The 61468-nt window shown below is 35.3% G+C and overlaps 10 protein-coding genes, 1 non-coding gene and 1 pseudogene across 13 annotated transcripts; 7 read left to right on the top strand and 5 right to left on the bottom strand.

Moving 5' to 3' along the window:
• Positions 1-8850: 8850 nt before the first annotated feature.
• LOC133694654 (bZIP transcription factor 44-like) lies at positions 8851-10291 on the top strand. The gene has a single exon (XM_062116275.1). The coding sequence runs from the start codon at positions 9455-9457 to the stop codon at positions 9929-9931; it is 477 nt and encodes a 158-aa protein (XP_061972259.1). The 5' UTR covers positions 8851-9454; the 3' UTR covers positions 9932-10291.
• A 5480-nt stretch (positions 10292-15771) lies between these two features.
• On the bottom strand, positions 15772-17989 carry LOC133693653 (protein TIC 20-I, chloroplastic-like). Its single transcript, XM_062114910.1, has 3 exons — positions 17847-17989; positions 16869-17056; positions 15772-16636 (listed from the first exon to the last, which is right to left on the bottom strand). Exons 2-3 carry the CDS (start codon positions 17044-17046, stop codon positions 15999-16001), a joined length of 816 nt encoding a protein of 271 aa, XP_061970894.1. The 5' UTR covers positions 17047-17056; positions 17847-17989; the 3' UTR covers positions 15772-15998.
• A 3177-nt stretch (positions 17990-21166) lies between these two features.
• On the top strand, positions 21167-24751 carry LOC133694991 (uncharacterized). 2 transcript variants are annotated; one of them, XM_062116710.1, is made up of 6 exons: positions 21167-21301; positions 21817-21865; positions 21949-22369; positions 23101-23132; positions 23226-24191; positions 24328-24751. In XM_062116710.1, exons 3-5 carry the CDS (start codon positions 22039-22041, stop codon positions 24174-24176), a joined length of 1314 nt encoding a protein of 437 aa, XP_061972694.1. In that variant the 5' UTR covers positions 21167-21301; positions 21817-21865; positions 21949-22038; the 3' UTR covers positions 24177-24191; positions 24328-24751. The 2 variants fall into 2 exon arrangements, with proteins under 2 accessions (XP_061972694.1, XP_061972695.1); XM_062116711.1 differs by having other exon boundaries at positions 21183-21301; positions 21821-21865.
• Positions 24752-28751: 4000 nt separating this feature from the next.
• On the top strand, positions 28752-30458 carry LOC133695485 (uncharacterized). Its single transcript, XM_062117500.1, has 5 exons — positions 28752-29147; positions 29263-29403; positions 29631-29750; positions 29907-30002; positions 30115-30458. Exons 1-5 carry the CDS (start codon positions 28929-28931, stop codon positions 30250-30252), a joined length of 714 nt encoding a protein of 237 aa, XP_061973484.1. The 5' UTR covers positions 28752-28928; the 3' UTR covers positions 30253-30458.
• Positions 30294-33282, bottom strand: LOC133695484 (26S proteasome regulatory subunit S10B homolog B). The gene is made up of 10 exons (XM_062117498.1): positions 33081-33282; positions 32685-32804; positions 32437-32573; positions 32179-32340; positions 31933-32019; positions 31723-31809; positions 31501-31638; positions 30793-30984; positions 30623-30721; positions 30294-30533 (listed from the first exon to the last, which is right to left on the bottom strand). Exons 1-10 carry the CDS (start codon positions 33190-33192, stop codon positions 30459-30461), a joined length of 1209 nt encoding a protein of 402 aa, XP_061973482.1. The 5' UTR covers positions 33193-33282; the 3' UTR covers positions 30294-30458.
• Positions 33283-33983: 701 nt separating this feature from the next.
• Positions 33984-38856, bottom strand: LOC133694238 (peroxidase 9-like; annotated as a pseudogene).
• Positions 38857-39306: 450 nt separating this feature from the next.
• LOC133694236 (uncharacterized) lies at positions 39307-39985 on the bottom strand (the record flags this gene model as incomplete). Its single annotated transcript, XM_062115721.1, has 3 exons — positions 39307-39538; positions 39638-39727; positions 39848-39985. Coding segments are annotated over 3 exons (297 nt in total), but the record flags the coding sequence as incomplete, so codon positions are not given.
• Positions 39986-41489: 1504 nt separating this feature from the next.
• LOC133693855 (BEL1-like homeodomain protein 11) lies at positions 41490-44762 on the top strand. Its single transcript, XM_062115199.1, has 5 exons — positions 41490-43660; positions 43732-44111; positions 44205-44265; positions 44362-44528; positions 44622-44762. Exons 1-4 carry the CDS (start codon positions 42875-42877, stop codon positions 44518-44520), a joined length of 1386 nt encoding a protein of 461 aa, XP_061971183.1. The 5' UTR covers positions 41490-42874; the 3' UTR covers positions 44521-44528; positions 44622-44762.
• Positions 44763-46960: 2198 nt separating this feature from the next.
• On the top strand, positions 46961-49140 carry LOC133693890 (probable ubiquitin-conjugating enzyme E2 18). Its single transcript, XM_062115260.1, has 6 exons — positions 46961-47072; positions 47176-47279; positions 47379-47481; positions 47620-47683; positions 48611-48699; positions 48793-49140. Exons 1-6 carry the CDS (start codon positions 47043-47045, stop codon positions 48886-48888), a joined length of 486 nt encoding a protein of 161 aa, XP_061971244.1. The 5' UTR covers positions 46961-47042; the 3' UTR covers positions 48889-49140.
• Positions 49141-51397: 2257 nt separating this feature from the next.
• Positions 51398-51469, top strand: TRNAE-UUC (transfer RNA glutamic acid (anticodon UUC)). Its single transcript has one exon. It is a non-coding gene; the product is annotated as a tRNA-Glu (tRNA).
• Positions 51470-51619: 150 nt separating this feature from the next.
• Positions 51620-54998, top strand: LOC133695008 (uncharacterized). Of its 2 annotated transcripts, none has more exons than XM_062116737.1 (9): positions 51620-51907; positions 51980-52047; positions 52159-52255; positions 52331-52448; positions 52635-52697; positions 52799-52943; positions 53580-53622; positions 53859-54032; positions 54438-54998. In XM_062116737.1, the coding sequence occupies exons 1-9, from the start codon at positions 51692-51694 to the stop codon at positions 54543-54545; spliced, it is 1032 nt and encodes a 343-aa protein (XP_061972721.1). In that variant the 5' UTR covers positions 51620-51691; the 3' UTR covers positions 54546-54998. The 2 variants fall into 2 exon arrangements, with proteins under 2 accessions (XP_061972721.1, XP_061972720.1); XM_062116736.1 differs by having other exon boundaries at positions 52331-52459; positions 52589-52697.
• Positions 54999-55572: 574 nt separating this feature from the next.
• LOC133695007 (cytokinin dehydrogenase 5-like) lies at positions 55573-60913 on the bottom strand. Its single transcript, XM_062116735.1, has 5 exons — positions 59849-60913; positions 59530-59657; positions 58956-59231; positions 57237-57502; positions 55573-56095 (listed from the first exon to the last, which is right to left on the bottom strand). Exons 1-5 carry the CDS (start codon positions 60441-60443, stop codon positions 55756-55758), a joined length of 1605 nt encoding a protein of 534 aa, XP_061972719.1. The 5' UTR covers positions 60444-60913; the 3' UTR covers positions 55573-55755.
• Between the last annotated feature and the right edge of the window lie 555 nt (positions 60914-61468).

Genomic DNA, 61468 nt, shown 5'->3' with positions numbered 1-61468 from the left:
TTTGAACCATTACCACCACTTGAATGAATATATGATGTGTATCATTGAAGTCTAGAACCAACAAGCAGCAGAGCTAGGAAAAGATAGAGGCTTCTATATATTTTGTGAGAGTGCGATACAAAAAACGAAAAAAAATAATTAAAAAAAAGAGAGAGGCAGAGGATAAAAGACAGAGGATAAGATAAGAAGCAGCACTGATGATAATGATAGAGAAAGAACAAGAGTAGAATCACCGAAGGATTTTTGTGGTGTTGTGATGAAATACTCAGTTTTCTGCTGAAATATTTATTCCATAAAGTCGGGATCGATGTAAGGGGTGACATCTAAAATGAGCTGTGAGCAAGGTATTCATGGAAACGAGAATATTCGTTTGGCACCACAAGATTCTAGCCACGTATAACATGGTGGTCTAGCTCAGAGCCATTGTCATGGGTCATCAGGATTAGGCTCGTGGGGCTATTGTTAATTGGCAAACACTCTTTTTTCTTTTCTTTTGTGATGGGAACTTGGATTTGTTTCGTTGTTTCCTGTACACCGCGAGAGGCTTCATCTATCAAAAAGGAAAGCTGTGGAGTAATGTGGACTGCAGAAGACTGTTGATCTCAGCAATTTATCAAGCATTCAAGGCAGTCGTACCCATTACCGAAGAAAAAACCTCAAATTAACTAGTCTTCCAAATTATCTTTTGATGTCCCATATATATAGTAGCTTCCAAACAAAATTTCTATATATATATATATGCAGTTTAGATGGAAAATATTAAAAATTAATATATAGACGCATCCATGCATGTTGAGAATTGAGAAATATGCATTCACACGAGGATTCAATTGAGAAGTTCTAACTGGTAGCTAGGGAGTTAAATTGAAGACAGTTTTAGTTTGGAGACCAATTGAAAAACGATGGATAATTTCAGGGATCAACTTGAGGAGAAAAAATAACAAGTAGAAACGGGGAAAACATTAGTGGAGGCAAAAGCTCAAGTAGAAATGGGGAAAGCATTCGTGGAGGCAAAAGCTCAGTCAACCTCCATACCTGATGGAAAGACTAAAATGGCGTGCCAAGCTGTGCCAACCAAAGGTGATCTGTGTTAATTTTTCTTTGGTCTAGTCGCTGTTCTTTTCAGAAGTAAGTACAAGTAGGAATTCTTTAACCTTTCTGAGACATGCCGAGCACTTGAGTTTGAACCAAGGTTGGAATCTAATCACACACACCCTTTAAAGGACTCTCTGCTTTCGCCATAGCATTCACTAGTTAATTAATCAGTTTTTTCAATTTGCAGTGAACATGATCAAGCAACTTAATTTCCCCTTGTAATATCAAATATAGCTTCATCAATCGGGATCTTTCAATTATGAAATCGCTTAACCAACAGAAAGAACACTTTTAAAAAGTTTTTGACCCCAGCAGGGAGACTTGCCAAAGTAACCTTAGTGCCTTAGCTCAGAACTAACCCATCAAGATCCAGTACCCATGTGTGGCGCCCTTTGGCACAGAACTGGCCTTTCCGGACCAACTTGCTAACAATGTGGCTTTACTTTCAGGTATAAACCTTGCAGTTCTTCTGTGTTGTTTTATCTTAAAGGGTCCACATTCCATGTCACCACCAGCAATTCGTGGTAAAGCATATCCCGACTTTATGCCACTTCAACAATTATTAAGGTGATATTGATAATTTTAGTAACCCAATGTCTCTCTCAATTAAAACCAGTGGGACGTTCATAATGCTATACGGTAAGATTTAATGCTGTATACTTCGTAGTTGCATCCGATTTTTGTTTTATTTGACCCTTCTATAATATTGGGTCTATTCCTTTTTGAACTTTCTGATAGGGAAGATGCTATGTCACCTTGCATGATTCCATTGGCGAGCCTAGTTGCCCAGGCCATGATCAGATCCTGGTGCTTAGAAGGGGTGGTCACTATCAAGATAAAAAATGCTCCGGCAGGAGTTAAAATGAAACAATTAACGTGCAAGTTGTAAGAACAGACATACTATAATATAAGTTACAAAAAAGAATCATAGGAAGATCAGATGAGATTCCTATCATTGATGTCTTTTCTCCCTTTCCTTTTACTTTAGTGATGGGAGCTGGATGTCTATTGCCTAGCTCTTTTCTTATATTGGAAGTGAAGAAAGAACTACCGATACAAGTTAAAAAGTTAGGTCATCGCTCCATATCAAAAGCATGAAAGATGTCAATTTTGCCCAATAAAACACCTCCTCTCTTTAATTTGCTTATTTATGCTTTAACTTTATTGAGGTCACACAGTTCATCACAAACCCACTAAATTTTCATTTCCACTTTTATGTTTTGATGTCTCTCTCTAATACAAAAATTCATTTTGATTTTGCCCCCGAAGCTTCATGTCAAGGATGTTAAAACCTTATTCAAGATTTGTGCGAATTACGGTGAAGATTTCAGTATTGAAAAAGTCTCCAAAAACATCTAAAAAAATACTAATTTAATATATTTTCAAATAAAAAATACTTTTAAAAACATATTCATCCTAGAAATAAATCTCTTCTGATAGAGTACAAATCCCATTAAACATCCTGTCGGAAAGAAAAATATTCTCGAGACGGTATGAGGTTTTTTCATGCGTTAATGATTTTAGGTAGTTGGCAATCTTGAAAGAGGTTGTAATTAAGTTTCATATAATTGGAGCTAGGCCTACTATGCTTCGATCAGCGACAGGAGCGCATTTAAGCTCAGATTGACAAAAGGCCCCATGCAAAATACTGGGCACCCTTGAGGCAAGCCGAATACCCCAGTTCCTAATTGAATAATATTCTTTACGTACAGCATCAGAATTATAATCAAGCTACTTAGACAGATCGAAGAGCCTCATTGACAATTTAGCCATGATTGCTTTGTCTCCCAGGGAATTATAGAAAGCACCATAAGAGAGGCCAGTCAAGGGGAACAATCAAGATCAAAGGAATGTTGGTGCCCGGACATGCAGGAAAGATTGGAAAGTTGTGTTACCCTACTAGCTAATTTCACTTCTTTGATTAATTTAAATCTATTTAATTTTTTTAAAAAAATTAAACATGATTTTCTTGTTAAGAAATTATATAAACCATGTGTTAGGATCTCACTTGAAAATTTAAATTTTTAAACGAAATAATTTTTTAATATAATATTAGAATTTTATTTATTAAACTATTACGAGTTCGAATCTTATTGTTTTTATTCTATGTAATAAAAAATAAGTATAAAATAGTATTAGCATACGTGTTATGAATTTCAAGTTTAAAACATCCTTATTGTGAAAATCCTTGAGTGGACTGGGTTACAACTCCATTTACAACAGCTGTTTTTTTTTTTTTAAACATCCTTATTGTGAAAATAAAGATTCCACAAGCCAGCAATCAGATCTATTACAGGAAAAATTAGGATATACATTTTGAAAAACTGAGATCTTCGAGAGAGAGAAAATTCACTCGTGATTGACATGTTGTGTGTTTGTTTAAAAGAAGTACCCACAGATTACCTCGTCAACAGACGAACCACTGGCTAGTTTAATGCCATGACAATACTTGTGGGTGGTAATGATCAAGGCGGTAGTGTTCAATTTTCTTTTTTATTATTAAATGAAAATTTTTAACATAAAAATCAATTATTTTAGTTCACACAACCGTTATAACCGCTGTTATTTTTTATGTTGTTTTTTTACGAGTTTTTTTTTAAATCTATGAATTAAAAAAAAAACAAAACAAATTTTTAAACTAAAATAACAATTTCAAAAAATATAGAGAGGGAGTCTTGTATTTTCTTCACATTTTATTTTTCAGTCCTCTATTTTTAAATTTGATATTTTTTCTATAATTTCAAGCCTAATTTTATAGAGAAAAAATATATTTCACTGTTTATATAATTAATTAAGGAGTTGCTTTTTAACTATGATCGAAAAGAATCCTTATTGTGAAAATAAAGATGCTCGACAAGCCGACAATCAGATCCATTGCAGGAAAAAACGCGACGCACATTAAAAAAAAAAAAAAAAAAACTGAGAACCAAATAAAAAATCTTAATTTTCATTCGTGATTGAGCTCGATGCCATGACAACACTTGTGGCTGGCAGTAATGAAAACCATGGTTTCTTTGTTGAATGAAGGTGAGGAGAAGGGCTTCTTTGATCGGGAAATCCACGCGCTTCTTTCGTTGCCGTTTAAGGTCCCTTCCTCCTGGGTCCGAGAAGCTACGTGGAGTGGTGAACACCGGAAGGAAAGATGGAAACAGGGGAGGTGACTGATAAAGATGGGCAGTCACGATGGCGTCTTTTAGCTGGCATGATCCACGGAAAAATTGTTCCATCAATTTAAAGACAACAGAGGAATAAATAAATAAATAAATAATGAATCTACGGATTGGGTACTACGCTCCTTTTTTTTTTTTTTCCTTTCATATACTCACTTAGTTAGTTCCTTCCTTGTTTTAACAATCAATAAATAATATTGTACACATGAAAAAAATAATAATAAATAGACGTGCACAAAACAAACAATAATTTCGTCACTGATAAAAAACAAATTAATAAAAAACGCTTTCGACTTCACCATTCGACTGTGAGTTTAATAATTGAATATTCAATAGTTTTTTTTTCAGTACCTTCCATTATATAACTTTATTAAACTCGCTCAGATCTGAAATTTGATTAGGTGGGGCTAATATTGATTTACTCGAATAAATTATGATTTCATTTTAGTTTGCTAATAAAATATTCAGAAAAAATTATTTTTTTAAAATCAAATCAAGTCTTAATTAGGTCGATGAAATCACTAGATTTAACTGAATTAACCATCATATATTTCTTTTAAAATTCAATTCAGATTATGTCTTATATTAACTTGCTAAACCAGATATGTTTTAATAACACTCATATAACTTAATATTTTTCTTTCTTTTAAATAACTATGAAAGTATACAAATAGGATTCGTTCTTTTAAATAACTATGAAAGTATATAAATAGGATCATCGTGTTGCATTTTAGACGGATGAAATAGCTTAGATTTTGAATTTTTTTAAAAAACGTAGCACTTCTTAGTTAAAATTCATTAGTAAAATAACATAGTTTTAAAAAAATAAAAAAATAAAATAATTTATACATGTGATTGAAAAATATAACATTTAATTTTATCGTTATTCAAAAACATAATATTTAAAATAAAATAAAATGAGTGAATGCACATGAGAAAAAATAAAAAATGAGAGAGAAAAAAATAATAAAAAAAAGATTTAGGTTATTTTATCAAAAAATTTTATTGACACCAAACTTAACCATTACTCACACGCGCCAACGCCAAGATGAATCACACTCCACTTGGTAGTATTTGACCACCAAGCAGCCTGCACATGTCAAAATTTTTTTAATGATATTTATATTAAATTAAATAATTGTCACTCAATTTAACAATTACAAAAAAGCTCGAGCACAAATATCAAAATTCCCTGCAACATAAATTATAGAAAATTCAAATTCAAGGGGATGTAAATAATTTTATTGTTAATAAATAATTACAAAGATGAAAACACCCTGATCATAAGCTTTAAATTTTTTTTAATATAATAATATAAGGGTCATTTGCCTGTACAACATATAACAAAAGGATATTATTGCCCCTTTGAGTTTTGGAATGCCAAGTGGACAATTGTGAAGTTATTAAATTACTTCTAATATAATTTGTTTTTTATTTTTTAAGGGCAAAATAAATATTTCACTCCAAAATTTAAAAATACTCATTTCCTCTGTTTTTTCATTTTAATCTCTTATCTTTCAATCTTATTCTTTCTTAATAAATTAGCTTAAATTAGCCTACATTTGGTCCAATAAAAGTCAAATAAAAAAAACGCTATAAACAAACATCTCTAGTGTTTTATGAGGGGATTTACAGTGTATTTATACATGGTAAATTCCTTCACATCTTTTAGATTTACTTATCATTACTTAATGCTCCTAGATTAATTAATTAATTAATTAATAGCACAATTATTGGGATTACAAGTATTTTACAAGTGTAGAACTTGTATAAGTTATAAAAAAGCAATGAATGTTGTAATTGAAACTGACCGGCCCGGAGGACAACTCAGTGAGTGATCGACCTTAAAAAATATCTTGAAGCAACCGAGTGCTTTGGTAATGATTGCTCGATAAGTTAAGGAGGGCTCTAGTAAACGAGGAACCAAAGGGAAGAGGCAATCATAAGTAGAGGTCGAGCCACCTCGACCATGGACCCGGTAGTAAATTATTTGTCCCGTGGCCCCCACATCTCACACTCTTTCTTGCTGCTGGTTCGATCGTTGAAACTTGAAATCCTATTTGCCAACAAAAAGGTAAAGTAATAGTAGTCTCTGGTTAAAGTAGAAGAATGGGCCCGTCCCATCTCGATTAATTATTCTAGCACTCCACTCTTAAAATTATCTCAAGGTAAAAGGTAGGTGGTCCCTGTGTTCTTAATCAATCCATAAACAATAATGAAACGGATATATTCATAGTTTCTAGACAAAATTTAGAGTAATCTTTATCCAGTTTTACTCATCTAAAAATAGTTTGTGTTTTAACTAATAGTAAAATAAGTTCGATACATTTTATGTTTTATGTTGAATTACCATAGCGAAGAAAAGTGATAGTTTGATTTAAGAATTCTAATACAAGGAAAATGATTTTCTTTGAATGAATTTGAGAACTTTTAAATACTTAATTAATATCTTTTTTTAGAAAAAATATGTAAATAAGTATGAAAAATAGCATTAAATCCTAAAAGTACCGTTATTTATTATTGTTTTGGTATGAAATGAATAATTTGAAAGAAAATGGTGTTGTATACATGTGTGGTGAGAATAGAAAAGGTGTGAACATTTTACTTTGATAGTTTAAGGATACCTTATTCTTTTACTAGTTTGAAAAATCATTTTATCCTGAAGGGAAAAAAAAACCCTTTTTACATGTATTAATCAAGGATGAATTACATAAATATTAATGAGAAACAAATATTTATAATACAAATATTAATATGGTACAAATGTTCCATGCACTGGATTAATGAAATGAAAATATAATAAGTTATGAGATTCTTGTACATTAGGGTTGTAGATAAAATAAAACTAAGATTAAAAAACTTGAGTTAGTAAAAAAATTCAACACTAATGTCCTCACAAAAGAAATTGAAAATAAAAATTTGAATAGAATCAACAGGAAAAAAATAACCTAATGAGGTGGGATTGCATTCTTGATGAACACTACAAGAATGGATTTAATGAAAATAAAAGTTGAGGATAGCATGGAAAAAGAGAGACAGATCAAATATACAAATAACCCTTCATTTTTGCAGAGAAGCTGAAGGGTAAATGGTTTGTGAGCTAGCGGGCGTCGCACCATGCATTTTAGGAGTCCAGGCAAGAGATCTGTTACAGACTTTTAGTGGCTAAAAAGGAGTAAAGGCACATGAGGTATGGCTGGTGTTTAGTGTCACTGTGTCGTCCCCACTGGAAGATCCGGGAAATTGATTTCATAAGTTGCGTCACCATCCTGAACAGGGTTAAAAAGTATAGCCCTGTAAGATTTATTTAAAAAAAAAAACACAGCACAAATAAAAATATTTTTTTAAAAATAACACTGTTAGAAGTTGAAAATTGCAATTTTAAAATCTCATGTCATGCCTCTGACTTCTTGGCTGAATATATATATATATATATATATATATATATATATATATATTAAAAAATCAAATCGAATATTTTTGGTAGGCAAGTTAGTCGAATAAATGCTGTTTTAAAGTTTTTATTTAGAAAAAAGTAAAAAGAATATTTTTTATTTCTTTGAAAAGACAAGTTGGATTTTACAAAATCAAATCATTTGGATTCCAGATACTTAACTTCCATCTTTTTTTTTATTTATTTAACTCGGTACAAGCAGTTAGGATTTAATATTGTGTGAGAATGAGTTTCAATTTATTTATTTATTTATTTTTGTTAAAATTTAAATTTGTTGTACTTCAAATTATTTTTAGTATTTTTAATTATTTAGATGTGTTGATATTAAAAATAAATTTTAAAAAATAAAAAATATATTATTTAATATTTTTCTAAGTACAAAATATTTACACTGCACAGATATAAAATCAGGTAAACTTGCACCTCATTTTTTAAACTCCATTTTGGATCATCCGCTTACGGTTTCACAACAATGATAAGCGTGGGGAAGGGTATCTCCAGTGTTTTTTAGAATGAGTACAAATTATGTTCTTTTAAATTTTGAATTTTTTTTTATTTAAAATATCTTTTAATATTTTTAAATTATTTTAATGTATTGATATCAAAAATAATTTTTAAAAAATATAAAAAAATTATTTTTAAATATTTTTAAACAAAAAATACTTTAAATCATCACTGCTATCATAATTTTAAATTTACAACAAAACCAATAGAAAATTCATCAATGTCTATGTTACCCTTGGAAAAAACATGAATCCCACCTCCATCCCCAAGATTCTCTCGTGCATCTACTGTCCACTTGTCAAAAAGAAACTGTACTTGGGCGGTTAATTCAGGTAACAGCGGGAAAGGAAGTGAGGTAAGAATCAAGTAAAAAAAAAGAGAGACCCAAAAGAAAACAAATAAATATACAGGTAATAAATTAAATAATAAATGGTGTCAGTCTTGCTCTCCAGCTGTAATTGGATGGTTGTGGACATTTCGTCTCCACCCCACATTTCTAATCAACCTCACCCAACAACTCGATGGAGATTCCAATGCTCATATGCCCCCTTTTTTTTATTACTATTATTTTATTTTATTTTTCTTATTTTACTCCTCCTGATCTATAAATTGACCTCCCAACATCCTAAAAAACCTCTTCTCTTCTCTTCTCTCCCCTCCCTTTAGATTTCAGGTTTTCTTGCTCTCTAGCTCTCTTAGGACTGAGGTTCTGTTGGTTTTGCATCAGTAGTTTAGATATTTAGCTATTTTCGCTCTCTTTTCTTGCTCCCCTCTTGTGGGTTAGTCTCGTTTTTGAGTTTTGATTTCTAAAGTCAAGATCTCGTAGATCCCAAGATTTTCTTTTCTTGTTTATTAAGGCTGCTACTCTGCCAAAATCCTGTCAAAATCTTGATGCTGCTGTTTTGGATCTTAATGTTTGAGATTCATGTCTCCAGTTGTCAGTGAAATCATCCGGTCCGGGTTTATGATCAATTCCTCTTTCAGACGCAGGACCCATCTTGTTCAATCTTTCTCGGTTGTGTTCCTTTACTGGTTCTATGTTTTTTCAGAAATAATCTTTCAACTCTGCCTGGTTTATATTATATAATAAGTAGTAGAATATAATTGTTATCTTTAACAGTTTGAAATCTGTAAGGTTAGAACAATATTAAAGATCTCATTTTTATTGAGATTTGTTATTGGTGGTACTATTTTTGGTGTGTGTGTGTATATATAGTCTTTGTGTATCTATATGGCATCCTCCAGTGGGGATTCCTCAGGTTTCACTCAGCTCCAAAACTCAGGCTCTGAAGAGAATACGCAGATGATGTTGGTGGATCAAAGGAAAAGGAAGAGAATGCAATCAAACAGAGAATCTGCAAGGAGATCCAGGATGAAAAAACAGAAGCACTTGGATGATTTAATGGCTCAAGTGACACAACTAAGGAAGGACAATAACCAAATCCTTACAACCATCAATGTCACAACACAGCACTACTTGAATGCTGAAGCCGAGAACTCTATTCTAAGGGCACAAATGATGGAACTGAACCATAGACTTGATTCTCTCAACGAGATCCTCAATTATATCAACACGAGTAATGGGATTTTTGAAAATGATCATCACGAGGATCTCCAAACAAGTGCTGATCATAGCTTCATGAATCCATTAAATCTGTTCTATCTTAACCAGCCCATCATGGCATCCCCAGATTTGTTTCAGTATTGATCATCATCATCACCCCCACCATCCCCATGGGTTGGGAATTGGTCAATCCAAGGCTGTCTTGTTCAGGCGCAATAAGTGGAGTGGAAAAAGGAGGGCCTTTCTTTTTTTATGTTGAATATTAGTTTAATGAGGACCTAGAATGAAGTAATATTATGATTAATGAGAGTGGTGCATTGAGCAAAAAAAAAAAAAATGCACCTAGAACAGGGGAAATTGATTGGTATTTTGGCAATTTGGCTTGTAAGTTGTAATGTGTCGCTATAAATATGGTGTGCAAGGCCCTGGATGTGTGTGTCATAATGTCCTGTCTCTTCTGAACGGTAAATTAATGATATTATTTCTAATAATTGGTGTGGGCTACATCTGTTCAATTCCTTCTTCTCAACTCTCAAGAACAATGAGCTTTCAATATTTTCTCTTGGTTTGATTGTCCATGTGTGTTAATAAAAACACTTGCCAAGGTTGTATCTGGTTAGGTTTTTTGTTTTTGACACAATTTTGAGTAACTTTTTGTATTTTCAAAGTAAAAAATACAGATAAACATGGTTTTTTTTTTGTCTTTTCTATTCAGAATCGGTGATTAAAAAAAAAAACATGTATGATTAACAATACTATTTGAAGTTTCCATATTTGCACGTAACACTAGCAAGTCAAGCACATTCTGATGGACAAAGGAAAAACATCTAAAGACTGCTGATTTCTCCTCGTGTGCCTTGAAAAAACAGAAGCAAAAACCAAATTCATTTAGGCTAACTAGCTTAGCAAGTCGACCAATTACGCATTTGTTTAAAAAGCTTAAACTTTATACAGTAAAATCATGATTCAATATGTAGTCATAATTTATTTTTTTATATATTTCAAAAATATTGTAAAAAATTTAAAATTCTTTTTCTTCTGTTTTTTATATTTTATATACATTATTTTTTTGATGTACTAATATTAAAAATAAAATTTAAAAAATATTATTTTAATACATTTTTAAACAAAAAATATTTAAAAAAACAATTTGTATTATAATACTAATCAAACTTTCACAATACAAACAGGCTTTTGTTATTCGGTGGCAAAGATTTTCACTCTTTTCGTTCAAGTTTAATGTGTGTCAACTCTCCATCACAGGGTCCCTTCTCTGCCTTTTGTTTTCTTAAAAAGAAATTAATTGTATTTTCTTACCTTGTTGGAAAGAAAAGAGCACAATTATATTTTTTAGATGAAATTCATGCCAAACCCTCTCAAGAGGCAACACGTACATATACATAGAAATATTAATACGAATTATTTTATGCACGGTCGATTAGAATAAGGGAAGCTAGGGGGCATGGGATCAAATTCCAATACGAATAATTCCAGCATGGAATTGATTTCCAACCCTTTTAAATATATATCGGCAAAATTCTGTCTTCACAGCCAAACACCCCATAACAATTTCCATGCCACTAGACTGTTGTCCAGATGCCTGATAAGTTAAAATATTTTATAAAAGACAGAAAAAAATAGTAAGGAGAAAATAATAATAATAATAATAATAAGTGGCCTTGTGGAGCCCATTCTTGTCAAGAGATTTGTCTTCAAGACATTGGTTCAATGTATTTCGATTAAGGGTTTGACATATGATTGCATGTTTGAATTCCAAAGTTGCAACTACCATGTAATAGTGACCTAGTGAAATTTCGCCGTAATGCAATGCATAGAGGAGCACATTTGATGTAATTATTTTTCTAGATATTTTTTTTAAAATATATTTTTTATATTAGTATATCAAAACAATTTACAAATAAAAAAATAATAATTTAAAGCAAAACAAAATATTATTTTTCGAAAGCTCTTTTACATTGTAAAAATAAACAGTGCCATAATTTATTAAAATAAAATCGATTTAATTTATTAACTAACCAATAACTTGTACGAAATCAAAGAGAAATTCCAGAAAAAACTTGAGAAGACTTTTGTTGATAATAAGCTTTATTTTCTTATGAAAGCTACATTTGTTTTGTTTGTAATTAATGGGATGCATTACGGTTTGTATCATATCTCAAGTCTTAGCTATAAATTTAAAATTATTTCCTCAATTAATATACATCATAGTTTTTTATTTACCTCCTTGAAAAACTCTCTCTTGGAATACCGGTTAAAAAAAATTACAATTTATTATTTTTTTACATTTTTAAACAACAAAAACTACTATAATACACAAAATAGACACTTGAGCAAATATTCAAGTGGTAAATGAGTCCATCAGGATGTGAGGACATTCTCCATTCAAATCCTACTCCTTATATTTTCAACCCACATACACATTTGTGCTCACTCAGGGACCTCACGTTGACAATTTCTTCCTGTAATTAATTTGATTCTTAGAAATAACTAGCTACTAATCGGTGGATGGCGTCGATCTCGAGCTTGTCTGCAATGTAAAAAAAAGGAGTGTGAAATGGTGGACTACGCAAATCAATGTCAAATCATGAATAAAAAAAGAAAAAGAGGAAGATGTATACCAAATTTAGCCACCGAGAGAAAGTGAGGCTCATTGTGGGCTGTCAAAGCCACTGCTAGCACGTTCAGCCAATCCTCTTATTATACTGAGATTCTTCTTCTTCTTTGAGCACAGCTTGTCCAAGTCCTAGCCACAGAAGTTCTTAATATACAATGACAATACAGATTAAGAATACAGTCTTGCTTAATGCTTACCGTTCAAGTCCAGCATAGTGCGGTGACATCTCTCTTTCATCAGTTCATCGCACAAGTCTTGCTTGTGACCTGTGAGATGTTATGGCACTTATCTAAATTTTATGCTGTATAATAAATAAATTTGAGTCCTCAAGCTACTTTTAACAAGAGGCTTGACTTTAGAGCATGTTTGGGATTCTTTAAAAAACAAATTTAATTTGCTGAGAAAATGTTTTTCAAGTTGATTTCCACTTGAAAAAACATTAAATCGATGCCTTTAAGATTCTTTTATGATTTTTAATATATTTTTAATTAAAAATCACTTTTAAAAAACACAATAACAAACACAAGTCTCTCCATGATAAAGATGTTATTTGATTTAGTTTTTTTTTTCTCTGGTAAAAAGGAACAAACTATGCATCAATGGAGTGAGTAAAACCAATGCTGAAGAGATTCGAAGAAGATGGGCCGCCGATCGAGGAAGTGGGTGGGTTTAGGTGGACAAATGATTTTTTTGTATGAGAAAAAGTCATTATCAGGAAGCAGAGGATGATGAATTCATCTGTCAAGCCTTTCGACGTTTTGCCCTCTGATTGCATGATAGGTAAAGAAATGCTTAGAAAATGAGTTAAAATATATTTCGGAAGTGATTAAAGCATGTGGGCAGGGAGGGCAGCCACTAGCAAAGGCCTGGCCTGAGAATGAGCAATTGAGGTCGTTTTCCTTCTTGTAGATTAGTGGGGAGGCACTAGTTTTAAATGGCTTTATGCTGTGAGCAAAAGTTGCGGTGATGGTACTTGCAAGTTGCAAGAGACTGAGGTTGAGTTTTTTTTTTTTTTTTTTTTTATGGCCAAGGTGTACTTATTTTTAGCTTTTTTAATGGCTATGGTATTTTAAAATCATTTTTTTGTACCAAATTCAATCAGTTTATTTCTAATTGTTTTAGAAAAGCCGTCAGCGTTTAAAATATATTCATATAAAGTTTCCTTTTCACGTTGTTTAATTAGATTTAAACCAAAACTATAATGTAAAAAACAAATACGTACAAGAAGTGCTAAGGGTGTGTTTGACATTACCAGCCTAATATTTGTTTTTAAAGGGCCTTTTAAATTATTTTTTTACTTGAGATATCAAATCAATGCTTTTATAGGTGTTTTATGATGATTTTAATGGGCTAATATCATAAATAAAAAGAATATTATTTTTATTTATTTTTATTTAAAAAATACTTTTAAAAAACATTATCCAAAATATTATTAAATAATAATAAAATTTTCTTCCATGTCATACTTATAAGTAAATCATCATTTTTAGTTGATTATAAGTGACGTAACAAAGACATGCTTTTCTTTAAATCAATTTTACCTGCTTTTTAAAAAGAAACGCATGTTTTTTTTTTTAATAATCTCTTTAAAAGAGACACTTTTACCTCTAAAAATTAAAATAATCGATGTTTAATTTAAAACACAACGGATCCAAACATAACCTTAATGACAATAAAAAAAAAAGAGAGAGAGAGATGTAAACATGGCAGAGCATAAAATTTGAAGTGTATTTAAAACTAGCACATATTATTTGAATTATGCCAACAGAATTACTCGCTCTTCTCACTTATGGGCATGCCAAAGACGAACGACTGGCTGAGCCAAACACCTCCTCTATTTAATTAAGCTTTAGCTTTATAAAATGGCCTGCAGCGTGAAAGGCAATATCCAGAATGATGTGAGATCACAATGACATGCGCGCGCCCGCCCATAAATGCAATAGAATAATCAAAATGATTTCAGTGCAGAGAAGAACCACGCCAATCGATCCAAATTATAGTAGGTTGTGAATCGTCAGCTCAAATCATAGACACCGTAAGTCGGCTTCCCTTGTCGAAGAACGTTGCCTAAGTCGGCCACAATCTCTATATTATTGGACAATGAACGGTGCCCACTTGCATTTCCTGTGTGGGATATTGGTTTAATAAACTCTTGTTACAAAATGCGACGCCTGAGAATGAGAGTGATGTGAGGCTTATACATGGTCCAATCATGCAAAATGCCCAAGTCATTGGCAGGACTTGTATTTGATTGGAACAATAATTCCCTCCTATCCGCTTAGCCCGTGCCTTCTTCTGTCCATAGATATAATGTTCGGAGAATAAGAATAAAAAATGCTTAAAGAAAAGTAATGAAAAATGAAAGAAAAAAATAGATTTGTCACGGGAAACAAATGGTGTGTTCATGCAAAGCAAGAGGGCCCAACACCCGGATTTGGGTTTTCCGGGACAAGGGATGATTTGGCCACAATAATTGCCTTATATTCTTCCATCAATTTGATCCTGGTGGTCGCCAAATTGATACTATCCTCAAGATTGTCGGGTTCAAGCAATGGGGCATCGGTCATAAAGAAAAGCGAAAATGGAGATTTCCCAGCAAAAATTGAGCCATGCCAAAGCTGTGTTTATAGATCAGCTGATATCAAATCAATAAGGTGGGGTGGATTGGGTCAACCTCCACATAAAAAAAATCAAGTACGGTGTTCACTTTTCAGGTGGGAAAGGGATTGATTTTGGATGCATGATATGCGCTAAAATGAGCATTGCTGATGGCCTTCTTTATGCCAATTTGTTTTGGTTTTTCTGTAAAATATTTAACTGGAAAATCTGTTAATATAAAATATTTTACAAAAAAAAGTTGTGTAAAATATTTTATATACAGTAATTCATTATCAATATTATATATCATCCAACTATTTTAAATACCGCATCCATGACCATCACCACGATCACCTTCTCCTTTAATATCACCATCACCTCACCACTACTGCCATGACTACCTCCACCACCACAAAATCACTACCTTCTCACCACCTCATCCTCCTTCACTATCCCCACCACCACCATCCACCACCACCATCTCAGTACAAACATCATTACTATCATGTCACCACTACCTCCTCCATGACTGACTGTTTTCGCTATCTCACCACCATGACCATTAAAAAATATTTATATGTAAAATATTTTTCAAGTCAAATATTGAAAAGTATTTATTCACCAGTAAAATATTTTATGCAAAACAAATGTATACTCAGTATCAAGTTAGTAGCATTCCAGGGTTGCTATGACCACTGAGCTGATCCACAGGCAGTGATTTATGTATAAGGATCAGGAAGAATGAGGAAGATGTTATCAACTTTCAAAATCTATAAAATAAATTCATACAACTAACAAGACAGGGTAACGGCCCTTTGCTCTGGCACAAACCAAGTAATCCGATCACAGCATTTATACAAGGTTGTCTCAGATAAAATGATCTATTTCTGCTCGAAAAGCTTTTAATTCAAAAAGTTTGTAGAGAAAAAATGCAAAAGGGGAGGAGAGCACACATTTCTGTTCTCAAGCTTTTCCAGCTTAATCATATGGGATTTGAATGTATGCCGCATCACAGGCAAAAGGGACATCAGCATACATACCAGCAAGAGCACAACGTATGCACTCTAGGACTGTAAAAAGATAAGCAAATGCCACGGCTGTCCAGAAGTGCATGCCCAGTTTACCCCAATAAACAGCAAGTGGCATCCATCGGCTCACTGTACCTATAACCTGGAGAGCAATCTCCAATAGCATGCCCATTACCACATGAAATCTGAAAAAGTGAGGCCACTCCTTCCTCCTCACTACTCCAAGATATGCAACAAAGAAATATGCCATCAAGAACCAGCTTGGTAACCTCCCAATGGCTCCAAGGAATGGGTAGGTCAAAAATTCAAAGTCTTCAAGGAAGGGATGTAGATGATATGCCGTCTCAGCGTACATCCATGTTTCATGAAGAGGCATCAAATAGGGCAGGCATGCTAAAGTCCTCCACCACCATCCTGGCTTCTTGGTCATTGGAGGAGCGCGATAACTGTATGGGACATCTTTTGATGCTCGAGGGCATGAATAGGATCTGCGCTGCCGAGGATATGTGGGAATATTGTGTGAAAATCTACCATAATCTCCACTTAAGAGAGGCATTGATGCAGCTGAAAGAAGTAGAGAAGGCAAACCTACCATGTAAAAAGTACAAAATCAGTACAAATAAAACAGATTTTTGAGATGCAGTCAAAATGAGTGGAGTAATGTTGAAAACTAGTTTAATTAAGGTGAGATTTCTCATATGCCTACTTGATCAAAAGTTACCACATTGTCGCCTTGACTAAATCCAACTCTGGTCCCCCCTTTCCCTTTCCCCCAAAAAACACATGATGAAAAAAATTGAGAGAGAATACATAAACGTACCTCTAGATGACCAGGATTTGTCCAATTGTCGTCCCAATGAAACCCTGCTGTTCAACAATGCAGCCCTGGCAGTTGTGCAAGGAACACTTGCCGAAACCACAATACCAGGCATAGTTTTACATGCTCTGGTGTTAGTAAAACCAGACCCAGAGGGCATGGTGCAGTCATTCAGAAGCATCACTGGGTACCTGGTTGAATACAGCAGTGACAAGAGAACTTAGAAAAAGAAACAAAATGTCATCCATACACTCCGCCATCAAACATAGCAACAGAATCTAGGTGACAAAATAAAGATAAATCCTCCAATTTTCAGAACCTTTTCGCTACAAAATTTAATGTTATAACCTTTTAAGGTCCTGCAAGATTCAATTGTATTAGAGAAAGCATGACAAATTATTTTCAAACAATAATCAAGAAGATTTAGTGCTAAGCAGTATAAAGCAAAACTTATAAACACCCCCCCCCCCCCGGAAAAAAAAAAAAAAAGTAACCACTCTGCCCCTTTATAAAAAAGTTACCCTCATCATCAACTCATCAAAACACATAAAATAAGTTGCTAAACCTCGACAAGATCATTCTCCCCTTGTCCCAGTAATTAGAACAACACTTTGACATTCCATCAAACAGATAGAGAGCATTTAAAATTACAAAAACAAACTACATTCCAGTTAATTAATAAACATGTCCACTTCTTCAACAAAGCAACAATATTGAAGTGAAAAACAAAATCCAAGCTAAAATAATAGAGAAATTACAAAACTTTAATATAACAAAAATGAGAAATGATTAATAAAAAAAAACCATTTCTTTAATATCCCTTGCACCATTTCTCAATTACTCAAAATCCAAGCAATTATTATATTTTTTTCCCATTTCCAGTAGTCACTAAAACTACATATATAAAAAACAAAATTCAAAGCACGCTATTTGAGCTAATATAGGGAGGTAAGGAGTTAGATTTCAGAGAAAAAAATTTACCTTGGGTTGAAATTTGAACTACTTGAAATGGAGCTGCGATGTCAGTAGGATTTGGTGCTGTCCCTTGTTGGTTTCATCGTTGCCTGTCTTATCCTTCGTGAAGCAGCAGAAGAGTTATTTATTTGCTGGTTGTAAATTGCAATGATCCAATAATGGTAAGTGTTTACTTTATCCATTAACCGGATTACTCTAATTGTTTGGGCCACGGCCTTCATCTTGGATCGGCCCATTTATCTGATAAGCCCACCCGACTGTTACAAGTAACTGCATTTTTGCGCAAATTTCTGGTCCTTTATTTTTGTGGCTGTCCTTGTATGTTGATCAAGCCCAGCCCAGTGTGTTGAGAAAAAATATATATTTTTTAATAAATAAGAATATGCTGGGAACATGTCAAGAGTGAAAGATGGGATGGACTAGGGTAGTTATTTTTAATTTGATTTGATTTTTATTAAAAAAAAATAAATTGAATTTAAAATAAAAACTCGAAATGAAACCGATTCAAACCGGCCAGTTTTAGTTTGGTTTTTAGAAAAAAACCCGGTTCAAACCGGTTTGGCTTGGTTTTTTTATTTTGTCTTTTTTTAGCTTGATTTTTTCCAGTTTGACTCTGTTTTTTCCGGTTTGACTTAGTTTTTTTTCAGTCTGGGTTTGGTTCGATTCGGTTTTTTCAGTTTTAGGCTTATAAACTGAAATCGAATCGAATCGGTCGGTTTTTTCAAAATTTTAATCAGTTTAATTAGTTTTTTTTTTACAATTCGGTTTTTTTAATTATTTTTTTCTAATTTATTTAAATTTTTAGTTTTTTTCTCATCTCATGTACCATAAAAATCTTTCATAGTGTTTTATCATCATTATCATCAGTAGAATTAAAAAAAGTTGAGATGAAAAATATATTCAGTGAAACATCTCAGGATTTTTTACTGGTTTTTATTTTTTTATTTAAGTTATTTCTTTTTAATTGAATCCTTTTATTTTCGATTTAATAAGCTTCAACCTCTCTTTCTTTTCGCCTCAGCTTTATTTTTTTTCATTCAAGTTCTTTTTTGATTTGGGTCCTTTTATTTTCTATTTAGCAAGCCTCGTCTTTTTTTTTTCACCTCAACTTTGTTATTTTCATCCAAATCTTTTTTTTCATGCAAGTCTTTGTTTTTCAAATGAGTGATTTTATTTTCCATTTAAAAAACCTAAACTTCATTTTTTTTTTTATCATTAACCATGTTTCTTTTATTGGGTTATTTTATTTTTTTATTTAATAAATTTAGTGCAGTTTCACATAATTAATACTTAATATACCATAAAATAATATTTGAAATCGTGAATACATGAGGCAATACAAGATTAAAAAAATATAAAAATAATAATTAATAAGAATGCAACATAAAAAAAAAACACAATACATTACGAGTAGTGAAACCATAATAGTTACTTGTAATATTTATTCTTTTTTATGTTTATTTTTAAGTTTTAATCACTTCACTTTTTCTACTCTGAGTTTAATAGTTTTATATTAGGTTGTCTTGAAATTTGATTTGATTTTTTTTTGTTTGATAAAGTTTCACAATATTAAAATTAAGTTTTGAAATCTAGTTAATACTTGATTTGATAAGATAAAAATTGATTTTATTAATAAAATCAATTAAAATTTTCAGGATTTAATTTTAAATTAAGATTCGTTTTTTTAAATAATATTTTCATCTCAACTTTCGGATTCAATCTTCGAAATAAAATTCTCAATTTATTTTTACTGAGCGCCTGTGTAAAGTTTTTTATTAGAATTAAGAATTTTATCGATAGAAATGCCGTCACCTTTATTCGCGATGTGGGGGGGGTGTAGCGCGGGGAATGAACTGGTAAGAAAACGGTAACAACTGACATCTCCTTGATTTAACCAGTTCTTACGTTGTTCCTGTCAAAATTGAAATCCCAAACTATAAAAAAAATGGCTTCATATAAAAATAAAAATAAAAAGGGAAAATAAAGAAACAGTAGCTGCTGGGGTATGATCTCAAAAGCTAGATCAATGCCCTTCATTATTAGCTAAATTAATCAGTGATGCGATCTGGGATCTCCCCAACTGTTTCACCATTATTTCTCTAGCACAAGTACATGTGCTTGCTTCTCGACCACCTTAATCCAAACGAATGGATCAATAAAAGAACTTTCAGTTCAATTACAACTTTACAAGTTGTTAGAATCAACACTCTCTTCGTGTACTTTGCATCAACACCCCCTCTCCCTCCTTGCCCAAATCTTTCCTAAAATCCACCCCCTCCCTTTTAATGAGGATTTAATTCATCACACATACGAAGAAAATCATTAATCGATACTCTGTATCATCAACTTCCTTCACCATCAAAGGCGGGCAATCCTTTTTAGAACCAAAGGATCGCATTATGAATTCAAGATATAAAATTATAGTTGACTCGATAATTTTATATCTATTATAGGTTGAGTTTTTAATATATCAAATCAAACATTGACTCGATAAAACACAATCAACCTGATCAAGTTTTTAATGATTCAATTAACATGTGATCTAAACCCGAGGAATTAGCAGTTTAAAAAAACAAAAAAAAATGATATGGTGATTCAATGATATAGTAATTTATTTATTTTTATATAATTTAAAGGATTTTGAAAATCCATTAGAAGGTTGTCTTGAAGAAAAATAATTAAAACAAAAAATGCCAAGCCCTTTTCATCCCCGAGAGAAGAAATCCGATGCCTGCAATATATCTCATAAAATTGATAACGATTCTGTAAATTATTCTTAATATCGATGAAATTACATGTGAAGGAAAAAAAAGTTGAACGCTCTCTTTCCATAAAGGCAAGGGAAACTAAAAGGAAAAGAGGCGAGAACACGTAGTGCGCACTCCGCGTGGTAAAGAAGAAAGCAAAAGCACAGACAGCAGTCTCTCTTTTTATACATTTACTGTTTCGCCCTCCATAAGTAAACACCCAAAAAAGTGAAGAACACACACACACTCAAAAGCAAAAACATCATATGTGGCACAATTCCCCATACGGCCTTCGCTAATTATGCAGTCACACTCACACATCATTTCCATTTTAACACCGTTAGTCGCCTCTCTACACTTCCTCTCTGTCGTGTCTAGCGCGGTAGATATTATTTTTTATTTACAAATATATTAAAATAATATTTTACTGAATTTATTTTTTATATTAACCTTTCAAAACTAAAAAAAAAAATAAAATAAAAAATACAGTTGTCTGGAATGCCAAGAAGCACGAGTCCAAGCATTTCACGCAGCTATCTAACGCCGTTAAATTAATTAAATATATAGTTAATACATAGTGTCTTATAAATCCTCTACCATTTTCTTCTTTCACTCTATTTTTCCCTTCTCTTTTTCCCTCATCACTCTCTCTCTCACCTGACCGACACTGTGGAGGAGAAAACGACGAAGCTTTTTCTGCATCGATAACTTTCGGTTAGAATTCCTTCCTGTAACTATTTAGCCTTGTTTTTTGATTTAGGGATTTTTCTTCTGAAACAAAAGAGTTCATAAACCCTAGTTTCAATTTTTTTCGTGGATTATTAGGTTTGTTTATTTAAGTTTCTAATTCAACGAGTTGATATTTTATTGTTTATTTTATTCTCTTCTCTTTTTTACATTTAATCCATGTAATGATGTTTCCTGCACAATGTGTTTTTTTTCCTTATTTTCCCCAAATAATGATGGAATTTTTCTGGCTTGCGGATTAATCAGAGATTGATGTGTTTGGTGAATATTTGATTGTGTTGAATTGATTAACGTGCTTATTGGATCTCTAAGTGTTGGATTTAGAGATTTAATTTAATAAATGGAAGAAAAAGAACCCTTCATTTGTCTTTCTGGACAAAATATTTTTTTAGTCGATGATTGCTGTCGGTGAAGTGGGTTATAAGTTGCACATTTGAATGTTAGATTGTAAGAAATTTATGTCCTGACATGTTTTTATTCAGGAAGGTAGATGGTATGGTAGCATAACTCTGCGTCGAGACATGGTTTGAGGTTGGTATTTGATTATTTATTTCTGCTATTGAATTGCTTCGGGATTAGTAGATGCTGATGATGTGTACTTATACTTTTAACAGGAATTAGAGTGTTTCTTTTCCGCTTCAAGCTTCTACTCGCGGTTTGCTTTTTCTGTAGATTTAGATAGTCCCTGCAATACTTGAGTGAACATGGGAGCAGCTTGTTGTGTAGCTGCAAGAGATAATGATTTTCCCACCGGGACTGGATGTCGAGCATTGCATGGGAATGCCGGGTGTTCTCCAACATTGAGTTTTCATTGGGACAACAGAAGGCGCGTGGCTGGTGAAATTGAGGACTCCTCGTACCAAATGTCTCGTGGAGTCAGCAGAGATGTTAGTGTGGAGATGAAGGGGACTTTAGGTTCTGACAGAGGTAATCTTTCAGATGGGTTAAGCCCACTTGAGAGCCTTGGAACACCTATATCTTTGAAATCGCCGGTTCATGAAGGAATGGGTGTAAATTTGACGACTCAACCTTCAGGTAGAGGTTTGCAATTTTGTCTTTGTTTGGTTTACTCTTCTTTAATGTAAAAGTAAATTCTTTTGCAAAACTGAATATCCATTGTAATCCATTCTAAATTCTTTCAGAAATCCACATGTTCTTTCATTTGAACAGAAATAAGTGTCTTATTGCATTCACCAAGCAATAGTATCGAGAATTCTTAAGCACCTCCTCCTATCCATAGATAAGGAAAAGAGTCCGCCAGAGATTGTCAAAAAGTGGAAAATTTATACACTCCATGTCTTGCTCTCAAATCATGTCATCATTTTTGACATGCTAGCTAGCTATTTGCATCTTATTCAAGTTTTAGATATTGATCTTCACAATGTGCTTCTGACTTTTATGGTTTCTCATCTCATCAAACATTTTCTTTACTCCTAATTGCTCTGTAGCACTTTCACACCATGCTCGTTAGCTGATTTTCAAAATCAAGTTTCTAGTAAGCTTTCATTCTGTTTTTTTTTTCTGGGTACATTGATATCTTACAAGTAAGGCACCTAAACTTTCAATTCATCCCTGGATTGGCAGAGTCCACCTGCTGTTTGCAGTTTAGAGGACTTCAGTTACAGTGATGCTGTGATGGAGTGTCCTCTACTTGCTTACTTCTGTTATCTTGCACATTGCTGCAAGCCCCTCAGTTTTTTGGACAGTATTCCTTTCCTGCTTGCCTTTGGAATGTTTTGCTTTACACTTTCCTTTTCTTGATGCAGATCTATCCATGGAAAGCAATTACCCTATGGAAGTGAGTTTGAACCGGTTGAGATGCAAAATTAGTTTGAGGAGGCTTTTGTTTGTTTATTCTTGCTGATTGCACGATGTTTTAAAAATATTTCAGGTGAAGAGCTTGGCGGAATCACCTGATATTGCAGACTTGCCATTACCGAAGATTGCTTATTCTGTACAGTCATCATTTTCAACACCTACTGCTGATCCTTTACCAACCTGTGGCCATCCACTCCCTCCCAACTCAACCCCATCGAGACGGGCTCGTCGCTCACCTGGTCACCGGTTATTAAGACAGATTTCTGATAGTCGAATCCTGGGATTAAAATCACCAAATAACTATTCTTTGTCTGAAGGAAGGTCATCATTTGTGCTCTCCACTTGCAGCCATGACTTAGCAGTGGAATCCCATGGTGGATCTTCAGATGGGTGGTCCATGAGAACCTTCTCTGAGCTTGTGGCCTCTTCACAAAGAGGGAGGTGGTCTTTTGACAGTGAGCACTTTGGCGCTGGCTTTGGAAAAATAAGTGGATGTAGCAGTAGGTTCTCGTATTCTCCCTCCTTAGATCCGCAAGCTTGCGGAGCTTGCTCAAAGTTCTTGACTGAGAAATCTGTGTGGAGTAGCCAGAGAATTGCTGGCACCCATGAGTTCCCAGTGGTTGCTATGCTGGTATGTGGTCATGTATACCATGCAGAGTGCTTGGAGGCCACAACACCGGAGGTTGACAAGTATGATCCTGCATGCCCAATATGTGAGGGCGGAGAGAAGCAAGTCTTGAAGATGTCCAAAAAAGCTTTAAAAACAGAAGCAGAATTAAAAGCAAAAAGCCTTAAGATATCAAGAAACCGAGTCGTTGATAGTTACCTTGATAGTGATTCTGATGATTTTTATCAACAGAAGAATGCCATACAAGACAGAGATGCTGCAAAGATGGATCCCAGTTCTAGTGTAGCAAGCTCCTCCTTGAAGCCATTCTTGAGGCGACACTTTTCATTTAGGTCCAAATGGAGTAGAACCCTTTCAGAGAAAAAAGGGTTTTGGGCAAGACATCGCAAAGATTGACTTGACTAGTTTGAGGTGAAAATTTTTATCTCATTTTTTCAGTTGCCATGCTAGTATGTCATAGGTTTCTTCTATAACACAGTCTATGTTTGTTAACAAGCACAGTTTTCTATTTCCTGTTTATTCAACTTATATTTTTTCCTTTTCCCAGTTGACTGGAAATGCTGGAGATGTGACAATCCTGTATGATTGAAGGAGAAGGCTGTGATTGAACTCAGGCTTTGAGCACATTCGTTCTATTCAAATCCTTGTCTTGCCTATTCGACAGTCATTGTCCCTCACTCGCCCTCTCTTCGGCTCTAGTTTTCTGAAAAAGAAACAGGAAAATAGGATTCAGATAATCCATTTACAGATGTAGTCTAGGATCATCCATCTGATCTCTGAAGCCCTTGATTTTGCTATCCATGGGCTAGACTGAATTTTGATAATTTTCTGCACTTTCATATTCCATCAATCAATGCTAGGATAATTTCTTATGTACGATGGATATTTATCCCACTCTTGTAAGTTGTACCTATCGCCATGCCTTTGGTATGCGAGTTCTATTATGTGAAGTTGCTGCACAAAATTAGCCATGGGGTGTTTAGAATTGTAGCATCAAATGTTTTTTTGTAAGTATTTTTTTTATTTAGAAATATATTAAAATAATTAAAAAAACAGTAGAAAATATATATAAATTTTTTAAAAAAAAAATCAATTTTTTATATATAGAAAATGTGGTTTTAATTGTGTTCTCAAACGGTCAATAAGAGATCCATAAAAGCAATGCTCCTCCCAGCAATGAAATGTAAATGGGAGTATCAATTTGGAAACGAGTTGCCCAAGATTTTTGAAATGTTTATCACCCATGACCATGACATTTTGAATTTAGGACACTTTCTTGAAACAGTTAAGACAAGGATAATGCAACGAATAATTTTTAACTAATTCAACACAAATTCACACTCACAGGCGTTTAAACAATTTATGTTTACAAAATCATTGAAAGTGGCGAGAAATTGTCCGCTTGACCTTCCCTTCAAAAATTTCCATGAATAATAGTTTAGTATTTTAATTTTTTTTTTAATTTTGGAGTTTTTAATAAAAGAAAAAATAATAAAATGATTTTTTGGTTATTTTTTAATTCATGATTTTAAAATTTTTAGCTAACTGTTTATTTATTTATTTATCATAGAAAAAGTGCTTTTTATTTTTGTAAATCTTAAAAAGAAGTGTTTATTTTTTTACTTCATCAATGAAGGATAAAATTATTGATGGAACGTGATTCAATTTGTGTATTTTTTTCATAGATATGGTTTTTTAACTTAAAGTTTCATGAAAGTTTTGATTTATTTGTTTGAGATTTTATATTTTTTTTTACATGAAGCTTATCTTCTTCTAAAGGGTTTATTTGACTTTTAAAAACAAAATAAAAAATCATATAGAAAAATAATAAAAAAATCATAAATTAATAAAAAATTAACAAAAAAATAACATTTTTGTTTATTTATTTATCTTTTCAAGATAAATAAAAATATTACAATGTAAATAAATAAATAAATAAATAAATAATTCTTGGAAATAAATAAATAAGAATTCGGTAAGAAAAATCTAACAAATAGCACGCTCAATTGGTTTCTCAAGTTAAGAAACTCTAATGCAGGAGATTCTTATTATAAATTGGATATGAACCTATTTTACTTACTACCTGAATAAGACTAGCAAATATGTATTTGGACTATATGGATATGTTAAAAGTCCAAAAAGATATATTATTTGTTTTGATGAAAAAATTTATCACTTTTAGTTTTAATATTGAATTAAACTCAAATTTGATTAGAAAGTTTCTACGTACCTCCAAATTATATCTAAAAATTATTGATTTATCTTCCATAGTTAAGTTTCTAATTATTCTTATTTTATAAAGGTTAGTTTAAAATATATTCAAGATGTCGTAATCCCTGTTTTCAAGGCATATTAATAGAAGAAGATTATTCAATAATAAAACTTTGAATCCTGAATTTTTATATGATTTTTCAGTTGAAGAATAATTTCTTCCTTGTTATTGGATTCATATTCCTTATATTTTCACTTTAATAAATTGACAAAATCCTGTCCATTAATTTGAGTTTTAAAGACAATACTTAACTAATAATCCTCCACCATTAGATTAGGTAGATTCTGTTTTTTAAAAATAAACAATTTAAAGAAACCACTCGGCCATCCTGACCTACGGTATTTGGTTGGATCTTTTATTATCTAATTTAATATCTATAAATTACGAACCTGCAGCTCCTGGTTAATTTTGCTTCAAACAAAATTGATTCTGCAATAATTCTTCGCTCCACTGTTGAGACAGAAGAGGCGGAGCTGCGAATGGGTTTTCCATGAGTTAATGCAGCTGCGAGAGAAACAAAGGCACTTTCTCACACACATTAAACCTGTTCTTCTTTCAGTCTTGGATATGAGCATCCGTGCATGGTTCAGAAACTTCATGAACTGCAGTGAAATGGGTTTTCCATTGGACGAAGAATTCACTCCTAGTTCTCTCTTCATACGCATATTGGAAATTAACCCTTGATTAATTCTCTACAATTTAAATATTTTTTTTATCACGATAAAAAGAATTTAGATACATACGCTTATAAACTATAAACTAGTAAGATCATGTTTGTTTTTTGTTTTAAAAGTACTTTAAAATTTTTTTAATTTTTTTGCTTCAAATTAATATTTTTTTAGTATTTTTAGATTATTTTAACATACTAATATCAAAAATAATTTTTAAAACATATTATTTTAATATATTTTTAAATAAAAAATATTTTAAAAAACTATCACAGATATATTTTCAAACACGTAATGAACAGCTAAATAACATGATATATTAAGTGTCAGGTTGCCCACCTATCCACTTCCCAACCTTGATTAATTCGCTCACCAACTTTCCCTTCCAAGCCGAACATGACAAACGCTATACAGACGCGTTTCATTAGCATCCACAGATTCACAAATAGGAAACAGTTTTCTCTACTTCGTTTGTTTCAAAATGACAACCTTCCTCAAACTGAGGTTTTAATGGTGAAATAGGCTACGGTTTTTGGTTAATGTCTTGACCTCTTCCCCCAAACGCCAAGCCAGCATCAACATCATTTGGTAGATTAAGTTCAACGTGAATCCGCCCTGGATCCACACACGCAATGGCAACTCACTGATTATTCTGGCAAGCAATGGCATCATTATCCGGATTATTTGTTAGGAGCGGTTGAAATTAATATAATAAGATATAATATTTATTTTAATTTATTGTATATAAGTTGTAAAATAAAATTTGTATAATTTAGTTTTATTTAAATAATTTATTTTAAACATATAATGATCTTTGTATAAGGTAAAATGTTTGGAGTAATATCAAATTGAGTTAAAGTAATGAAGTTAATTGCATATTCATAATATGTCTATCACTTTAATGTTGTTGGTATTTATACCTATCAAATATAAACATACAAAGTATATAAGAAACACTAGCTAAAGTTAAGTTTTATTTATGTTTGATAAACTTTGAAATAAAACAAAAAATAATAAAGAATGATTCTTACATATTTATTTTAATTGTGCTCATCGTTTTTTTATAGAATAGAAATCATCGATTATCATATCAATTGTGAATCTTTCAGCAATTTCTTTTTTTATATAAACAATCAAATAATTTGCAAGAAAATCATCATTTATCCGACTGCAAAGTCTTGTTTTAACAATCTTCATCACTGAAAAAACTTGTTTAGTAGGTTGTGAGTTATTAATATTTTTTTTTTAAAAAAATTAATTCTTCTTATTTTATTCATGATTCAACTTAAAATCAAACATATATTGTAAGAAAAAATTAATAATTTTGGTGGCTCTACTAAAAACAAAACATATAAAATAAATCCAAGCATAATCAAAACAAACTAATAAAATATATCTAATTAATTAGAAACAAAAAAATTACTATAATAAGAATTCAAAAGACAATTGGTAGAACTAGCAGATCTAAGAAAAAAAAAAGCAAAAAAGATAAAATTATAAAAAAAATACATCATCAAATTATTAACAAACATCTCAAAACAAAACAAAATTAGATTTTCAATTTAAATTACCTTATTTTATTTAATAAAAAATTAATTAATTGATGGCTTTGCTTTAATTTTTTTATAAAAAATTTTTCCTGATAATTTGTGTTTTTATTTATATTTTTTATCAACTGTAGGATTTATATAAAGATAAATTGGTGGCCCTTTTTCTATCCCACGTAGTTGCAGAGTAAATTCAAAAGAAATCAAAAGTAAAATCACCCTTAATTCAAGGCTCACCTCTTTAAAATAAAAAATATAACATCTCCTCAGAACTTAATTATCCAGTAATTAAAAAAATTAAAATGTATTGAAGAGGAGGAGGCCCCATTAAAATGTCTTGCAGGAGGAGGAGGCCCCCACCCCCCTGCCTACGTAGATATCAATGTTGTCTGTCATCAACCCACCTACACATCGTCACAATTTAATTATTCAACTCCATAATGATAATAATTACTCTCCGAACGTCCTTGAACATTTATATAATGCAGTTAAGGTTGTGCTAAATTTGCTACCTGTCGTCTACTTCATTTAGCTTTGCCGAACTGTTCAGTCCGCCTTCTTTGTCTTATCTTTGACCAGCTTCTGTTTACAAAGGAGAGGTTTTGAACTATCCTGTGTTGTTTTTGAGCGATTCTTGATAGAAAAGAAAGAGGGACAGCAAATGGAAGAGCGTATTTTAAGAATAATCACATTGGGAATCATTTCATGGACAACAGCATTTTATCTCTTTAGAAAGTTCTTGCCAAAGCGATCTTTTGAATTCTGCAATCGCCTTGTTTCTACGGTCCATGCAACTTTAGCTTTTACACTTGCTTCTCTCTCTGTTGAAGACTGGACATGCCCAGTTTGTCCTCTGGCTTCGAGACCTTCACCCAGTCAGGTAATTAATGCAGTTATTTTACTTTCAAAATATGGGCTGTTGAGATTATTTCTTTTGCTTCAAATCCATTCAAGAATAGTTTTGATATTCCTGTCGATGCTCTGAAACTGGGCAGATGCAAGCCCTGGCAGTTTCCCTTTCTTATCTCATTTATGATCTGATATGCTGTCAATTCGACAAGCGAGTCACCATTGACAACACGATACACCATTTGGTTAGCATTGTTGGAATAGGAGTAGGCCTTGCCTATGGGAAGGTACTCATCTTCTCCCTCGGATGTTTTTGATTAGTTATAGTACTTAAGATGATGAACTAACCTTCTTGTTACTGCCTTGAAACTTAGAACTCTAACTGTGTTTTTCTGCTCTTGAGACGATACAGATTTCCATCTTGAGCACTTCTCTAAGCTGTAAGAATCTTATTTTTTGATTGAGCTTTTAATCTCTATCTTTTCCCTCTTGTGTTTTGGGTCCTTGTGTATAGTGTGGATCAGAATTGATTGCAGCCCTATGCATAACAGAGATCTCTAGCCCTTTCCTTCACCTGAGAGAACTTCTCAAGGAGCTTGGTTACCGGGACACTGACCTTAATTTGGCTGCTGATGTAAGCTACCCTTTAAGCCTCGATTTAAAATTCAGATGTGGCTACTGACTTCTGTATATCTTAATCTCATATCAGCTGTTAGAACGACTTGGTAATTCTTTAATATCCACAGACAATATAATTAAAAATCTTGATTGGTGTTGCAATGCTGCACAGATCTTATTTGCAGTTGTATTCTCGTTTGCAAGAATGGTTTTTGGGCCTTACCTTGCTTGGGTGACTCTTACAGCCGACAATCCTCTCGTTATCAAGGTACCAAAGGACAATACTTCTACGTTTTCACTTCTTTTTTTCGGACTAAATGAATACATAACATATTATACTCGTCATTATCGATGCTTAAAATCACATTAATGTTGTTTAGGCAATGGCAGTGGGATTACAGCTGGTTAGTGCTTACTGGTTCTTCAAGATTGCCGGGATGATGAAGTACAAGCTAACCAAAAGGGTTGCATCTAAGAACCTTGTCTACACTGAAAAGTTGTTAAATAAAGTTCAATGATTTTGTATAACAAAGAAAACCACAACTATCTAGAGGTGATAGAGTTTCTAAATCTGCAACGGCTTAGTCATTCAAATAACCAAGTAAACTTGTCGGGTGAAGTTCAAAACCAATACAAGAGACAAGATGTAATTGAAGAAGAAATTTGGCATTGTGAGAAGATATCATGTCAAATAAAAATCCATGGCCTGTAAGGAAAGAATGAATCAGTCTTTGCCAAAATCAGCATTATAATGTGCGCTAGACTCGAGTTTCTTTGCTTCATTGAGCTTCCGTACAGCCTGCAATAAATTTCGACCAATATGAAACGGAGCACATAAATTGGACAAATCCATGCACAAGAACACATTTTTTACATGCTAAAATTTACCTTCATAAAATCTTCATGGATGACATAATCGCGTTCTGCGCGGATTGCTGACATCCCAGCTTCCGTGCAAACATTACGAAGATCAGCTCCATTGAAACCCTGATATAATCGCAACAATCATTTAAATGAACAGTCAATGTACAAAACAACCAAAACCACCGCTAACTCACCTCTGCAAGTTTCACAACAGCCTCATAATCTATATCTCCATGCTTGGCAATTCCAGCAGCATGGATCTTTAGGATTTCCATTCTTGACTGTTCATTTGGTAGTGGAATCTCTATCTTTCTGTCTAATCTTCCCGGACGAAGAAGTGCAGGGTCAAGAACATCAGGGCGGTTCGTTGCCATTATCATTTTAACCTACAACATAAAATTGAATACTCATTTCACCCCTAATTGATTCAATACCTGTATGACTTAAACATCTAAACATGTATATAGATAACTAGTACATGAAAGTAACTGGTAAAGATGTGGATAGCAGGGATATGGTACAGATATAGATAGCTGCTAACACTTACATTTTTACAAGAGATTTATTTTGAAACTAAAAGGCCCGCAAATTTCAACAGGGAATTAGAGGGATTATGAAGGGTCATATGAATTGGATGCTGCAATGGCCTAGTCACATGCAAACCCAATGGTGATATCCACTCACTTCCTCAACAATAACAAGCTTAGAACAAGACTTTACCAAACTGGACAGGATACGAAAGAAGTGCAAGATGTAGAAGATCCCAAGCAAACCCATTATATGTATTTGTAAATAATAAAAAAAGAAAAACCCCACCTATCTTTCCAAAAAAAAACTCTCGAAGGATAGTTTCAGTTTAGTGTCAAAATGCAAAGTTGAATCAGATTATTAACCAAATTTACCTTCCCAAGCTGATCAAATCCATCAAGTTGGTTAAGCAACTCCATCAATGTTCTTTGGATTTCACGATCAGCACTTGTTCCCTCACTAAAACGGCGTCCACCAATTGCATCGATCTCATCCATGAAAATGATGCAGGGCTAGAGAGACAAAAGCAATTTGTATATTTAGTGGAGTTATAAATTAGTCAGAATAAAACAAATTCACGAAACTAAGACTCTTACTTGGTGATCACGTGCATATCCAAACATTTCTCGTATCAACCTAGCACTTTCTCCTATGTATTTGTCAATGATGGCACTTGAAACAACCTTAATCCAATTTAAAAGTACAGCATGTTAACCGCAGACAGCCAACTCCAAGCGATACAGCACACACACACACATATCTTTATGTGTGTGTGAGCATGTAAAAACTAGGTAACAGGATCTGACCTTCAAAAAGTTGGCATCTATGTTGCTCGCAATGGCCCTAGCCAACAATGTCTTCCCAGTACCAGGAGGTCCATAAAGAAGGACACCCTGAAACAAAAAGGGTAAGAAATATGAGATAGAAATTAATCTACCTTATTCACACAGGGCATGATACTGCCAATAGCTTTATTTTACCACATCCCAGTTTTTACTGACCCAAGCAGTAAAGGAAAGTAGAGCAGAAAAGGAAAAGAGTAGCATGATCACCTTGGGAGGTTTAATCCCCACCCTAAGGAAAAGCTCAGGGTTCATCAGAGGTAACTCAATGGATTCCCTTAATTCCCTAATCTGATCAGATAAACCACCAACAGCCGAGTAACTCACATTACCAGGATCTTCGTGCAGCATGTTATAAACAACTGGATCAACCTGTCAGCCCAAAACACACACAACATCGGACACCATTCACGACACACTACAAAATCTGGCATTAAACTGTGTTCTAAAGAAGCCACAATGACTTACTTCACGCGGAAGAGCACGCATAATCGTAAGCGTAGTCATATCAAGAACCACTCTGGTTCCTGAAGTCAGTTTTTCCTTATCCACTTTACTACGGCAGCCTACCACATACCGAGGTCCACTGCTAGCTTTAACAATCACTAACAAATTAAAAAAAAAAAAGGCAATCAAGACTAGCATTATCGGGCACACGATGCAACCAATTATAAATATACACAGCAAGCAAAAGAAGATTGAGGAGGCAAACGTACAGCGTTCGTTGTCAAGAGGTCGAAGAACTTCTCCTATAATCTGACCAACACTTTGAAGAGACTTCAAATCATCTTCGGTTTTGTTAAATTCTTTCTTTGCAGCTTTCAAATTCTCCCTCGCTGCATTAACATAATACCAAAACCAACATTTTCACACGTTACCCATACTATTAGTAACTCGCGACTTGAACATAAATCTACAAAAAATCAATTTTTAATCTGAATTTCTACAGGCAAATTTGATAGAAAACAATAATAAAATCCTAAATTTGGTAATTAATAATAAGATATATAAGAGGAAAAGGGGGACAATTAAGAAATCAGATTAGATCTTCGATTAAGTAATTAAAGAAATGATTTGAAGCTTAAATGATTAAAGAGGGAGTGTCGTCTGACCAGATCGAACTCTGGATTCGAGCTCTTTGTGGTGGAGTAACTTTTTGCGGTACTCCGCCTCTGCATTGCGACGTCGTGCTGCGTCTTCTCCGTCGTTGTTTATGGTTGCCATTTTTTCTTCTTCTTGGTAATGGACGTCAGATAGTAACGTTCTCTTTATCGAGGAAGGGAACCACCGCAGCTGACTTGAAGCCGGGGTCACTTCTTTCTTTTTAATTTAATTTTCCGTATCCTTGCTGGGCAGCAGCCAAACGACGTCGTTGCAGTCTCCTCAACCAGTAGATGGGGCTGGACTCACAGGCGACCCAGCCCAACTTAAAGATGGCTAGTCCTTTATGTTTCTTTCTTTATTTTTTTTTAAAGCAAATTAAGAATAGGTAAATGTATTTATGTAGAAAATAAATTTAATAAAAAAAAAGTAAAGAGAGGTAAAACTTTATTTGAAATCCCTTTTCAAGTCATGCTTATAATTAGGAGCATAATTATAAAAAAAATGACTCAAAATTTAAGTTATCAATTTTGTTTCAAGATTTTTAGAAAATAAAATGATATGATTTTGTTTTTTTAAATGAAAATATATTATTTTGATAAAAAAATTTCTGGTTTTAAATAAAACATGCTACAAGTTAAAATTTAAATTATTAAATTGAATTGTCAAGCTAAACCAAATTTTATAACTGCAATTAATAGCTAATAAGAAGGTTAAAACTAATTTTTATCTAGAAAAGAAAAACTAGGAATTGAATTTACTCAAAAAAAAAATTAAAACAACACTAATTAGCATCTATTGTAGGTTGCAACACTTTAATTCATGAAAGAAATCAGATTCCACCATAATTAAAGCTCAAATACAATACATATAAAACAATATGTTCTTCACATGTTTACAATTGCTATTTTTTTTTAATTAACAAGACGACAATTCCTCCTAACTTCACCATTAAAACCTGTAAGAGGGCCATCTTAACTATAGACTTGGCAAAATGCTCATAGAATAGGCTCTCATCTTCAGCATTTCTCTTAACCAACTGAATAGTCTTGCCATCCTTTCCTGTATAAATCACTTCATCATAAGTGAGAAGCCCTTTGCCCCAAAGTAAGAGCTTGAAGTGAGAGTTATCGAATTCTGCTGGAGAGGCCAAGTCCAAAGGAGAAAGGTTATAATCTCCACCTGATCTTGGACACACTGACTTCAGATCTAACAAAATAGTTTTTCTCTAGAGTCTGATCTGGTTAGTTATTTCCATTTTGGTTCTACAGTCTCTGCTTGAAGGTCACGCACCTTGCCACCCCAATTGTATGCCCTCCTGAAACATGGCATTTTTCAAATTAATCAAAAGATTCAGAATAATTATTAATGTGTATTTGTTCTGAAGGGATGGGAAACAGATACTAATTATAGCTGAAGGATGTGTATGTATTCTAACCTTAGAGAGTAGCAAAATTGGCCTCATTAAGGCCTTGACGCTTGAAAAATATTATGAGGTTTTGGATAGTAGAGTTGGGAGTGGGAATGTTGTTGTTTGAGCCACTCAGGCTCATAGTCTTTGTCCCTTCTTCCTAATGGGAGTTCCCAATTGGGTCCACTCCTCTGTACCATGACAACAACCAGTGTTTGTTAGTAGAAAAAGGGGTTAATAAGCCAAGGAAAGGTTAGAGAATTGGAGATTTTGCTTACTAGCACAGTTGAGGCACGAGCTGCCAAGACGAGAATGTCCGTATAAGAACAGTTTGAGAGCATGCTTCTGTTGGGAAATTCCAGAAATCAAACACACACACATTTACGTGGTTCGACAACTTGCCTACTCCATAGAGCTACTGGTTTGTATTAATCAATCAAAGAAACAATACAAACAAGGAGGAGGAGAAAACTCTTCTCAACTCAACTCTATTCACTCTAGCTCTCTCTATTTCTCTGTTCTCTGTTCTCTACGCTCTCTTTTAGCATACAAGCCTCAACTTTTCAATGTGTCTAATTATAGACTAAGCTGGGAGCAAGAGATCATGACCACCATGAACTTCTACTTTGTGCTAAGTGGGATGAGTTGTTCCCACCATGTGCTTCCATTTTGTGCTGAGTGAGAGATGAGTTGTTCCCACTAGTATATATAGTGGAGGTGGGGCATTGTTTGTCTCCATTATACTAACAGCTTCTTCCAACTTAGAATTGATTTCATCAACCACTTCAAATCCTCAAAGGGAATTCTTGTTTGGTGTTGAATTCTTCGCACTCACGATCTTCAAGGATAAACTGAAGTTGTGTTGGTCTTCAAGGATAAAAGATAATTTCATTGTTTGTCTCCAAGTGGGAGATTGTTAGTATAATGGAGACAAACAATGCCCCACCTCCACTATATACTAGTGGGAACAACTCATCTCCTACTTAGCACAAAGTGGAAGTTCATGGTGGCCATGATCTCTTGCTCCCAGCTTAGTCTATAATTAGACACATTGAAGAGCTGAGGCTTGTATGTTAGAAGAGAGCGTAGAGAACAGAGAAATAGAGAGAGCTAAAGTGAGTAGAGTTGAGTTGAGAAGAGTTTTCTCCTTCTTCTTATTTGTATTGTTTCTTTGATTGATTAATACAAACTAGTAGCTCCGTGGAGTAGGCAAGTTGCCAAACCACCTAAATATGTGTGTGTTTGATTTTCTGCTTTAGTAGAGGTAATAATATATGCAAATCTTGTGGCCATATATAAGGTGTTGGTTTTCTTTCCACGAGCCAAAACCATGGCTCCCTTCGATACCTTCTACATACCTCTAGAAAAAAGGATTGAATGACCATTATCGTCAAGTTGTCCAACAGAGATCAGCTTCTTCTTTAATCCAGGAACATGCTTTACATTTTATAAGTTCCATATAGATCCATTCATTGTCTTGATTTGCACATCTCATATACTCACAATATCCATTGGTTATCTATTGGCCAGATAGACTACACCGTGATTTCCAGCAACATAGTTTTGCATCATTTCATGGTGTGGTGTACAGTGGAATGAAACACTAGAATCAAGAATCCAATCATCAATTGGACTTTGTACAGCAAGAATCAAAGCATTTTGTACCTCATCTGTGGTAGCGTTCGCAGAATCAGCTTCAGGTTTTTTCGATTTTGTGTAACTCCTCATGTAATGCCTAGGTTTGCCACAATTCCAACATTCAACCTGCTTTCTGGGTCCAAACTTGCTTTTACTTCTGTATCTTGATTTTGATTTGTCTTTGGATAAGCCTCTATCTTGTCTCCTCTCTTGAGTGTTGATGTTGAGAGTTGAACCTGAACTTGAACTTTCATCTGAGTCTTTCCTTCGCACTTCTTCAGCCAAAATCAAGTCTCGGATGTCATCATATTTCAGTTTGGATTTTCCAGCTGAGTTACTCACGGCTCTTCTCATACCTTTCCAACTACTTGAAAGTGAAGCTAGCAAGATGGATTGCACGAATCTCATCATCAAACTCAATCTCAACATATGATAATTGATTTGTGATGGTATTAAAGTTGTTGAGGTGTTGTGTAACAGAGGTGCTTTCGATCATCTTCAAGTTGAATAAATTTTTCATCAGGTGCACTTATTATTTGCTGATGGCTTTTCATACATCCCAAACAAGGCTTCCATTAATCTTGCAGTAGATTTTTCTTTTGTAACGTTGTGAGCAACTCTTCTTGATAAGGATAGCCGGATAATGCCCAAAACTTATCTATCAAGAAGTAGCCATTCTTCTTCTTGCATATTCTCTGGTTTGCTCCCCAATAAAGAAAGATGAAGTTTCTTCCCATATAGATAGTCTTCGATTTACATTTTCTAATATCCAAAATTTGTCCCATCAAATTTTTTAATTCCAGCAACCTTTATTCATCAGTCATTTTTAATAATTTTTTAATTTAAATCTACTAAATTTGACCTTACAGATGTGTCTAGAATAGTAAAAAACATTGGAAACGACTCTGAAATCACCCAAATCGGACTTTGGATGGCTCAGATCTTATCAATCAAACTTTTGGATCAATGGACGATGCAGATGAAGCCGCGTGTCAGATGCAATAAAGTTTACAGCACACCAGGATAAACCTCAAGATGATGATGTGGCTAATATGATGTGTCAGACACGTAAGCAATTGGGCCAACCATAAATGACGTGTCACAGTCGTGTGGAATTATTGATGTCGTGGCATGAGCTGACTGGTCAGATAGCGTGGCTGATGACTGTGCGGAATTGCTGCTGACTGGCTGATGACGTGGCGGGTCAACCCAGTTCAGTTGCAGGTTGTCGGGCGAAGAAGGAGCGTGTGGTGCGTGTGGGCAGTCTTGATGTCTACGCATGTTAGCGTGTGCGGGCATGAAGGACGTCGGTTCTTCGTTGGAGTTTCACCATGGGATGTATATCTTCTTCACCTACAATGTGGTATGTATAAAAACACGTTTTGAGAACTTTTATTTCTAGGTTTGGATCAAACGCCTCTTTTTCAAGAATAAGCTCTAATACCAGTTGTTGGGAAATTCCAAAAATCAAACACACACACATTTACATGGTTCGGCAACTTGTCTACTCCACAAAGCTACTGGTTTGTATTAATCAATCAAAGAAACAATACAAATAAGGAGGAGGAGAAAACTCTTCTCAACTCAACTCTACTCACTCTAGCTCTCTCTATTTCTCTGTTCTCTGTTCTCTACGCTCTCTTCTAGCACACAAGCCTCAGCTCTTCAATGTGTCTAATTATAGACTAAGCTGGGAGCAAGAGATCATGGCCACCATGAACTTCCACTTTGTGCTAAGTGGGATGAGTTGTTCCCACCATGTGCTTCCATTTTGTGTTGAGTGGGAGATGAGTTGTTCCCACTAGTATATATAGTAAAGGTAGGGCATTGTTTGTCTCCATTATACTAACAACTTCTTCCAACTTAGCCTTGATGTCATCAACCACTTCAAATCCTCAAAGGAATTCTTGTTTGGTGTTGAATTCTTCTCACTCACGATCTTTGAACTATCGTCTAACAATAATGATGCATCACAGCCCTGCCTGATCAATAACATGACAATTTAATAAAGTAACAAAGTGCTTATAAATTTGTTCAAGGCCATATGATACGAAAATTTCAAAGAAAAGGTAACAGATTGTGTAAAACGAGGAGGAGCAGAAGGAGAAGAATGAATGAATGCAGCCTTAGCAAAGAGGCAGCCATCCGGGAGTCCTTTGCAATAGCTTTTCTTAACACTGACATAACAGTGTCATTTGCTTGGTGGCATGAAAACTGATAAAACTCAGTGAACAGACCAAACGAGCCACCGCCAAAAGGACCACCCCAGCCAAAACCAGGATGAGCTAGCAACGTTGTTGATGAGAGGAGAAAAATAGTGACAATGAAACTAAATTTCACTTTACAGAAAGCCAATGATATAAGAGGAATTTCCTTTCGGCTATTATGCTCAAGCGCTCATGGGCATGGCTATGTCCCTGGCGGCTGGCCCTTGGGTAGTTGGGTTACAGAAATACCATTAGTCCATTCCAGAAAAATGACAACCACAGGGATCTCAAATCCTCAAAGCTCATCAAATATTAGTAAGATGACTAATTAAAAAATTACTATTAGTGGATTAGCTTGTGCTTTATAGAACTACAATCTACAACGTTTTGACCCTTTCAGACGCAGCACCCCTTGATAATAACATTTTAATCTTTTCTCACGGCATGTCCAAGTCATCCAACACGTTCTACTTGTATGCTTAGCCCATGAGTTGAGAGCTTATACAGCGATATGGAGACGCAGATTTCCATTTTGGAGTTGCAATACTACTCATTAAGGCAGCAGCCCAACATGGCTTACGTGCAAAATTTACTGGGTCCTCTCCGTTATCTAAATAATGCACATGCTTGTCTTGCAATGTCGAATTCATAACACAAAGAAGCACACTGCCTTCTTCGATCATCATGATTTGTTACCCTTGATAGTTTGTATGGTACAACAGACATCAGCACTTGCCGACTACAAATCATAAAAACCTTGACAATTTCAGATGTCAACAAGTAGAACTCTTCCTATACGCCGCCGCTGCTTGACGAAAGGTCAGCTCAAATTACATGAGCTGTTACTTCAGCAATGACAGTGGTTAAACATTCATGCCGAAACAGAAAACCATAGTCCTTTTCCAAATTTGTTACACTTGGGAAGATACTGAAACTTTCGTGATAGTATCATATGCTAAAGCCTTCATTGAGAGGATGAAGTGTAAAAGAAAGGATATTTAAAAAAATTGGTGGTCTCTCCCCCATAGAAACAGGAAAGAAATGACTGTCAGATGATTCATATGTACATGACAATGAATGGCATGGATAGTACTTGGAGTTCTACAAGAGCATCAAATACGCTAAAGAGTTATGATTTACACAACTATCTCATAGGAGTTAGCAACCTTGCAAAACGAAGGGGGACGGGAGCCTTGATCAATGTCCCACTTTCCTAATCAAATGAGTAGAAAGAAAAATTTACGACAAAAATAAAAAATAAGAGGATCAGTTCTCCGTAGAAGAAAATGAAAACAATCTAGAAAATACTCACAGTTCTCTCTACCATTCGAACCTGATGTATGATCTTGAGAGGCTTCCCTTTGTCAAATGGAACCAAAGCTTCTACCCATACCATAGAATCCTACAACAAATGAAAATTGTTAAGGTTTTCAAGTGCAGTTGAAACTCCAGTCCAGGTAGCAAGAATGAACAGAACTATCCGTTTTCGAAAAACACCATAATGTTTTCACCAACTCAATACCTTCAGTTTTTCCCGAACTGAATTGCATAATTCTTGTAACCCATCGCCATTCATAGCAGACACGCAAACAACATCTTGTTTTCTCTCTGCTTCCATCTTTAGTTTTTTCACATCACTGACCCTGTCAAGATGCCATAAGCAGCAGTGGCCATGATGTTATCAATACAGAGTAAACATTGCAAGAACCAAAAGTTATCTACTTGTTTCAAGTGAAAAACCATTGGAAAAGATTCCACAGGGAAAAAACATTCCCGTTCTTCATATGGAAGAAACCAAACAACACGAGCATCTCATGTGAGTAAATGCTGCCAGCTTCTGTAAGCCAGGTTGCCACAAACGTTTTGGTTTCATAAACGCAAAAAGTCTACAGTACAAATTGGAAATCAATAATTGTTTGGTTCTGCAAGAACATAATTATGCAAGCCCTAAGCAAGTTGTAACGAAGACTTTTCTTTTCCTTACTTGTTGGACTGACCTAAACCCTTCTTATAGCTGGACCCAGTGTCTCAAATAGCCGATCTTCAGCAAACAATCTGCTCCTGTTAATTGATTAAGAAGTGGTGTACTCTTTCCAGCATTTGTGTAACCAACCTAAATGAAGTCAAATGCATGACATACCTATAATGTTAGCGGTCGGTCTAAAGAACCGCCCCTGCACTCTCTGGTTTTCTTTCTGTTTTGAAAAAGAAAAGGAAGGATAGATAACAGGATGTTTTTGCGTTTTCTTACCGAAGATACTATAGGGACAGGTAACAGGTACAGAGGCACGCCTATTCCTGTACTGCTTTCTACGTTTTCTAACAGAATCTAGCTTTTTTTCTAAGAACATCAATCTAGCAGGACAAAATGCGACAGATGATCATGTCAAATAAACTGCACGCGCATTGAAAGTGTTGATTACAAAGTCCATAAGACAAATTCAGCAAATAAATTGCCAGTTCTAAATTCAAATATCACAGAAAGTGAATCTCTTCATGTTGCACAATGAGATGTTTTGTTTCTCTCCCATGCCCTTCACCCTGCCTCCTGCTTGGCGCTCAAGGTGAGTTCACATTCTAGTTAGCCGAGGTACCTGGTATTCCATTTGAGCCAATGCAACCTTGAACGACCACACAATTATCAGTGTTAATGCCCACAGTTTTCTCTTTCCAAGCTATGGGGAATGATTGTCATGTTGAACCTAATTTCTAGATTTATCATGAAAATCACAAAGCCACTTCATCTGATCTAATTTTTTCAGGCCATTAGTTAAAGCTAGGCAAGTTCAAAACTGGGTTTTACAAGTTCTGCTTGTGGCAAGTTACATGGCCTAAACAATTGCTAATAAAGCTGACAGAATTTATCCTTTTGAATTTGCTGAAACAATTCAGAAAATGCAGACACTTTAATCTTATCAGTGTGGGCCTTTAAGTTCCAAGATAAACAACAAAGTTAGGGAACCAGAGAGTGACAACTGGAGGAGGCTAAAGGAACAAAGATGGAATCATTGCTAAAGCATCCAAAGGCCCGGCCCAAACAAAAACACCTAGAATCAGTCTTATCAGCACACAAAACCACATCCACAAGCCTGTAGCTTCACTCTTTCTTTGTTTGAGGGCACAAGATGGATTTTTTATTTTCTACTTGCGCTTGAAAGATCATGATATTCAGTGTCCTTTCAACATCTCTATGCATGATTACAGCACCTAGCAAGAAAAAGCTAGATATTCCCATATGGTCACAGTCTCAGAAACAGACAATCTTAAAACTGGGAGTGTGCAAAAGATAGCCAGCTTTTTCTCTACCTTTTGCAGATGACAGTAACACAATGAACACAACAAATTTTACATATTAAAGAACTCTCCTTGTGACAAGCCAGGAGAGATAGAGAGAATTACACTGTTTTTAGCTGGAAGTACTTTTGAGTCTCCCAAAGAAATGTAACTGCAAGCATTAAAGCTGGAAGATTGATGCTCTTGCTTGTTGGTTTTTACTCGGAGAAGTTGGGGGAGGGGGACCATCTCTTGCCCTCAGCTTCTGCATCTTTACTCAACCAACTAGCTTCTCACATTTAATGAACTAGCAGAGGGTTGTCTCTTAGCATTATAGCTTTTAGGTGCTTACATTTTAGACTTGCGCATTATTTCCGAGAGAAAGTTATCACTTTCTTCAGGGAATTGTTATGCTCTAAACAAAAGTATATAGAATTCACAGACTGGTGGATTTGTAGCCTTAGACTTCTGTCATCCACTGTTTTTTATGCTTATTAAAGTTAACTGAATCCATCTTAGCTTTTAAAGGGTGGTTTGAAACTTTTACAACTAGTTCGATCAGGGCAGGCGTTAGTTGGCAAAGACTAATTAAGATGTTGGCTTGACTTGTTTTCTTCTGTTCTCACGGTCCTGTACTGTACTTTCACCAGCTCTTTTTCTCTTCATCTATTTTAAGGGTTCCACATATTGGAACTCTTTGTTTCACCTCTCGCTCTCTCTCTCCCCATTCCGAATATATATGTTCTGATGTATTCTTTCAGAAATTTGTTTTACTTGCAGTTCTGGTTTCAATTCTGCTTCTACATATTTGCACTCAACCGGGTTTCATTTGGCTTGGTATTGTTGGATCTTTTTATTTGTCAATAGTTATTCGCTTTATAATTATGAACTTCATTTGGTTGTAATCTCTTGTCATGCCTAATAATGCAGTACCTCTTTCTGGCTCTTGATTCCAGTTGCTTTATATCCAAGTTAGGACAGAATGCCACTTTAGAGCTGTAAGCCAGATCTTGTGCGAGCCTGTGACCTTCTACTTGATGATTGTTGTCTTTCTTCTTGTTATCATGAATGCATGAGAAGTTGATAACCCAAGTTGTAGTTCCTTCCAGGCTAGATATTGCCTTTTTTTGGCTTGCGAAGCCAATATTCTGGAATCAAACCTGGTATTTTGAGCTCTGACGCTTTCTTTGCTATACCATATTGACCATTTAAGTTATAGAACTCTTCTCTTGAGTTGCAAATCAATACTTCTGTGCCTTCCTACTTTACTGGTATTATGGTTTCACAAGATTCATCCTCAAATTCAGCTTCTAGCATGCTACACCAATTCATTTTCTCGGACTCCATTACTAGCCAAAACCAATTTCAAAACCAGAATTTTGATGCTTTAGTTGGCAGTAACACATTTCCTCAGTCTGATGGTGTGTTGCCTAGCATACAGTCTCTTGAGGAAAGAATGTCTAGGTCGATAGACCTTGTACAAGCTCCCTCAGTAGCGCAAGAATCCGAGATTAGCCACACAAGACACTTAATGAATCTTCTTGGAGCGGCAAATGAGACCAATCGTCAAGCTCAAAGGCTATCACTGTCTCTTGGTTCTCACATGCTTGTTCCTCAAGTTCAGTACAGGCAGAGATCCTTTAACTCGGATCTCATGAGTCCTAGTTACTTAATTCCTAGAGAAGAAGCAAGGGAAGCTTATAATCCTGGAGGTGAACAAGCAAACAACGACTATTCTCTCATTGGTAGTGGATTTCCATCATCATCAGCCTCGTTAAGTAGACGTTCTACTACTGCTTACGGAACAGAATCTTTTGCTGTTGCTATAGAGAATTCAAGGTATTTAAAGCCTGCTCAGTCCCTACTAGAAGAAACCGTGCATGTAAGTTGCAAGGCAGTTGAAATTAGCAATGAAAAATATGTCCGAAGGTTAATTCGTTGTAGAGGTTCTCTTGGACTTTCTTCTGAATTAAAAGCAGAACTGTGGGGAAATGGGTTTGTGCAAGCTGAGAAACACGAAGTCCAGCTTAAAATTGCAAAGCTTATAGCATTGTTGGAGGAGGTGAGTCCAAACAGTATTGAGTGCATATTCTCTGTCAGCAGGTTAATAATGAGGTATCTTGTTGATTTCAGGTTGAGGGAAGATACGAGAAATACTACCATCAAATGGAAGAAGTGGTATCATCATTTGAGGAGATGGCAGGTTTAGGAGCTGCCAAATCTTACACAGCTCTAGCGCTCCAAGCCATGTCCAAGCACTTCTGCAACTTAAGAGATGCCATAGTGTCCCAGATCAATGAGACAAGAAGAAAATTCTCTCAAGATTTACCAAGAACCAGCTCAGGATTGTCACCACTTAGCTTTTTTGATAAAGAGACCAAACATAATCGGATGTCTCTTCAACAGCTTGGAATGACGCAAAGCCAAAGGCAAGCATGGAGACCCATCAGAGGATTGCCAGAGACTTCTGTAGCCATCCTTCGCTCTTGGCTTTTTGAACACTTCTTGCATCCGTAAGTCCTTTAAAATCAGTGATAAGTCCATGGTGATCATCCTCTCATTAAAATTTAAATCTGTGATTTACCGACTTCGTTATTCACACACAGGTATCCAAATGAATCTGAGAAGCTAATGTTAGCATCGCAGACAGGCTTGACAAAGAATCAAGTAAGTTTAATTTTGCTTTATCTTCCATTAAAATGTTGCTTTCTTTACGGTTTAGCTCGACACTGATAAAGTTGTGGGCGAACATTGTTGTTTTAGGTCTCAAACTGGTTCATAAATGCTCGAGTCCGGCTATGGAAGCCTATGATAGAAGAAATGTACAAAGTGGAGTTCGCAGATTCTTCTGAAGACTCGAACCCCTTGCCTGGCAGTTCTTTCATAACAACGGAAGGTGTAACAGATCATTCAGAAGACTGAAGGAATAGGTTGATAGCTAAATTAATTCCTTCTTCAAGTTGTGCTTCGTTGTTTCTTTCATGCAATAGACAATTAACATCTTTTGTAATCATTCATCCTAGGCAATTAAAACTGAAATATCTGAGAACAGCCTGGAGCTGTGATGTGATTTTCAGGGAAAGCACAAGCTGCCATGGGCCTGGAGCATATCTTGTACAACTAACACCAGTGTTTAAGCTACTTAACTTTTCATGATTATTTTCTATCACTGTTTAGAAAAATTTGTAACAGTAACATGTCCAAGCAAGCAAATCCTAAACAGTTTGATGCGCATTGATCACCGCATTACTTCTTCAATATTAGGGGTTGAAATGTTAAACAGAACACCTAGAAATCTTGAAACAGTAGCATACGAAATAGGGTTTCTAGTGGCTAAACCCAGCCCACAGACCAAATGCGAAAAAGGCCTAAAGGGTCCAAATGCCCCGTCCTATTCTCCTACCGGTGCTCTCCACCCATTCGAAGCTGATGCCTCCAAGTATTACTATAGCGTTGGCAACATGTTTCCTATGTTGAAACCAAAGCGTAGCCCCGTCAAAGAGCTTAGAAAGTTCCCATTCATGCATGCATTGTATGTGGAATTATTACCACATTTAAGTGGGTTTTTCGGGGGGAGAACGGCAAATTTAGGACTCCTGACATAGAATTCTAAAATTACTATTGTGGAGAAACCAAGAGCATGTGTTCTGCTCGCATTGGCATGCACTCAGAACCGAAATCCAAAACAAACTGTTATCTGACCATTTATCTGCCGAGAAACGAGCAGCACTTGCAGATAAATATGCTCCATTCGAGACTATAGATCACCAATCACTGTTATTAAATTGTACCAAAACTAGAGGAAAAAATTATGTTTTTTTTTTAAAAAAATCTTTGTATCATCTTCATGTTTTCTTTTCATGATAAATATGATTTTTTTAGTCTACTGGCCACCTGACTCTTGACATAAAATGCGAGGTCATTAAAGCTTAAAAACACAAAACCTTAATCAAACATGAAACTCATCTGAGCATGCATACATGACTCGAATATAAATTACAAACCACAAAACTCATCTTCAAAAGAGACGAAATTTACCTTTCTCTTCTTTACTCTTCACTATGCAAACACACTTAACATAATCTCGAAAATTACGATTAATTTTCTCAATCTTTCAGTTTATCCATTAGAGTGTGTTTGGTATTGCGGTAGCTGTTGTGGTTGTGGTTTGAAAAAAGTTGTTTTATAAAAAGTACTTTTAGTTGTGGTTGGTTTGAAAAAATAGGTGTTTGGTTAAAACTGTGGTTGAAATTGAAGTTGAAGAAAAAGTAGTTTAATGTGTTTGGTTAAGAATGTTTTTGAAATTGAGGTTATAAAATAATTTTAAAAAATATATATTAATATTGATGGTTTTTAATTTAAATACTGTGGATTTAACTATTGCGGTAACATCATGAAATAAATCATATTTTATATATAAAAAAATTTATTGTTCTATTAAACTATCTACAATTCCATTACGTATAAAATTCATCCGACAAGAACTACAATTTTCATAATTTTTTAGCGTGTAATAAAATTAGATAAAATATTATCATGTATAAAATTCACTCCAAACTAGTTTTTTTTAAAATGTTAAAAAAAAACTTAACACACTAAAAAGAAAAAAAAAAGTGTCCACGTAGTGCAAGAGAATTGCACTGTTCACTATTTTAAGTGAACAGTGCAATTCTCTTGCACTGTTCACATGAACAGTGCATCACTTGCACTGTTCACGTTAATTGCACTGTTCAATGAACAGTGCAATTAACGTGAACAGTGGAAAAAAGTAAGAAATGGCTGCTTCTCCTTTCGTGCGTTGCTAACGCAGAAATTCAGTGGGGCATAGTGAACAGTAAACCAATTTTTTTCTTAGCCAAACAGCTGCGAACTGCGTTTTAAATAAAACGCAGCCGCAACCATAGAGCCAAACGGGCTCTTAGTCTCGGAAAAAAAACTTTGAGCTTGTTTGGCAGTGTGGTTGCGAGTGTTTTTCAAATAACTTTTTGTGTCAAAATGCATGTCAATGATATTTTTTTATTTTTTAAAAATTATTTTTAACATCAGCACATCAAAACAATCCAAAACATACAAATCATATTAAATTTTAACAAAAAAAAATCAAATTTTTTAAAAACACAGGTTGAATCGCGTTCCCAAACATGCTCTTAATACTTGTATGATTCCACGCTCATCAGGTCATATTTGACAGGAAAAAAAAGAAAATAATTATATAAATTTTTTTAAAAAAATGTTCGACCGAGAAATGGCACCAGGACAAAAAACATTAATAAAAGGATTAAAATAATACAAAACCCATCATCTGGGGACCAAATACAACATTACTCCCACTCCATAACGAGACAAAGTAGATTTCATGAATTTGGCCTCACATTTATAAACGACAACACACACAGACAGACACTCCTCTCTCTCTCTCTCTCTCTCTCTCTCTGAGGAAAAACATGACAAGCAGCTCCGCTCTGTCACGCAAGGTCCTCGTCCTTTCTATAAATCTCTACCCACACGCAAATTATATATGCTTATTTTATGCCCTAATCTCGATTGTTTCCTTTTTCCTTGACTTTTCTTGCGTAGGCTTTAAGCAAGATCGCTTGCAACAGGCTGCAAAAAGAGCTCGCAGAATGGCAACTCAATCCTCCTTCAGGCTTCAAGCATAAAGTCACTGATAATCTCCAACGGTACCGTTTTAATCACGAATTTGATTGGTTTTGCTTTAATTGGGGGGTTTTTTTATATATATAATTCTGGTTAATTTGGGATTATTTGTGGTGTAAAAGATGGGTGATTGAAGTGAATGGAGCCGCAGGGACTCTGTATGCGAATGAAACTTATCAGCTTCAAGTTGATTTCCCTGAACATTACCCTATGGAAGCACCACAGGTTAGTGATTTGTTCCATTTCTTTTTAATTTTTAATTTTTATTTTTTCTATTTTATGTGAATTGGTTATTTGAGAATAATTGTGCTTAATTATTCATGATTTTATTTATGAATTTATTTTGTTAAATTGATGGAACAGGTGATTTTTGCCCCGCCGGCTCCTCTGCATCCTCACATCTACAGCAATGGACATATCTGTTTAGGTAATTGACTGCTTCATGGTAGAGTGATATTTATTTAGTTAAATTGCATGACATCATTCTCCTTTTTGCTTGTTGTGTAAGTTTATTGTTATTTTTTGAGTGGATGATAGCCCTAAGGCTAGAGATTCTGACTACGTTGCGTTGTGTATGAATCGAAGATAGATTGAGTTGGATTCTCAAGGTTTTATAACTGAGCTTTCGCTCCAAGCTTTTAGAGTATACCTCCTTAGGTTTTGGCTCTGGTTGTAAGGTCTATTAGGTGCTTCTGTACAAAGAAGTTTGTCATGTTCTTCGAAGATTCTTTTGTATTCCATGCTGTTGTTTTGATATTCTTTGAATAAGGGCTTTGTTTCAAGGGGATTTTGAAGTGGTGGTGGTTGTCTTAGGCTAGCAGGATTGAAGCATTGCATCTTGCTTTATTTGGCAAATGAGTTTTGTTTGAAACAATGGTGTGCAATGGTAGCTCGTAAATCATTGATATGTGGAAGGTTGGTTGTGGAACTGGGAAACAAAATTTACTCTGTCTGCATCTTAATTTACTCAGTTTACTTGCATGTTATGCCGGACAATAGAAGCTAAAAACAAATGTGAAATATAAAGCAAATCTTCTATTTGTTTGGTTCTCTGTTGTATTGTTTTCAACTTGCAAAGAAGTTATAAAGTGAACGATATATTTAACGTTATCCTATTAACCAAGTGGACTATATTTGGGCTTTGCTGGTTGTAAATATTATGCACATGGAAGGGTGGGGTTTGTGCATTGTTGCCCGGAGACTCGCTATAATTTTCATCTTCAGAAGACACTCCATGAAAATAATATTACTAGTCTTTTCATTTGCTTCCCTTCTTTGACCAAGGGTACAGTGGTCAGTTGTGCCTTGAACAGGTGCGATGAATATTTTTGTTATTTGTTCTTGGTTCTTGCAGACATACTGTATGATTCATGGTCCCCGGCTATGACTGTTAGTTCTATCTGTATCAGCATTCTCTCTATGTTATCGAGCTCAACGGTGAAGGTTAGTTTCAAAATTATTGAGATTTTAAAGTTGTTTTGTTTGCTCTACCTGTTCTATCAAGCACTCATATATATACACTGTTATGGTTTGCAGCAACGTCCTGCTGACAACGATCGTTATGTGAAGAACTGTAGGAGTGGCCGATCTCCCAAGGAGACAAGATGGTGGTTCCATGATGACAAGGTTTAATTCCATTATGTATCTGTCATCTGTGTATAACAAGGCTATAAGTTCCATTTATCATGGATGATGTGGAACGGGGCCTGGCAAGGCTTGGAGCCGCCATAGCTCTGGTAACCACTTTACTTTTTTCCTTGGCCGTGAATCACGTACCTGGTATTTTTTTTCTTTGTACCTTGATGCCACCCTTAGGGGCTTGCAAGCAATATATATAATATTAATCAAGGAGAACAACTTATATGGCTTCTCCCTTTATTACTATCTTATTAGGCATTTAAGACCAAGTACAGCCGAGTCATAAGATGCCCAAAAGATACTGCATATATTCTAATGGCGTCTGATGTTTATCTTTTCCAGCAAAAACTATTAGAGATTCAATGGTAAGTATTTTTTTTAAGCCAAAAATTCCATATTGCAACTCTTTCAGAGTTTTTCAATCAAGTGCCAGATTGACACTATATTCACCTACCAGGGAATAAATGGGTGATTTTAAGCCTTTTATAAATGTATAAAGAAAGCGATGTTTGAGTCTTCTGTCCATGAACAGCCTTAGCGAAAGGGGTGATGTACAAAGGCTGATTTCAAGGAAGGTAGGCTCACCACTGCGTGGGCAATAGACTACCTCGCATTTGCTCTTTGCGTGAAAAAGGAAGCTCTTCGGTATTTGACGGTGCTTAACAGCATCATCATGCTCATCACTAGAAACAGATGGGTTATTCGTTGCCATGTTTTTTCTTTCTCGACAATCTGGCATGCCCGTCCATAAATCAGTAGGCGTAGCATACTGTAAGACGGTCAGATTTATTTAGATCAAAAGCAGTCTTAATTTACTTTAATTCGAAATGAAATTACACGAATGAGATATCGCTGTCAAGGATCGATAGCTGATACGCGCTTGCCTAGGCAGAGTGTAAATTGCATCGATATTTTGAGGATTTTGGTTAGCTTGCATTGCTGCTTCCTTCCAAATTGCAAGCGGGGACAAAGTTTGGGAAGCCATCTTTTTCTCTCCTTCAGAGGGTGTTTGATTCGTTGAGGTTTAGTTATTGGATCGGGTAGGGACCAAAACCACGTTGTGAAATGGACTGAATAAGCTTATTAACTTCTACGAAGTGGCATGAAATTGCTACATTCTAGCTTCTGAAGCTTACTTGCTGAACTGATGGATGCACAAATGAGAAGCTTTTGGATTCTTTTCTTTCTAGCAGTGGTAGCTGTTGAATTAAGAAGTGAAAAGGGGAGAAACAGCACCGCTCATACCCAAGTCAATGCCACTAGTTCTTCAAATCCTGCCAAGCTACTAGAAAGACAAAACAAGACTTCGCATCCTGAAGTTGGGCTCAGCCACAACAAAGATGGTACTAGTTTGATTCTGGGTGCTATGCCGTGGGATAGAGCTTCTTTTTTCTTCTCAACACTACAACAAAATTTGTGCGTTTTTAACATATTTTATTATAAAAAAATTAACTACAAACTAAAAAATTTATATGGATATAAATAAAATAAATCAAGAATTATATATATGTTAATAAATAATAATAAATTTGTTGATTCCAACTAAAAATCAAGTCTGAAAGCTAAGATAAAGATGTTATTTTTTAGAAGAAAAAAAGATGAAATATTTATTTTTGTTTGAAATTAGATCCCTAAAGATCTTATTTTATTTTATTAAATTGAGCATTAACCCATTGTTAAAATCTACTCTTAACATCACGAGAGTCTCATATAAAGCTAATCAAAATAAAAACATCAAATATAATCCTGACTCAATTTAATGTGAAAGGATTAAATTGTGAATAAAAAAAGTCAAGTAATAAAATAAAAAAAAAAAACATTGTGGATAGTTATTGCAACTCATAATGAATTGTGTTTTTCTCTTATATTTCATTTTCATCATTTTTTTTATATTTCTTTTATTTTGCATGATTTCAAACATTATTTCATGATTTTTTTAGAGTTAATTTGATGAACCCTAACCACAATTGATGGAAAGCAAAAGGACCAAATAAAAAAGAATATTATGAATGAAAAAAAAAAAAAGAGTTTGAAGAACCCAATAAAAAAAAGAAGGATGCAAATTTAAAAAAAAAGATTGGAGACGGTAAAAAAAGATTTGAAGTACCATATATATATAAAAGTGAAGGATACAAATAAAAAAAGGAAAAAAAAATTAAGGTGGTGTATGGTTCATATAAACAATGTTTCCACACTAGGTTCTTTAAAGTATAGTTTAGTAAAAAAAATTTGTTTTTTTTTAATTTAATATGGATATCGGTGGCCGGTATAAATAGGCTGGTTGAGGTAGGAAAGGAAAAGCAAGAGAAGGAGAAGCATGAGCAACTACCCGGTGCACAGGATGGATTTGTTTGTTTTGGATGTTTAGATGCGTCATCCTTGATTGACTTTGAATTGAAAATATGACTAATATTTTTTACACGGTGTAAGTAAGCTGTGCTTGGAATGGGAATTTTTTAAAAATTTAATATGAATATAATTTTCTTCAATCTTCAACAAGATCTCCGTTGTCGTCCAGCGGTTAGGATATCTGGCTTTCACCCAGGAGACCCGGGTTCGATTCCCGGCAACGGAATTTTTTACATTTATCCGCTGCTTAATGTGAAGTATGATTTTAGGCCCTTACTTTAGTCAGATTCGTAATGCAGCCCACAGAATTTGGGCCATAAGACTAAATATCACAACGAAAAAACAATCACTCAGGCCCATATTATCGATGCTGCTATAGGCTAGCAAGCATACTGTCATCAGAACACCGCTCTCCCTCTCTTTTTACTCTTATCTCCTGCGAGTGACAATGAAGATGATGATGATGATGCGACGGTTACCTCCAACTACGATTACTCTAACATCAGCATTTTCATGTCGTTTTACTTCTCCCAAATTCTTCCCTGACCAAATAATAATCTCCTCAAAATCAACTCCCTGTTACCCTAGAATTTCCCTCCTCGCCACTTTGTGCTCCGCCTCTCAAGTTCCTGACCCAATCATTGAACAAGACTCTTCAAAACGTGTAAGATATCACCATCACTTGATTTTCAACTCCTTTTACGACATCGTGTTTAATCAATTTTTCTGATTGCAGGGTCCTTTGAAACCTGGCTTGTATTTAGTTGGAACCCCCATTGGAAATCTCGAAGATATTACCTTGAGGTAGTTGCTGAACTTGACTAGCAGTTTTTTTATTTTTTTTTAAATTTTGTTTTATTAAAGAATACAATTATATTTTTTTTAATAAATTATTTTAAAAAATCACCAATGCAGGGCTCTTCGTGTATTAAAATCTGCTGATGTGATACTGTCAGAAGACACAAGGCATTCCGGGAAGTTACTTCGTCATTACAACATCAGAACTCCACTGGTGAGTTTTCGGTTTTCTGCGTAGCTGTTTTTTATTTTTTATTTTAGTTGTTAATTGTGTGGTTTATATTTGCAGCTGAGTTATCATAAATTTAACGAGTCTCAAAGAGAGCAACGGGTGTTAAGGAGGTTAAAAGAGGGTGAGATTGTGGTGCTGATTAGTGATGCAGGGACGCCAGGAATCAGTGATCCCGGTGCGGAATTGGTTAGCATTTTGTTAAAAAAAAATTTTAAAAATTTCATCTCTTAGCCATGTTGTAAGATAATAGTAACTGTGAATTGCTTAGTCGATTGTGTAGGATATAATGAATGCGTGTTGGGAATGTGGTTGTAGGCGAAGTTGTGCGTCGATGAAAATATTCCTGTTATTCCAATTCCAGGGCCTTGTGCGGTTGTTGCTGCGCTCTCTGCTTCAGGCTTGGATACTGATGAGTTTACATTTGGTAATTTTGTTCTAAATTTGATGCTCATATACGTTTCTGATGTTTTGCTCGCAGCATTAGGATTGTCAAAAAAAAATTAATGATATAAAATATTTTTGTAGTTGGATTTCTTTCCAAGCATGCTCCTTCCAGGAGAGAGAGGCTGACAGCTTCTGCAAATGAAGCAAGAACACAAATATTCTATGTTCCTCCGCACAAGTTTTCTCAGTTTCTCGAAGAATCTTCATTGCTTTTTGGTGACTCGAGGTAAATAAGGCTTATCATCTTTTGTTAATACAGCACTCGAGGTATACAAGGCTCATCATCGTAGTACAGCACTACTCACATTTTCTCAATTCTGTATGGATATGCAAGTTCTTACAAGTTCCCAGGGAAACACTAAAAAAAATGTAGTGGTTGTATGTTGCTGGCATTCCAGTTAGACGTGCATTATTCAGATTAAGCAGATTTCTGTGTGCTACCCTTTCATTGTGTGGCTTCATGCCTTTTGGATGCAGTGGTCCAAGTAATTGAAACAACATCCTGTTATGAGTGCACTTCATGAGGATGATGGAACTCATCTATATTCTGGACTCTGACCTTCATGGATCAAATTAATTCCATTTTTTTGTTAGATAGATAAAGATAAAGGCATCGAAAACAATAGATGGAAAATGTGAGCTGAAATGGCAGACTACAATCTACAGGTTTAAAAGTATATGAAACCTGACAAGAACTGGAAAACGACCAAGTAAATTCCTTTATTCTGTTTAGATTCCATTTTTGACACCTGCAAGACAATTTTGAGAAGCCCAGCTACAGTGAGTATCAAAATAGTCGTGGTTCAGTAAGTTGAATGATTAATTAGTGCTGGTTGTGACAGTTAATCTAATTGCATTGCAGGCGGTGTGTCATGGCTCGAGAAATGACAAAAATACATGAAGAGGTGGCTTTTTATTCTTTACTTTTTACCCGGTTTATTCTGTTCATATAGTGTTAAGAATTTGGATAGTGATGCTGATTGTGGAAACTCGAACTGAAGTTGCATCATTTTAACCAATTGTGATTAAAAATTATAATTGAGCCTCAAGTGATGATAATGCCCAATAAATTAGTTATCAGTTGACCACCAGTTTTTTGTGTCATCCTTGTTCACTGATCAAGATGAGTGTGCCTAATCAGTTTTGGCGGGGAACTCTGGGGGAGGCCAAAGTACGTTTTTTGAATCAAAAACCTAAGGGGGAGATGACACTGCTAATTGAAGGCAGGACAAATTGTTTGGTTGAAACTCCGTCAGAAGATCAGCTTGAGCATGAATTGGGAGAATTGATCTCCCGTGGGCATACTCTTTCTACGGTAATGACCCATTTGATGACCATTAAGTTTCTTCATGCAATCCATCATTGTTACATGAATTCATCTCGCACGTGAATGATTCTGAAGTTAACATAGTGGAATTCAGTTAGCTTTGATGTTTTAAAACCTGATGCACTTTTGAATTATGAGTGGTTTTCATTTGGACATAGCTGATAGAAAAAAGATGATAAGCATCGTCTTTCTTGGTTCCCAAAAGCACCTTGCTATGACCACCCCTCTTCTTCCTTAATTACCCTGTGAGAAATTGTTATGCTGGGTCCCATTTTATGTGCGGGAACAAGCGCAATGCATCGGTTATATGTAATAATCTCTTTTCATTTGCTCTTGCTTTGTTACACTGCAAGTCTGCAACCGTGGTTATGATTTGCTTTGATGTGCGTGCAGGCAGTGAAATTGGTGGCTGAAGGAGCATCAGTGAAGAGAAAAACATTATACTCGCTGGCATTGAAGAAGTTTGGGAAACAACTTGAAGCGGATGATAATTCAAATTAGCTCATGTCACTTGCATTGAAGAGATTTTGTCATCGCCTTATTGACTTCTTGAGTAGGGATGCGAGTTATAATCAACCTCCGCATTTCCCCCTTGCTTCCTGAAGTCAGCAAGCGTACCATTGTTGGAACAAATTGGAGAAAATATTTTTTTCCTCAGAAGTTGAGAGAGGGCAAAGTGAACTGCTCAGAGGTTATTGCAGGCATGATATTGAGGTCCAGGAGCAAGACTTTTTTAGCCAAGAGGGTCAAGGGAGCCGTGAACAACTTATACATGAAGGTACTTCATATTGGCCGACTTTTTGAGTGAGATTTCTTACATGTATCGGCACCTTTGTCCACCTTGCTGGCTTTTGTTTAGGTGGGAGACACTCTGCATTTTGTGGGTTCACCACCAGCTTGATTTTTTATAAACTGTTTGCTGAATAAAACTTGACCAAGACATTGATTACCAAATTGAATGAATCTGCTCTCGTGGGATAGCCCACCAGTCTATGGATTGCTAGATTGAGAAAGACGTGATTTTTCTTCCAATTTTACTCTATCCAAAAAATGATCCTACAATAATTTTCTTCTTCCATCATCCACCCTTGATTTGAGCTGTTCGGTATACGGTCCTACCATAATTTTGTTTCTGTCCTTTGCTCAGTTCTTGTAAAAGAGTTGAGTCATAAATGTCAACAGAACCAAGATTCCGATAGGTCAGAACAGTGACGAGATGTCTTTCACTGATTTCTATAGATGCAAAATATGATAGAACCATTGTGGTGATGTTAAGAACGAAGTGGCCATTACTGGGTCAATAGGGTGAACCAATGAACTGGGCTGGATGTGACTGGAACCAGCTGTGAGCTTGTATTTCGAAGCTCCAGACAAGGGGATCGGGATCACTGGCGCTGCTAAATAGCATCACATGCGCGGTCCATGATCCCTCGACCCAATCTTTATCAAGCTCAAATCTCGACCCTCAGATTTTCATTTCCTTGAAAATCAAATCATTCAACATCAACACTGTAAAAAACCCTCTTCAAGAACCCACAATATTTTTCTTTTCTTGCTATTTACTTGATAAAAGGTCGGACCGCTAATACTGCTAAAATGCTATTAATCTAGCATCATTGATGATTAAGCAAAAACTGTATGTACAAGATTATAATTTCTAGAGGTTAGTATAGTATCCCGTGTAGTGTAAGTAGACTATCCTGTGCCATCATCACCATGGAGACACCGTACTGGTAGAGGCAGAGGAGGGATTGAATATACGTTGGCCAGTTGCTAAAATACGCCGGGGATCAAATTCCATTTTCCTCTGATAAAATCGGTCCCATTTATCCCCAAAGTGGTCCATCCATTCCTCTCGTGTAGTGTAGTGAGGTAAATACTGTTTCACCTTGATCCCTGCATCATCACAGAATCTGAGGATCTTGCGGTTTTGATGAGTCAAGTACTCCAAGGACTGAGTCTCTTCACCATTATCCAATGCTGATCTTAACAACGCCACCAGATAAAACACATCCTCATCTGGTGTCACAACTGAGTTCCTTTGGTCCCACCTGCACAAGATTAAAAAAAACCCAACAGCAGTAACGTTAAGAAAGATCATCGGCATTTAGCAAACAAGAAATAATCAAGAAAGGACATCAGACTTGGATCTTTCTCGAGTGAGGGTTCAGTTTTCTTGTAATGATGTTAGTTGGGATTTGATGGTTTTGGACTAATCAATGGTTGATCCCATCAAGGCTAGGTTTTCGGAACTCAATAGACAAGAAAAATACTAAACACACTTCACAGTTTCATGCCCTATCAATCATGTCAGGTCTTGTTTAGCTCTATCCTTGCTCATTGAAGGCCTGGTAAGAGTTTGGAGGTGGACATGATACCATCCTCTCACGGGGGACCCATAACGAAGATCGCCTGACAAGAGAATCTGCCACTGGGACGATCACTACCGTCAATTTATTGGGTTCCAGTCAACAAAAGAGAAAAGGGTTTGTCAATCCTAGCTGGCCTTTAATACAAAATATTCATCTGTTTAGCTGGTTCTTTTGCATGTGGGCCACGTGTTTCGTTAAATACATATGCCACGTGTATCAGTGTGACTCAGAGGACCACCATAGTCATGGGTCTACCCGATTTTTTACCCTGTCTCTTTCCTTCCTCTTCGTCTTTTCCTTATCATCATCGTTTTCAAGTCCTCAAGAACTCGTCCGATTTGTAATTAACTAACAACATATTATTGACACAAGGAAGTATTATTGCTAAGAGTGAGGGTAATGGTAATGACAATGCCTTGTATTATTGAAGGAAGGCTGATAGCTACCCCTAACGTGAAGAGGTAATCTCTAGCTTGGCTCTAGCTAGCTAGCTAGCTAGCCAGCATTATTTGTTTTTGTCTCGTATGTATTATTGGCAGGCAAGAGGGTGGTTCAAAGCATGCTTTCTTGTACACAAAACTTAAATGTACGTTTACATGTATTCAAAAAGTATATAGTTACATGTGTTTAATTACGTGTGCGGTTGGACGACGACAACAATATGAAGACACTTGATGAGAGACTTGTCGTGATGAGAGCAACACAATGATAGTCCCATGTTGCATGCATGCAGTGCTTGTGAAAAAGATAAGAGATAAAAGATGAAATGCATGTTATGGTCCATAACTTATGGAGCACTAAAGAGCCAAGAATCACTCACTTGTTTTTGTTCATGGGGTAAATGAGGATGGGCCCACTTGTCTTGTTGTTTCCCAAAATGCCCTTGAAGACACCCCTGTCAAGGTCAGCAATCCTTGATCTGGGAACAAATAGGTTGAGCCAAGGGTGCGGCACCTCCCACAAACCCTTGGCTCTCAGCTTTAACTCGGCCCTGTGGACGCGATCCAGAAAATCAGTGTAGGGCAGATCGGTTGTGAAGACTGTTGATGGTATGAAGTTCAGGTTCTTCATCAAAGCCTCTACTTCCTGGAGCAAGTAACCACCAGACAATACTTAATTATGATTTGTTGGTGTCATTAATTATAAGAACATTAGAAAAATATAATCCAAGTACAAAAAAGAAAAGCTGCTGCTACTAGACATTGTTGCTTTTGTCAAGATAAGTTTGATTCCAATCAATTCTTAATAAGCTCAAGAAAGGAGATATTAATTGGAAGAGAATCATTTGGTGGGTGGCCGGCTTAATAATAGATTTATTAATATTTAATGCAGTAAAAAAAATAGAAAAGTAGCGTTCAATCTTAGGTTCAGACAGGACGATAGATTGCACTAGATCTCCCATGTTTTCTTGTACATGTTTTCTAGCATTTTTTATAGTAGCTAGTACGTATAAAAATACATACTCAGCAATCACAATCATATAATCTAGGAGTAGTGGGGGCAACCCTTGAGGGCAGCATATTGCTAAAAGTAGAGCAAATGTGTACAATAATACAATTGAATGACAGCGATGATAGTAGAAGGTTCTATATAATTGGAAGAAGAGATGATTAAACAAATTATTGAGAAGAAATTTAATTGGATTAGCATGCATTTCGAACCCACATTCAATGAGGACAGACCTGGTAGTTTTCTAAACCTGTTTTTTTAACTATCGTAACTAGTCTTAACAGCATGGTTAGCACCATGATATAAAAGGCATGTATCATGAGGGATAGGGGTGTAAAAAAGAAAAAAACAAAAACAAATGATCATGGGTAATATTTATATTAACTAACCCAAGTCAAGTTGTCGTCGACACAATCATAATATCAGACATGTTTGTGTTTCTAAGGAAAATAATGAGTAAGAATTTTTAAAATTCGACAATTCATTCTATTTGTTTTTTAGAATTTATTCTCTGCTTCAATTGATCTAATTGATTTATTAAGTTTAAATTATTTGTTACATTTTATAATAGGTTTTAAGCTAATTTATTAAGCCTAAATCTTAGTTACATTTAAGTCTACCTCATGAAGATTGATAATATAAATTCAATCTATAGATACTTATAGTATCAATGAAAAATTCATCTGAAAATCTAATATATTCAAAATTGGTAATATAAGTCCAATTTATAGATACATATAGTATCTATAAAAAATTTAGCTGAAGGTATAATATATTCAATTAATCCGGTCAGGTTTAAAAAATAATTAAACGGATAAGTTTATAATTTATAAAATAAACTGAGTTAAATACAATTATGAGTTAAATATATACTGATTGGAGATTGTCCAGCCACCAACTTAGGAGAAAAACATTATCAATATCTATTATTGTACTCCGCATTTAAATTAATAAGCAATGGTGCCAGTTAAGACGAGCAGCAAGGCGATCGTATTATTATTAACAAGTTCTTGCTAATAATTTTACGAGAAGTCCTGTAGCCACAAAAATATGTACGCATAGTTCTGTGGACGAATTAAAGGGATTTTACCTGATCAATGGTATCGCCAGTGGATTCATCGTAATTTTTGGTGATCTCTAAGCAGTAGAGCACACCCCCATTAGCCCCAACTGAGCTAATCTTGACAGGATTACGAGGAGAAAAGAAAGAGGACCTCCAATTGTTAATAAGCCCTTCATCAACAATAACAAATCCCTCGACATAATCGAATTTTAAGGTAGAAGGTTTTCCATGCATGGAAATGAGGTATTCTTGGTCCCCGGTAAAAGTCGAGAAGTTGGAGTACAGTACTCTTATCCACCTCACCTGCGATAAATAAAACAAAGAGAACGTGGAAAGGAAAGAAAAAGACCATGTTAGCGCCAAAAGCAAGACGTCAACAACATTGCCAGCTTTAGAACAGCCGTTTGAATGAGTTAAAAAGCTTACATGGACCCAATCTTAACTCATCAGTCATGAATAATTATACTTGCTTCTTTCGTTTTATCTTCTACTAATACTAGGAAATTTATGCAAAGTTATGTGCCCCACCGTGGAACAAAACCAAAATCTGTCACCAACGAGTGAAAAATATTGATGTTCAAAGAGAGAGAGAGAGTTATACCCTTTGAGGAGCTGGTTCAAGTGCAATTCTAGCCCTAGTGATGATTCCAAATTGCCCTAGACCACCAAGAACAGCATGGAACAGCTTTGAATTTTTTTCTTCGGAGCATGTCATGAGCTCACCTTTGCCTGATATCCAGTAGTGGAATATTAATTACATCAACATAAAACCAATTAGAACCTATCTCCCAAGATATACAATTAAGGCAGCCAAGGAAAAACCCTGAATTAATTTGTGCAAAAAATAATTATCCAAAAACAGGAAGACAACAAGAAGAAACCAGCCATGCAAGAAAGCCATGGATATTTTAAGGACCAACCTGTGACGACGTCAAGCTCATAGACATTGCTGATTTGAGGTCCATGGTTAAAAGCTTGCCCACTAATTCCACCATTAGATAAGGTACCACCTACTGAAAGATACAAATAATCTGTCCATGATTTTGGTGCTAGCCCATGCTCTAATGTACTCCTTAACACATCTATCCACAGCTCCCCTCCCCACACGTCTACATGCATCTCCTTCACAGCTACTTGTGGCTTTGCCAGGTTCCCCATCCCAAGGCGACTCCCTCTCGAGCCGCCACTCATTTCAATCACCACCCCGTTACTTGTCTGTGCCTGACCGTTTATGGAATGCCCATGACCCCTAGCCGAGACCGTGAAACCCTGAGACGAGAGGTACGCCGCTTGGACAAGCCGAGCTATGTCATCAGCGGAACCCGGGTGCAAGACTGCCATCGGTTCGGATCGGCTTATCAAGCCGAAATCAAGAGAAGCCGTTTCGACATCAAACGGATCAACGCTGAGCTGACCGTCAACCCCAAGACGAAGTAGCTCCGATGGGTCAACAGTCAACCCTACAGTCACAATCAAACGACAGATAGCGAACATTAAGAGAAGCTTAGTAGCCATTTCAAGGATTTCTTGTTTCTTTTCTTTGGTTTTCTTGTATATTACGAGTAAGAGTAATGATCCTTTATAAAGAAAAGTCAAGAAGGTGGTGGCAGTTAGAAGTAGGTGGCGGTGGTGGCGGCGGCCGAGGTGGTGGTTTCTCGATAAGGGTGAGAGGTAAAGAAAGAGAACAAAATTTGGTGCCCCTGTTTGTGGTGGTGGGGTAACGTAAGCTGGATTGCGCTTTAAAGATTTTCTAGGCCGAACATGCAAAGTTCAGATTCCCCGCTAATCCTCTCTCTGCTCTTTTTGCACGTTGCACAAAGTATTACTTCCACACACATGTAAGCATAAGAAGGTAATAATATAAGGTAATTCAACGACAGAAATATTAAATAATATTTTGATTTTAATCTCTTGTGTGTTTGTGGTAGTGCAGGTAGAGGGGGAGGGGGAGAGGGCCTGACTACTGTGTCCTTGGGACGTTTATGAGTTGTGCCTGGCATATAAGATACAGGCTCTCAATTTATAGGACAAAATGGGGTCGGGGAAGATGGAAGCGACACGTGGACGATCACGTGCGAGAGGTGAGGAGACACGTGTGGAGGAAGAGAGGAAGGCAGTATGTGGGGCCAGGTTTTTAAATAAGGGGCCCAGGTATGGATACGGAAGATCCATGTAGGGACGTAGGCAAGGGATGGTTCACGTGGTTTCAGAGACTGGACGATGTATGCAGCCAATACAAAAGATTCTCTCAACGTATCTCCTCCCTTTCTCATCTCCACAGGGAGAAAAAAAATTATCAGCAAAATTCCTCCATACCAAAGTATGAACAGTTAGAACTATTGGCTGCAAGGGTGGGAAAAGCCTTTAGGTTGCATGCACGAATAGATACGTTCTCTATCTTTATTGTATCTGTTTTTTTCTTCTCGAAATTATAACTAAATACTAAGGCAATAGTTTAATTAAAATTCAATAGAAAAAGACCTTGAAGTGATCAACTGGGCCAAGAAATATTAGCTTATATGGTGATTATCAATGACAAA

Source organism: Populus nigra, chromosome 5 (assembly GCF_951802175.1).
Source record: "Populus nigra chromosome 5, ddPopNigr1.1, whole genome shotgun sequence".
Lineage (NCBI taxonomy): Eukaryota > Viridiplantae > Streptophyta > Magnoliopsida > Malpighiales > Salicaceae > Populus > Populus nigra.
The sequence above is the reverse complement of the archived record's forward strand: the minus strand, read 5'-3'. Positions and strand labels throughout refer to the sequence as shown.

Bases quoted from the DNA above. Each gene is read 5' to 3' on its own strand.
- LOC133693855 (XM_062115199.1), top strand. From the start codon at position 42,875: ATGGTTTCACAAGATTCATCCTCAAATTCAGCTTCTAGCATGCTACAC. The intron at 43,661-43,731 runs GTGAGTCCAAAC...TGTTGATTTCAG, and splicing joins TTATAGCATTGTTGGAGGAG to GTTGAGGGAAGATACGAGAA. The intron at 44,112-44,204 runs GTAAGTCCTTTA...ATTCACACACAG, and splicing joins TTTGAACACTTCTTGCATCC to GTATCCAAATGAATCTGAGA.
- LOC133695007 (XM_062116735.1), bottom strand. From the start codon at position 60,443: ATGGCTACTAAGCTTCTCTTAATGTTCGCTATCTGTCGTTTGATTGTG. The intron at 59,232-59,529 runs GTATAACTCTCT...TATTTATCGCAG, and splicing joins TTGAACCAGCTCCTCAAAGG to GTGAGGTGGATAAGAGTACT. The intron at 56,096-57,236 runs GTGAGTGATTCT...AATCTTGTGCAG, and splicing joins TACCCCATGAACAAAAACAA to GTGGGACCAAAGGAACTCAG.
- LOC133695484 (XM_062117498.1), bottom strand. From the start codon at position 33,192: ATGGCAACCATAAACAACGACGGAGAAGACGCAGCACGACGTCGCAAT. The intron at 31,810-31,932 runs GTCAGATCCTGT...AATTGGATTAAG, and splicing joins TAGATGCCAACTTTTTGAAG to GTTGTTTCAAGTGCCATCAT. The intron at 30,985-31,500 runs GTAAATTTGGTT...TTTATGTTGTAG, and splicing joins GATTTGATCAGCTTGGGAAG to GTTAAAATGATAATGGCAAC.
- LOC133693890 (XM_062115260.1), top strand. From the start codon at position 47,043: ATGACAAGCAGCTCCGCTCTGTCACGCAAG. The intron at 47,280-47,378 runs GTACCGTTTTAA...GTGGTGTAAAAG, and splicing joins GTCACTGATAATCTCCAACG to ATGGGTGATTGAAGTGAATG. The intron at 47,684-48,610 runs GTAATTGACTGC...TGGTTCTTGCAG, and splicing joins CAATGGACATATCTGTTTAG to ACATACTGTATGATTCATGG.
- LOC133695485 (XM_062117500.1), top strand. From the start codon at position 28,929: ATGGAAGAGCGTATTTTAAGAATAATCACATTGGGAATCATTTCATGG. The intron at 29,751-29,906 runs GTAAGCTACCCT...AATGCTGCACAG, and splicing joins ACCTTAATTTGGCTGCTGAT to ATCTTATTTGCAGTTGTATT. The intron at 30,003-30,114 runs GTACCAAAGGAC...AATGTTGTTTAG, and splicing joins ACAATCCTCTCGTTATCAAG to GCAATGGCAGTGGGATTACA.
- LOC133694991 (XM_062116710.1), top strand. From the start codon at position 22,039: ATGGGAGCAGCTTGTTGTGTAGCTGCAAGAGATAATGATTTTCCCACC. The intron at 22,370-23,100 runs GTAGAGGTTTGC...TTCTTGATGCAG, and splicing joins TTTGACGACTCAACCTTCAG to ATCTATCCATGGAAAGCAAT. The intron at 23,133-23,225 runs GTGAGTTTGAAC...AAAATATTTCAG, and splicing joins AAAGCAATTACCCTATGGAA to GTGAAGAGCTTGGCGGAATC.
- LOC133695008 (XM_062116736.1), top strand. From the start codon at position 51,692: ATGAAGATGATGATGATGATGCGACGGTTACCTCCAACTACGATTACT. The intron at 52,460-52,588 runs GTTAGCATTTTG...ATGTGGTTGTAG, and splicing joins GTGATCCCGGTGCGGAATTG to GCGAAGTTGTGCGTCGATGA. The intron at 52,944-53,579 runs GTAAATAAGGCT...ATTGCATTGCAG, and splicing joins TTGCTTTTTGGTGACTCGAG to GCGGTGTGTCATGGCTCGAG.
- LOC133693653 (XM_062114910.1), bottom strand. From the start codon at position 17,046: ATGCTTCTGAATGACTGCACCATGCCCTCTGGGTCTGGTTTTACTAAC. The intron at 16,637-16,868 runs GTACGTTTATGT...TTTACATGGTAG, and splicing joins CAAATCCTGGTCATCTAGAG to GTTTGCCTTCTCTACTTCTT.
- LOC133694654 (XM_062116275.1), top strand. From the start codon at position 9,455: ATGGCATCCTCCAGTGGGGATTCCTCAGGTTTCACTCAGCTCCAAAAC.